General features: G+C 45.6%; 5 protein-coding genes across 8 annotated transcripts; 1 reads left to right on the top strand and 4 right to left on the bottom strand.

Annotated features, from left to right (window-relative positions):
* Positions 1-9,635: 9,635 nt before the first annotated feature.
* On the bottom strand, positions 9,636-16,640 carry LOC119196536 (E3 ubiquitin-protein ligase TRIM21-like). The gene is made up of 2 exons (XM_062563079.1): positions 16,470-16,640; positions 9,636-11,469 (listed from the first exon to the last, which is right to left on the bottom strand). The coding sequence occupies exon 2, from the start codon at positions 11,458-11,460 to the stop codon at positions 9,823-9,825; it is 1,638 nt and encodes a 545-aa protein (XP_062419063.1). The 5' UTR covers positions 11,461-11,469; positions 16,470-16,640; the 3' UTR covers positions 9,636-9,822.
* Positions 16,641-22,704: 6,064 nt separating this feature from the next.
* Positions 22,705-48,951, top strand: cacna2d4b (calcium channel, voltage-dependent, alpha 2/delta subunit 4b). 4 transcript variants are annotated; one of them, XM_037452301.2, is made up of 38 exons: positions 22,705-23,211; positions 25,467-25,548; positions 27,108-27,224; positions 28,058-28,117; positions 28,697-28,859; positions 28,937-29,068; positions 29,535-29,595; positions 30,261-30,411; positions 30,561-30,635; positions 30,766-30,855; positions 30,979-31,092; positions 31,218-31,296; positions 31,365-31,498; positions 31,688-31,705; positions 32,700-32,777; positions 33,141-33,221; positions 33,332-33,406; positions 33,493-33,579; positions 33,700-33,771; positions 33,853-33,914; positions 34,582-34,649; positions 35,261-35,306; positions 35,550-35,647; positions 36,683-36,773; positions 36,915-37,007; positions 37,092-37,213; positions 37,289-37,357; positions 43,988-44,049; positions 45,078-45,092; positions 45,255-45,299; positions 45,378-45,440; positions 46,717-46,787; positions 46,878-46,953; positions 47,046-47,098; positions 47,192-47,247; positions 48,315-48,335; positions 48,461-48,578; positions 48,796-48,951. In XM_037452301.2, the coding sequence occupies exons 1-38, from the start codon at positions 23,126-23,128 to the stop codon at positions 48,923-48,925; spliced, it is 3,114 nt and encodes a 1,037-aa protein (XP_037308198.2). In that variant the 5' UTR covers positions 22,705-23,125; the 3' UTR covers positions 48,926-48,951. The 4 variants fall into 4 exon arrangements, with proteins under 4 accessions (XP_037308198.2, XP_062419060.1, XP_062419061.1 ...); XM_062563076.1 differs by lacking the exon at positions 31,688-31,705; XM_062563077.1 differs by lacking the exon at positions 48,315-48,335.
* LOC119196537 (leucine-rich repeat and transmembrane domain-containing protein 2-like) lies at positions 38,035-39,334 on the bottom strand (the record flags this gene model as incomplete). Its single annotated transcript, XM_037452304.2, has 2 exons — positions 38,035-38,550; positions 38,668-39,334. Coding segments are annotated over 2 exons (1,134 nt in total), but the record flags the coding sequence as incomplete, so codon positions are not given.
* Positions 48,952-53,012: 4,061 nt separating the features above from the next.
* afg3l1 (AFG3-like AAA ATPase 1) lies at positions 53,013-58,764 on the bottom strand. The gene is made up of 16 exons (XM_037450829.2): positions 58,503-58,764; positions 57,634-57,718; positions 57,350-57,420; positions 57,106-57,255; positions 56,945-57,016; positions 56,465-56,589; positions 56,100-56,370; positions 55,880-56,017; positions 55,542-55,695; positions 55,352-55,459; positions 54,879-55,004; positions 54,534-54,644; positions 54,344-54,459; positions 54,055-54,255; positions 53,754-53,948; positions 53,013-53,643 (listed from the first exon to the last, which is right to left on the bottom strand). Exons 1-16 carry the CDS (start codon positions 58,632-58,634, stop codon positions 53,368-53,370), a joined length of 2,331 nt encoding a protein of 776 aa, XP_037306726.1. The 5' UTR covers positions 58,635-58,764; the 3' UTR covers positions 53,013-53,367.
* Positions 58,765-59,650: 886 nt separating this feature from the next.
* LOC119195690 (5-hydroxyisourate hydrolase-like) lies at positions 59,651-60,299 on the bottom strand. Its single transcript, XM_062562755.1, has 3 exons — positions 60,175-60,299; positions 59,970-60,105; positions 59,651-59,740 (listed from the first exon to the last, which is right to left on the bottom strand). Exons 1-3 carry the CDS (start codon positions 60,297-60,299, stop codon positions 59,651-59,653), a joined length of 351 nt encoding a protein of 116 aa, XP_062418739.1.
* Positions 60,300-62,244: the final 1,945 nt, after the last annotated feature.

Raw genomic sequence — 62,244 nt, 5'->3', positions numbered from 1 at the left:
GCATGAACGTACCTGTTAGCGGTGTAGCTAACACAGGTAACTTTCCTCCTGTGCATCTAAAGCCGGATTGGTTGTTTAAAATGTCACATGATGACAGCCCTACAAAAACTCGTATTATCGGCTCTCCGCCTACACAATAAACAAGGAACGTGTAGAACGTTCGTTACCACGGTAACACGACCACAACAACAGCTACAACCAGCCCATAATCACAACATTAACTTTCTGTTTTGTTTTATTCAATTTATTTTTGAAAATCAATAACTGATTAAAACACACCCACACACCTGTCTGTGTTGAAGCTGCTTCTTGAAAAGCCATCATTGTTGTCGTGGTCAGAAGGGTTGAGGTCACTTCCTGGAGGACTGAATGTCCCGCCCTCTGACCTCTTCATCTGGCCAATCACTTCACGTCTTGTTCTCACATGGTAAAAGGTTATTTTTCTCTGTGACTCCACCTGCCTGCTTCCCAAGGAAAACTCACCTTGTTAAGTTCTCAGATCCCTCTCGATGTTCCTTTGGAACATAGCATTGCTACAGCTCAACCCCGTCAGCCCGAACACTGTGTGTCAGTGTTTCAGCTGACGGTGTTCTAGTTGGCGTGTTTCAGCTGACGGTGTTCTAGTTGGCGTGTTTCAGCTGAAGGTGTTCTAGTTGGCGTGTTTCAGCTGAAGGTGTTCTAGTTGGCGTGTTTCAGCTGAAGGTGTTCTAGTTGGCGTGTTTCAGCTGAAGGTGTTCTAGTTGCCGTGTTTCAGCTGACGGTGTTCTAGTTGGCGTGTTTCAGCTGACGGTGTTCTAGTTGGCGTGTTTCAGCTGACGGTGTTCTAGTTGCCGTGTTTCAGCTGACGGTGTTCTAGTTGCCGTGTTTCAGCTGAAGGTGTTCTAGTTGGCGTGTTTCAGCTGACGGTGTTCTAGTTGGCGTGTTTCAGCTGACGGTGTTCTAGTTGGCGTGTTTCAGCTGAAGGTGTTCTAGTTGGCGTGTTTCAGCTGAAGGTGTTCTAGTTGGCGTGTTTCAGCTGACGGTGTTCTAGTTGGCGTGTTTCAGCTGACGGTGTTCTAGTTGCCGTGTTTCAGCTGACGGTGTTCTAGTTGGCGTGTTTCAGCTGACGGTGTTCTAGTTGCCGTGTTTCAGCTGAAGGTGTTCTAGTTGGCGTGTTTCAGCTGAAGGTGTTCTAGTTGGCGTGTTTCAGCTGACGGTGTTCTAGTTGGCGTGTTTCAGCTGACGGTGTTCTAGTTGCCGTGTTTCAGCTGAAGGTGTTCTAGTTGGCGTGTTTCAGCTGACGGTGTTCTAGTTGGCGTGTTTCAGCTGACGGTGTTCTAGTTGCCGTGTTTCAGCCTCTTCACAGCTGCTCTCTGCAGCATCACAGCCTCAGTTTTGTTTCCTCTGAGTCTTTTCTTCTGCCACAGTGGGACATGAGGAATGGTGTTTACTGCGTGAGCCAACTGGCATGAACACATCCACACATGCACACACGCACGCATGTGAACACGCACACACGCACACACACGCACACACACACACACACGCACACACACACTAGCTGTGCTTTGTGCCAGTTCATGTAGTTATCTTAAAATCTCAGTCTTCATTATTTTCTGGATTTATTGAAAGTAAACCTTTACTTGATCCTTGCCACTTGATATATCCGGCCTAACACACACACACTCTGTGCAACTACCCCCCCCCCCCCCTACCGCCCCCCCTCTGCTCCCTCATTGGCTGATCGTGTCGTCACGGAGACAACAGCTGTCTCCAGGATGAAGAAGCTACTTTGAGGGTGCCAGCCAGTCTGCAAGGCTGCAACTGGAGAGTCCCCTGGGTCCTCCATGGCCTTCAAACGCACACACACGCACACACACACACACACACACACACACACACACACACACACGCACACACACACACACACACACACATACACACAGCAGGATTAGCGCCCTCTAGAGACGACAGTTGTTTCTTCCTCCTCTGAGATCGGATTTGTCCTTCTATGTTTTTTCGGAGTGAAATGTTAACATCAATCTTAAACTGACGTTATTGATGTTTTTGTAAGAATAATTTTACTTGATTTCTAAAATATTTCTAAAATATGTATTTGAATTAGTGGACGTACAAAAAATGTAGTGAAATTTCATTTCAAATAAGCATGCTTATAATAAAAATGTTTAATTTTGATTATGTCTCGATTCAAAAGTTTTGGTCTTCATCTCTGTGTGGACCCAGGAGGTCGCTCCCTGCTGGTGGAGGACAGAATGCAGGTTTTAGACACAGAGTGCAAGGCTGGATGAACTCGGAGAGTCTGCAGGTACTCAAATAGTTAATAACGCTTAAAACATTGGGTTCAAGTCTCCAACTGGAGATCAAGCACACAAATGCTATTCAAGCTTTTTACATTCATCCGTTTATTTAAGTGATGGATGTTTAGTTTACAGAAGAAATGTGTTATGTGGTGTTGATAATGGATTTATGATGTCATCGTAGTCCTGAGGTACACAACCCATGAAGTGTAATGAGGCTTCACTGTATTAAAGGGAAATGCAGTTCATCACACACACACACACACACACACACACACATTGCTGACTCACTGAGGGAGCTTTGTGTGTGTGTTTGTGTGTGTGCTGCATGTGTTGTTTTTGGGTCGACTGCAACTGTTGGGACAACGACCTGTCTAATCTGCACCTGCCACTGACACAGCAAATGTACATGCACACACACACACACACACACACGCACACAAGAGACAGACGGAGCCGAGTGTCCGATTGACCGACTGCAAAGGATTGACTCTGATAACTGGGACGAAACGTTTATTCTCAACCTCTCTTTGCTTCTTACCACCTTCCTTCCTTACCTCCTTCCCTTGCGTCCTTTCCGAAGCCCAGACCATGAAGTACTCTTTAGGTTTAATTTCAGACATTTCTTCAAATTTCAGTCCGTCTTGTCTTCGTTGTAATGATCCTGCGAGGTGAAGGAGGACGAGATCTAACGACTGGTTCAGAAAGCGGATCACATTCCGTCACATTATCATCTATTCATCATTCTAACATTCCATTAACATTATAATATCTCTTCTCTCCTTACAAACACGCGCTTTACTACAACTGCTGTTATCGTCTGTGTCTCTTTATCTGTATCTCTGTCTTCTCATTTACACACACACACACACACACACACACACACACACACACACGCACACACTTGAGGTTGATTGACAGGCGGGGCAGGTGTGGCCGGTCTGCAGCGGCGTCCCACCTGTCGATCCGTCCCCCTTCATACCCTCACACTCACACTCCCGTGACCCCTAACCCTGTGACCAACTTCCTATCCCCATGGGCGCTGTAATGAAGCCCCCCCCCCCCCCCCCCTCTGTTGCCCAGGCCGCGGCTGCAGCTTCATAAATATGGCCGAGGCTGTACCTGGCTACTGCGGCCCACTACTGCCGTTTCCTCAATGACCTCTGACCCCTGCACTTGGCTCACCCCCCCATGGAGACACAGGCAGCGCTGCAGCACAGTGAGGCCTTTATTTCAAAGTGTCATTTATGCTTTGTTCAGCTGTTGTTTACAGGGATTTCATTTTGAACTGTCAGCGTCTCACAGATTATTAAAATGATTGAAAAACAAAACGTTATTATCTCACGTCATTCATACAAATACCATCCATACCTTTTAACAAAAGTATAAGGATTTTTTTCTGTGATAGATAAATGACGTCCAAATCTGCCTCAGCATCTGACACGTTAGCTGCTAACGGCTACATGCCTTTGGGTATTAATGTGTGTGTCCTCTGTGAAGAGTAGGTCCAGAATTCTCTGTCTTTGAGCTCCGTGTTTGGTCTCCTCCTCCGACTGCTGAGGGAAACGTCTCCTTAGTCACTTTGCTCTTTACCTTTTCAAGGTGAGTCGTTGACTAAAGACTGAAAGCAGGACCCGGAGGAACCAGTCGTGGTCATCGGGCTCATCAGCGTAGCGGTGGTAAAGTGGAAAGAATGTCTCTGCCGGAGCGCCCGATGAGGTCATGCTCGCTTTTAACGGGCGCTGACTCGCCGCTGGAAGCCAGGGGGGAGTGAGGGGGGGGGCGGTAGGACATGCTGCATGCTTCATTTAAAACTGCTCAAACATCAATCCAACAATCCAACGTCATCCAACAATGACGGATATCAGAATCTCTCTCGCCTCCTGCTGTTTAACCAAGAAGAAAAGATGTCGGCGCTACAGACTGTCTGTCTGTCTTCACGTTGTGGGACACGTTGTGGGAAACATTGTGGGACACGTTGTGGGACACGTTGTGGGACACATTGTGGGACACCTTGTGGGACACGTTGTGGGACACGTTGTGGGACACGTTGTGGGACACGTTCAGTGACGTCTCCAATCGCTGGGATTCATCTTGTGTTTATTTTTCCTCCTGATGACGAGTCTCCCAGAAATGCTGAGCGCTCCTCCCCTCGGCTCACAGGTTGTGTTCTTTCTTAGGGGGGGGGGGGGGTCTTAGTCGTGACGGACTCGGCCCGGCACGCCGCTGCCCGCCGCAGGCGCTCGCCCAGCGAGGGATTACCCCCCCCACGCCCGGAAAAGACCTGTGAAATTGTGACGGGCACGAAATGAAATGACAACGTGTGTGTGTGTGTGTTTCAGCGTTCACGGCCGATAGCAGGTGGGGGGGGCGGGGAGGGGGGGCTCGATCGGCTGGACACACCGCAGCTGGGCGCTTTAATTGATTAGAGTGAGTTTTTATGACGGCGAGGCAGAAGCTCTCTATAACGGGGGGGGGCAGATGGGGGGGAAAAGAGAGGGAAAGATGGAGTCAGAGGTCAGAAAGCCCAATCCATGGAAGTAGAGCTGAAAAAAATGAGATTCACGATGTGTGTTTTTATTCTTTGATTGTCGATGAAGGTGCTACTGTCACAGGGGGGAGGAGCTAAAGTCGATGGCTTCATTAGGGGAGGGCAGAGGGCCCGCGATAGGGAGGGGTCAAAGGTCAGAGAACAGAACACCTGCAGGGTGAAGCCTACAGTCTGTCACTTTGTCTCCAGTAGTAGCTGACTGATGATCGTTTCTACATCTCCAGGTGGCTGCTGGGAGATGGAGTTCTCCATCAACTGCTGCACGTCGTCACTCACGCGGCTCTTACAGCAACTTATTAACTCCATGAGACACTTTATTGATGATAATCAGTAATGTTGATCCAGTGAGCCCAGAACTGGTCACTTCTAACCACGACGACGACGTACTGAAGCCAAGATGGTGGCGGCGGAATCCCCAAAACTATGAGGCTCTTATTATATATTATTATGATTTTAAAATGTATGTAAAAGCAGTTTGTAGCATATTTAGTTTTTTTACTGCCATACAAATAGTTATTAACAAATCCAACATTTTGGACCTAAAAGCCAGACAGCACTGTTCTTTGTGTTTGCAGATGTTTCATGTGTGTTTGCCAACGCCCCCCCACCCCCCCTCATTATCCCGTGCAGATGTTCAGCCCTCGGCGGTGTCGGGTGACCACAAATCTAATTGATATCAAAACTGTGGCGGGCGGGTGGGCCGGGGGGGGTCTAAGCCCCCTCTGCGCTCTCGAGTTACGGCCCGACTTCACACAGCCACTTTCTCCTGGAACCAGCACTGTCCTCACTTCAAACGCGTCCCGGCCAGCAGGAGCCTCGAGGGAGCCGGCCCGTCCCGCCCGAGACCGGACCGGGTCCATCGAGGTCCTCGTCCATTTGTTTTTTGGGCCGTTGATAAGCTGAGACGAGGGGATTGGACAGCTTAAGGAGAGGATGTGACTTTAAGGCCACTTAATCCGGCCCATCTGGGCCCGCCGATTGTTTGATATATTTACGGTTGATGATCATCACTAATAGGTTTGTTATTTTCTTATGAACGGAGGGGGGGGGGCCCGAGGGGGGGGGGTCCTGGGAAGAGGCTGCCGATGTGTTTGGTTTTCATTTTGTTTTTGGGTTCGGTTTCAGACGGGGGGGCCGAGGGGGGGGGGCGTGTTCTGTTATGCCATCTGAAGCGGATTCTCACAGGTTGAGTGGAAGCAGATGGTTCTGTGCTTGGTGCTAATTTTTCTACGAGATTCGTGTCGGTCGTGTTGCAAACCTGAAGGTCCTGAAAATATAACAGTAACTTTCACAATGATGATTGTGAAAAGGCTCACGGGTTTAAAGCGTATAATTTAGCACATTAGTGATTCTTTTTGTTGACACAGCACTGTTATTAATAAATAATAATAATAATGTTAGCACCGTTAGTTGCTAGGCTACGACTCAGCCGTCGCCATTTTGAGAGCCGCGTGGAAGCAATTATTTTTCATACACTTGTCCTGCAGCAACTGACCGTTATGTTTTTTTTGTCCTCCCGTGTTGACTTGTTGACAAAAGAAGCGTCCATGTGGACACGCTGCTTCTCCCTCTCCTCTTTCCTGTCAACAGCACAGCAGAACCACACAGGAAACATGAGCAGCGCGGACTTCCTGCGCGGTTCTCAGGTTGCTGTCCATCCGATGCCAGAATGTTCTTGAACGCACCTCCAGAAATAGTTCTGCATTAAAGTCTGAGAGACGAATGCAGAGAACCGGGGGACATTTCTTCTGTTTGGAGTGATTTTCTGACTTCATGTGTTTTCTTTCAGTTTTAGCACATTTTTCATAATTCATTACATGCTAACTTTGTTTAATGCTATATTATTATATGTCTATATTATATAAATTATTATCTGTGAAGAGGTTTGGTTTCTGTGAACTCAAGGACAAATCGAGATCTGTCTTCTGAACCTTTTTGATGGAAAAAAGAACTAAACTAAGTTATTAACACATTTTTATACATATTTTTTATATCCTTTATCATACTGAAACAGTGCTGTAAAAGAGGCTTCAGGAGTCTGTGTTCTTGAATGCATCATCTAAAAGAAGATCTGGCTCACATCAAACTAATTAAGAGAGAAAAATGAACTTGACTAAATTGAGTCTACTTTTAAGGTGGAAACCTTTGTAGAATTCGACTGAAAAGCTTAACGCTGTGAGTGGGACTTCAGGAGTATTCTGGGATGTTCCCATTGGCTTGTGTTTCATCTCTCTGGTTTCCCTGGTTACTGACCTTTGGCCTACTTGTTTGATGGATGACTTTATGGCGCTATTTCAGTCCGAAGCGTCACAGAGGGCCCGGCTGCCGGGTATGAGACCTTTCTCTGGGTATGTCGGGGCAGAAAGAGGTGCGTCAGGACCAGCTTGACGTGAGGGGCGGTTTAACCTCCCACATCCGCACAGCAAATTGTTACGAAGGCTCAAAGTTGACAAACCGACCGCAGAAATGTTGCTTAAACAAATAACTCTTCGTCTGAAAAAGTCCTTAAATTACATTTTGTGACTTAAATATGGTAGTATTCATTAATTTGGACTTAAAAGTATATAAGGAAGGGCTAACCCTCCGTATGCTAGTGAGATTTCATGTTTACACACTGGTGAGATAACTCGTATGAATACATGTGAAACACTTGTGTATCTAAACTGGATCTTTGTAATTATATGCAAGAGATTCAGTTATGAATGTAGTGTAACAATATATATAAATCCTTTTCATATGTGCATGCATGAATATTTCAGATACATAAATGGATGCAAAGTCATAGATGCAACAATACGTATGTAGAGATGATCAGACAAGTGCTGCAAGGCGACAGACTGTCGTACATCAATTATTTTTATTTTAATAATTGTAACTTGGTTTCAAGATGTTAGAAGCGGCGCGTCGACGCCATTGTTTGCCGACTCGTCGCTTCACAAGTTGCGTGGCTGTATCGCTGGAAGGCTCGTGGGGAGGGGGGAGCTGCGCTCATGTGATTGGTTGAAAATGAGGGGGACATCTGATTGGCCACAGAAAGGTCCATTCTGTGGCTCTGCGACGTAAGACGAGCATCTGTGAGTGGTTCTGTGTGCATTGCAGTTATTGAGCCTGATCTGACCCCATAGACGTCACGTTGGGCTGTTTAGGGTCAAACTCTGACCTTCCCACCATCTCCAGGTCCATGACCCGCTGGTCCTGGCTCTGGTGCAACACTGGTTCTCCAGCATCCATCAGCTCTGCAACGCCCAGCTGGTGTCACAGCGAGTGGCGGAAGTAGGACTGAAATACAGAGTTTAACAAAAACGACATAACAATAACTCCAACTCAATGTGCCTGGACAAACGCAGACAGGACGGGGACCAGGAACTATTCAGGAAAGACGTTCAATGACGTGAGAAGGGCCAGAAGACACAAATGGCTTGAATACACAGGAAAGGTGCAGGTGATTGGACACAGGTGGAAACAATCAGGGACACGGCAGGATGACAGGATGAGGCAGGAAGTGAAGTTTACCCAGGGACACAAGAGGCAGAAAACTACAAAATAAAACAGGAAACAAACCCACTCGTGACAGCTGGAGCCCATCGTGGATCGAGCTGCAGCTCAGCAGATCCACGGCGTCTTCCACATCCCCCTGCTGCTGGAACCTGAAGGTTCAACTACGGGACCGATTCCATCTCAGAGGTTTGGGGGAAATGTGATGCACCTCGACACCTCGCACTCAAACAAGTCCAAGTTTGGTTTGTTTCTGCAGGTGTTTGAACTACAAGAAGCTAAATGTGTTTACTGTTGACTGCAGGACGACCAGAGACGAACACGACACACAGCGACCGGAGTCTGGATAGAAGAAGTCAAGTTTAAACGTTTTAAGTCTAAAGTTTGGTATTTTGGTCGAAAGTCGCCATCTTTATTTCTGTTTCTGTTTTTTGGACTTGACAGCAAATTATATATATAAACATGTACCTGAATGCATCAGGGCCGTGAGCCTCATGATGGCGTTTCAGCGGGTTCTGAACATATGAGACACTGGTTTAGTGCTGCAGTGGGAAGTTTGAACAGAAACCATTCCGTCCATTATGGATGAAATGCTCTACTGTCGCTGTCCTTTTGTTCCTCATTTGTCTCACTGTCCCTTTCTCTCGCTTTCTCTGTCTCACTCCTCTTTTTTTCATTTCGCTATCGTTCGTTTTTATTTGTAAAACGTGTGAGCTCTCATCTCTCCGCAGTAAATTTTAAAGTCTTCTCTGCGGCTGTTGAATTGTACGTTTGTGTAATAAATAGCAAACGTGATGCATCAGAGAGACTTTGCAGAAAGTACAGAATCATGAAAAATCTTTGAATGAGCAATAAATATTCACTTATTTCAAGACGCGATGGAGAATCTTTCTGTGGAAAATCAAAAGGTTCCTCTCAGTGATTGACAGGAGAGATGATCCGTAAAGGAAATTTGGGCCAGGTCTTAGCATCCTCCGAGGTGCTCGGGCACCGCAAAGCCCTTCAGGACCCTACGGAAAAAGGTACAAAGGGGAGGAGAAAAGGGTTTTGGAAAAAGGCGTGTTGGAGGCGTGTTGGAGGCGTGTTGGAGGCGTGTTGGAGGCGTGTTGGAGGCGTGTTGGAGGCGTGTTGGAGGCGTGGTTCCGAAATTAGCTTCAATTCTGTAGATTTAGAAGACTTGAAGAAGGTGATTGTCCCGTCACTGTTGACATGTGACAAAAGAAAAAAGGGTTTGTGAAATCGATGAATTAAAAAATACCACAATGATCAGAAGTGAAAACCTTTTATTTTGGACGTTTACTGTACAAATGCTTCATATTTCTACGGACAGACGTTTCTATGGTGATTAATAGTTATTGCTCTAAATTAGTTTAGTAGCAGTGAAATAAATCCAAAGAAATGTTTTATGTAATGTTTGATTGCCCATCACCGATAAACATTAATATCAAATCTGAATCTGCAGAAAATCAAGTGTTTGTTCTACTCAGTGTGATTGACAGCAGAGATGATCAGAGGAGCAGAGTTTGTACCTTTATTATTATTACATGGACTAAAGTACGGGTAGAGTTTCTCAGTGAAGCAGCAGCCAGTAAAGGAGTAGATCAGAGCTGCAGAACCAACGTCATAAAAGGAGACCAGACCCTCCTCATAATCCACAAACACCCCCACCTTCTCAGGCCGGGACTCCAGAGAGAGACGGACTGATGGGTCATCACAAGCCAAGTACTCATTCTGATTCCTCAACCATATCGTCCAGTAACCATTCTGAGGAGACAGTGAGATGATTCCCTTCCTGTTGATGGACTTTCTCACGACTCCTAAATCCCAGTCAGTCTTCCCTTTAACCTGAACCTCGTAGTAAAATCTACCTGAAGATAAACTCTGCTTTCCTAAGACAACAGCACAAAGATTAAACCTCTCTGGATTGTTTGGGAGATTCTTCTCTACATCTCCATCTTTAACTTGTTTTCCATCATCAGACAGGATGAGTCTAGGATTTGCTGTATCAGGATCGAGTGTCACATCCACTGCAGACTGCTGGACTCTCTTCAGCTCCAGCAGCTTCTTCATCTGGTTACTGAGCTTCTTCTCCAGCTGGTTCACAGCTCTCACCACAGTCCCCTCATATGAAGGTGGACTGACTCTGACTCCTGTCCAGTCCTTGGTGGGTGGAGCAGTGTTCAGGGTCCTGAAGCTCTGGAGGAGGTGGAGGTGGTCTTCAGAGCGTGAGAGCAGCTCCACCTCAGTGCTTCTCTTCTTCAGCTCAGAGATCTCCTGTTCCAGCTCTTTGATGAAGCCTTCAGCCTCTTTCTGTGTCTTTCTCTGCTTCTCTTTGATGGTGTCCATGAGCTCCACCTGGCTTCTCTCAACAGACTCCTTCAGAGCGCTGAAGACCAGGACACCTTCTAGTACCTCTCTGTCTGCTTGTTCCTCGCTGAGCTTCACTGAGTGTTTGATCTCCTGAATCTTTAGTCGTCTCTTCTGGATCATCTGCTGGACTTCAGCCTCAGTCTTCCCCAGCTCGGCCTTCTTTCCTTCATATTCTTCTCTCAGAGGAACATACTCATGGTTCTTGTGCTCTAAAACAGTGCAGAGCATGCAGACACACATCTGGTCGGTCTTACAGAAGAGCTCCAGCAGTTTATCGTGCTTCGTACACATCCTGGCTTCCAGGTTCTCCACAGGGTCCATCAGCTGATGTCTCTTCAGACCTGACGTAGTCAGATGAGGCTCCAGGTGAGCTTCACAGTAGGAGACCAGACACACCAGGCAGGACTTGAGGGCCTTCACTTTGGTTCCAGTGCAGACGTCACAGGGAACTTCTCCTGGTTGGGCAGCTTGTTGCTCTGAGCTGCTGCTGCTGGCTTTCTGTTGAGCTGACAGTCTGAACTGAGCAGCCATCTCAGAGATGAACGTGTTGACCTGCAGCTCAGGTCTGGTGGAGAAGACCTTTTTACAGTTGGGACAGTTAGCCGGGACATTAACGTCCCAGTGGTCAGTGATGCAGGCTTTACAGAAGTTGTGTCCACATGGTGTGGTGACTGGATGAGTGAAGACATCCAGACAGATGGAGCACAGGAACTGATCTTCAGTCAGAAGACAGCTGGCAGCAGACATATCGATGCTCTGAGGACAACAAGTAAGACAAACATTTACTCCTTTTAATAACAAACTAGCTGGGAGACTTGAAATTGGTCATAGAAATTGATGATAGAAAGAGATGCCTTCCATCAGCAGAAGAACAGATGGAAGCTACTTCTTAGTGCGTCTCACTCCTGAACCAGGTGCAGATGTTGATCACTAAGACAAACTTCAGAGCAGGATGAGCTCACCTGAGGATGAAAGGTGACGTAATGGAACCTTCCTCTTGATATCACATGTTACTCTCTGACAGCCTTCAGAGCTGATGTGCTTGGTATTTACAGGTGTTGGCTGAATGTGGGCGTGTACAGGCTCAAAGATGAGGCTCCACCAGTCCGACTTGTATTTCTTACTTTGGCTGTTCTCCGTCTTTAGTTCTCACAAACACTCTTTATAAATGAAGTGTTTTAACACATATAAACACACTCTCTCAGCTACACATTGATTGAGTGGAACTTCCTTTCCGAGTAGTTCTGAGGTTTCATGTTAATCCCTGATGTTTGACCACAGTCGATGTAATTGAGAAAAAAGAGTGGAGTTCAAGTGTAATAACCAGACGATATAACACCTTGTATTACGCCTTGTTAGTCCCTGTTTCTTATTTGTTATTATCATTTAAAGTGTATGTCTTTCTGAAAGCACATTTTGATTACATCGAGTCTCAACCCAGTCTCCAAAAAAAGCGTGAAATGGCTACGTTGGTCCACCGTGATAAACGTAGTCATGTTACGTTTTCCCCCAAAATAACGTTACTATGTTACGTTTCTTTTGGCCCATTCATTTACATTGCTTTGCAAATAGGTCACGTGACTATCAAGTTTCCCGTTAGTGAAAAGAAAAACATGGCGGACGGTCAGCATAATCTCGGTGAAAAACACAATATTTTAAGAAAGCATCAGCATTTGTATGCATTTCGATGGCATTTCTAGCGAGAAGTATGCGTTATTCTTTCATAATCTTCTATCAGAGACTGTAGAAGACCTTCCGTTTATTCGTTTCTGCGAAGATTTGAGTGTCCCTTTGGGAAAGCGTGGCTACGCAACGCCTTTAACGGCGCATTATTAAAAAAACACTTCCAGTGGGGGCGTTACCGTAAAGAAGCGTTCAGCCTTAAAGCCACTAATCGCCAAACAAAACAAACTCAAAGCACTCGAATCACATTATGACTTTTTAAACATAAATTCCGTTATTTTTATGAGTTTTCAATGAAAGAATGCATCATTTCCGGGGGTAGGCATGCCCGGGACATCCCGAATTATGGGCAATTTTGATTTGTCCAGCTTTTTGACAGCTCCAGTCCCGACTTCCAATCACAGCCTCCTAAATCAATGACGCGCCTAAAACTCTCGGTTCGAACATTACGTCTTGTTTACATGGGAAAGGGGGGCGGGGCTTCGCCCTCAGAGCGGAGCGTCATTTCTCGCTCCACACGTCTCCTCTTTTTACTGGCCAGGAAAACGGGCGATCTATCCCACGTGGGTCTGGCTCCATTCCATTGGCTCTGACGAATCCATAGAGAGGCGGGACTTATAATTTGCCCGGCAAACGGAGAGATTTGAGCTGCATTGCTTCCACTGTGCGTGAAGTGGCCGTGAGGCCTCCACTAAAGTCTCTCTCTATTTGTTCTGCTTTACTCAATAAAAGTAAAACCTTTACAGATATACTGTACACACACTAGGCTAACATAATGGAGACTTCCAGGCTTCGTCCTTTATGTTTTATGGGGATAAAGCCCCTGTAAGTAGTTTTTTCCCAAGCAAATCTGAGTTTCTTCTTTTTTTGTGTGTCCCATACAAATATCAAAATATATATACTGATTTTCACATCCAAACACACTCACTTATGTTCCCTTGAATCATGACAACAAGAAATTTCAAGATAAACCTTTTGCTTTCATAAATCATACAGTTTTAGTGTGTAAATGCCCAGCAGTGTACGGTCCGAGGGCCCCTATCGGGCCACTTGTTAGATGGGTTTGATGGGTTACCGACTAAAATATATGCCCCCACCCCCTAACTTGATTTAGGTCTGTTGCCTCAGGGCAACTTGTAAATATAATAGGTCAAACAAGCAATGTAAGCATTAAGAAAGTAGTGCATTTTGAGCACATTAACCACAAATGGATTCAAACATAAATTCAAAAATATTAAACAAAGAAATGAAATGACCAACACTGTATGTACAAAATCCACATACAAAACATGTAAACTTAAAGGGCTTGTTTGTGTCAAATTTTATGGCATACACATTCAACTGGCCTACAATAACCTGAAGAATGTCTTAAAATACTGAAGGGGGGGACATGATATCATTAGAAATGTTATGCCAGAGGGAGCACAGAATGTATTGTGGGGTGTTCAACAAGGAGGATTTTCAACCTCTACTATGTCTCCATCCTCATCTTGATCGACAGACTCACTGTCACTATCATCAGACATGCGTTATCCTAGTTTTAGTGTGTAAATGCAATTTCCAGCATGAGACCTAAAAAACGCCTACAGGAATAAAAGGGTTAAACCAGATACAACTTGCTTGTTTGACTTATTTGACTTATTATATTTACAAGTTTCCCTGAGGCAGTTAGGGGGTGGGGGCATACATTTTAGTCAGTAACCCATCCAACCCATCTTAAAACTCAGTCGAAGGAGTCTAACGCCGGAGTCACAGGGTGCAACAAAACTCTGTAGTGAAAAAAGTGAAGGCCGAGGCATGCTGGGTGAGGTGCGATCCCGGCCCTTTCGGGACAGTGTTGTGCCTGAACGCGTTCATTGAACGATAGTTCATGAACTCGTTGATATTTTGGGCGAACGTGAACTGAACGTACTGTATTAATGCCCGATGAACGTTACTGTGAACTCGTTCATTCTGGTGTCTATGAACGGCGCGTTCGTTCAGCTTAACATCGTTCAATGGGGTACCAGATTTCTATAGAAAACACACCATAAACGCGCATTAATAAGTGTAGCAAAGAGGCGGCGTATAATAATTTTAAAGAGTTTATGAAGTTACTGACAAGGTCGGTGAGGATGGGAGGAATCTGACCTTTCTTTGCAAACATTTGCACCTTAATGATTACTGTCCTGTTTTTCTTTTAATAATTCCTTATTAAAAAAAGACCATTTAAGCAGCATGTGTTTGAGAATGTAGTGTAGGGGTAAACTCTGCAACTGCTGCTAGTGTGGAGTGAATAGACAGCAACATAGCATCAAAGAATCATTAGGGAAATGCTGTCCCCTCAATGCTAATGTAAACCCTGGTTGGATAAGGATTCAAAATTGGATAAGAAGATTAAATCTGATGCATCGCTTCAGTGTTAAAACTGATAAAATAATTGCTGTCTGTGGTTCTGGGCTGTGGCAATAATTTAAAAAAAAAATAGCTCGCAGCAACGTATGGAAAAAAAGAACTGAACTAGTTCATTTTTTGGAACCGTGAACTTAGTTCAAATATTTTGAATTATGAACTGAACTAGTTCCTTTTTAAAATTTGTAAACTAAACTTTGAACTAGTTAATGTAGAAAGTAAACTTTCCCAACACTGGCTATAGGACCCCGGAAGATGATGAACTATGCCTGGGAAGGGCGAAGCCATGCCGGTACGAGCATGATGTGCAAATTAGTCGTCAGATCAAAGTATAGTAGTGATAGACTAATCGAACCATCTAACAAGTGGCCCGATAGGGGCCCTCGGACCGTACACTGCTGGGCATTTACACACTAAAACTGTATGATTTATGAAAGCAAAAGGTTTATCTTGAAATTTCTTGTTGTCATGATTCAAGGGAACATAAGTGAGTGTGTTTGGATGTGAAAATCAGTATATATATTTTGATATTTGTATGGGACACACAAAAAAAGAAGAAACTCAGATTTGCTTGGGAAAAAACTACTTACAGGGGCTTTATCCCCATAAAACATAAAGGACGAAGCCTGGAAGTCTCCATTATGTTAGCCTAGTGTGTGTACAGTATATCTGTAAAGGTTTTACTTTTATTGAGTAAAGCAGAACAAATAGAGAGAGACTTTAGTGGAGGCCTCACGGCCACTTCACGCACAGTGGAAGCAATGCAGCTCAAATCTCTCCGTTTGCCGGGCAAATTATAAGTCCCGCCTCTCTATGGATTCGTCAGAGCCAATGGAATGGAGCCAGACCCACGTGGGATAGATCGCCCGTTTTCCTGGCCAGTAAAAAGAGGAGACGTGTGGAGCGAGAAATGACGCTCCGCTCTGAGGGCGAAGCCCCGCCCCCCTTTCCCATGTAAACAAGACGTAATGTTCGAACCGAGAGTTTTAGGCGCGTCATTGATTTAGGAGGCTGTGATTGGAAGTCGGGACTGGAGCTGTCAAAAAGCTGGACAAATCAAAATTGCCCATAATTCGGGATGTCCCGGGCATGCCTACCCCCGGAAATGATGCATTCTTTCATTGAAAACTCATAAAAATAACGGAATTTATGTTTAAAAAGTCATAATGTGATTCGAGTGCTTTGAGTTTGTTTTGTTTGGCGATTAGTGGCTTTAAGGCTGAACGCTTCTTTACGGTAACGCCCCCACTGGAAGTGTTTTTTTAATAATGCGCCGTTAAAGGCGTTGCGTAGCCACGCTTTCCCAAAGGGACACTCAAATCTTCGCAGAAACGAATAAACGGAAGGTCTTCTACAGTCTCTGATAGAAGATTATGAAAGAATAACGCATACTTCTCGCTAGAAATGCCATCGAAATGCATACAAATGCTGATGCTTTCTTAAAATATTGTGTTTTTCACCGAGATTATGCTGACCGTCCGCCATGTTTTTCTTTTCACTAACGGGAAACTTGATAGTCACGTGACCTATTTGCAAAGCAATGTAAATGAATGGGCCAAAAGAAACGTAACATAGTAACGTTATTTTGGGGGAAAACGTAACATGACTACGTTTATCACGGTGGACCAACGTAGCCATTTCACGCTTTTTTTGGAGACTGGGTTGCGAGTCTTTGTACTCACCAGAGTTTGTCACAGATCCTGTTGTGTTGTTGATGAGAAGCTGCTGGATTCAGTTGTTTCTTTGGAGAGAAACAGAGAGGCTCGTCTGGACTAAAGCTCTGCTTCACTCACAACTACTTTACTTCAGGAAATGACTCATCTCTTCTTCTGTCTCCTCCTCTCTGCGATCGAACCACACTTTTACTTTCATTATCATCTTTTCATGTTTTTTATTCTAAATGTTAAATATTAAACACAGTATGTGTGTAATGGAACATAAAATTTCAATCACTCTCAAGTAAACCAGATTACTCCAACAGACGAAAACAAATCAAATGTACAAACATCTTGTTAGAAAGACGCAAATAAATAAATCGGTGCAAAAAAACATTTTGCAGAAAATAGTTAGATACTCCAGTTTTGAACGCATGTTACCCACCTGTAATACCTCTGTTATTACCAGTTTGATCTGGTGTATTCCAGTGTACTGGTTTATTTGTTCTCTAGTAAAACCAGTGACATTGAAGGTATCAAGATGCAAAAGATACCATGTACTTCAACATGCTTTGACTTTTGAATACTTGGGGATGACTGATCTCTCCTTACGTACATATCATTTCAGTTTGCCCAGGTGTTTCATACTGAGCCGAGTTTGAAGACAACGTTTCTCAGTGCTTCTTCTGTTAATGTTAGCTCCAATATTTAATGCTAACCGCTAACGTTAATTAGCTCTCCTGCAGATTTCATCTTCAGGACACTGTGTCAGATTTAAATTAAAGAATGAGGTCATCATATGCAATAACAATAATAATAATAATAATAATGCATCATTTTACACTACTCTTTCAGTACAGTTTGAAATGCAACAAAACAAACAAATCCACACTTTCAAGCTCATCCACCACTGGATCTTACATTTCCCATAATGCATCTGCATGTAAATACCAGTAAGGTCGAGACTTCCCTGCATAGATACTATTGAACCAGAGTCTCGGGAGGAGGAGCCAAGTCCTCTGGCATGCTGGGAAATGTGTCCAGTAATACTCTGTAAGACCGAAGACACGCTGGAAATGTGTCTCACACACACACACACACACACACACACACACATTCCGTGTGTCCGCAGTCCGTCTTTGTGACGCTCTCCATCTCCAGAGACACAAATAAAACGTAGAGATAATACGTCTTCACTCAAGTGCACATTTCTCACCAATCATCATTAGAGGAAGAAGTGAGTTTGAAACACTTTTGTTTCTGTGATGTCATCGATTTGTTGTATCGACAACCTATCAAACCTCGTCTGATACGAGTCTCACTCGACCTCATCAACCCCGACACGCACACGTGTGTGTTCATCTTGTGCTGCTTCGCTCCGTGACATTTGTTCCTGCAGCTCAACATGTGTTGGACAATTTCTCGATTCTTCCAGCAGCGGACAGCTGCGGCGTGAATTACAGTAAAGCTGCTGCTTTTAGGAGGGTTAGGCTGCTGCAGTGTGTGTGTCTGTGTGTGTGTCTGTGTGTGTGTGTGTGTGTGTGTGTGTGTGTGTGTGTGTGTGTGTGTGTGTCTGTGTGTCTGTGTGTGTTTCTCCTGGGACACGTTAACTCTGTGCAGTCAGAGGTTCTGCAGGTCCTGGACCAGGTTCTAATCGTTCACTGTCTTAATAACTCCAGATGAAGTCATGACTCCTGGGCTGTAAACACATCATTGATCAGATCATTGATCAGGTCTATGATTGCTGCTACTGGTCTCACTTCCTGTTACTGAGGCCCACATGTTCCAGCCTCTGCGGGTCTTCAGTGTGGATTGGACGCATTAGTAGAGACAAAATAAATCATAATCATTACTTTGGTCAATAGTAAAATGAGGATTATTTAACGACATTCCAGATACATTTGTAAAGTGTGCATCTCTTCTACCAGATCTTCAGACATTCAGGAGACTTGAAATCGGATTGAGGATCTTTTCTTTAACCAAGCTAGTCTGCTAAACTTGTTGTTGTTTCTGCTGTTTTTAAGTGAAGCTTGACTGCTACTTGCTTCATCTGCTACCGTTTCGTGTTTTGAGCTAACTGAATGGATCGGGTCCAGTCTACATCCGGGACATGTTGAAACCCTTCATCCCAACCCGCACACTCCGATCTGCATCAAGCGGCTTGTTCCTCCCTCACTGAGAGAAAAGCACTCGGCGAGATGGCGACTCTTTGCTGTCCTGCTCCCAGATGGTGGAATGAGCTCTCTGATGACATCAGGACCACAGAGAGACTCTACATCTTCCGCCCAAAACTCAAGACACACCTCTTTAGACTCACATGACACACACAGTGACATGTAATGTAATGTAAGTCAAGGTCCCAAGGTCCCCCAAACTGATGGAGAGATGAAGCAGGGACCCCCTGTTCTACGGAGTTTGGTCGGCCATCTTTTATTTTTGAGCTTCGCGCTCTTTAGACGTGAGCATGAGCGCGATCTGATTGGCTGGTGCGTGTGCTGTGGTGTTTGCATGAAAGCTGCTGTGAGTGAAGCTCCAGTAGCTCAATGTGTCTCCATCAATTTATCCGTTGGCTACAATATGTTCATTTTAATGTGTATTTAAAGACAATAAATACAATTCTGATTATGAAGACATTTCAATTTGTGGAAAAGAAATTGGTTGAAAAAAAAAAAACTCCGTGACCCCCTTTTGAACACCTCTGCTTTAGCAGGGTGTTTGTCCTCTTAACCCCCCCCCCCCCCTTCACCCTCCATTAAAACCAAACCACCACAGAAGAAGACTCCTTTAACAGTCGAATGAAACATCATCTCTTTGTTTTTACTGCAGATTTTGTTTGTGGACGCTTCTTCTCGGAAGTGGAAAACCATCTGCGTGTTTGAGGGCGACCGCTGCCACGCGTGCCCCCCCCCCCCCCCCTCGAGTTCACGTGCTGTTTTTTAACGGCCATTTTTTTACGCGCAGGGCGAGTGGCAGCGTGGCGGAGGAGAAGTTAACGGGGGCCACACAGGGAGCTACCTGATCCCCTTCTCCACCTCTTGTGTCTTCAGAGGCCATAAAGCTTGAGGGGGGGGGGGGGGGGGGGTGGCGTCTGCGATGATGGTCAAGGTTTAACAGACAAACAACTGCTGCAGTGAGGGGGGGGGCGGAGCTTATCCGATGACCTTTCCTCTGCAGAGAGCAGGTTTCCATGTTCAAACGACAGAAGAAGAAGGTCCCACAACTCTCAAACTCGGGGATGTTGTACGGGCGCAAAGCACAAAGCATTGTGGGTAATTCAGCAGTTGAGGAGTCGCCTACTTTGTGAGAGATTGACAGCAGCGGCATAAACAGCAACACGTTCCATCTTAAAGAGCGGGTGCAGCTGGGTGACACCCAGCTCAGGGGCGAGGGAGGGTAGAGGGGGGGCTCAGGGTGGTGTTGTGGTCTACGATGCCCCCCCTGCTCTCCAGATGCCCCACGATGACAGAAGCCCCCACCGGCGGCCGCAGCAGGACACTCAGCAGTGACGTGAGCTGTCGGTCCTCCCTGAGGCCGGAGCGTGCCAGGCAACAGCTGCAGGGCTTAGCCCCCCCCCTCTCACCCCCCTACACACACAGCACCCCCCCAAACCCCGACATAACCCTCCATCCACGCCAGGCCACGCGGGGCAACGTCCTCCTCAATACGACCATTGTTCATCTAAGCCCTCCATATCAGAGGGATGGAGCCCCCTCCTCCACACACACGTGTGTGTGTGTGTGTGTGTGTGTGTGTGTGTGTGTGTGTGTGTGTGTGTGTGTGTGTGTGTGTGTGCGTGTGTGTGTGTGTGACGCTGAGGATGATAAACTAGACCTCGGTGGCTCGGCAGCTGTTTGCTTGTAAAGACAAACGTCCAAAAACACTGCAGAACAAAAGGAGACATTTTGACGTTCAAGTTCAGAAGTTTCAACATCAACAAATGTAACTGTAATCCATCATTGGGACTTGAACCCATGAGACCATGTGACTCCTTGCTGTGACACTGAGACCTGGTACCAGATCCTCCATGACACCTTGGACCTGGAACCACCTCATCAGCACCTCAACACACTCACACTCTCACATACACACACACACACACACACACACACACACACACACACACACACACACACACACACACACACACACATTCACACTCTCACACACACACATTCTCACACACACACACACACACACACATTCACACTCTCACACACACACATTCTCACACACACACACACACACATTCACACTCTCACACACACATTCTCACACACACACATTCGCTCATGCACAGACACACACACACACAAGTACACTGGTATTGTAATAATCCTTCTAATATTTCTGTAAACTATAAAACTACAAAAGTCCTTTAACTTTAAAAAGTAGATTGTAGATTGTATAATTCATAAAAAGGTGTAGTGATTGTACTATATATATATATTTATTAGTGTTTCTGCTAGTGTTATATAACATAGTTCAATATAGTGTGTGAGTTTATAAATGTATTTATTTTATGATATTTATATTGGATAGTTATACTAGTTACAATTTGGTAGTTATATCATATTCTGAATATTGTTTTATATATATATATGTATACAGTATAATTATTAATTATTAAGTATACAGTGAGGAAAATAATTTTTCAGACCCCTCCATGATTTCCAGCAGCATGGTGTCATTCTGATTATCTCTATTTTCATGGACAGCAGCCCGGACCTGTTGCTTGGTCCTCTCTTGTCCGTGACGTCATCGCATCCTCCGTCAGAGTCGCACGTGACGTCTTTGAGCACCAGAGGGCGCCGTGGCCTCATTTTTCATCAGTGATGATTAGTCCTGCTCCTCTGAGGAAACACATGGATCATGACCAGGAGAAAAGATCGCATAATAGAGTCATAGTTTGTCACATGACAGCTGGTCTCTGATGAATCAATCATGGCTTCATAGTTTGATTGAAGAGTTCAGATTTAAATGTTATTCACAGAATCTGATTAAATGTAAAGACAGCCGAGGAGTTTCAACGTGTTTCCACGGCTTCTTTTGGTGGTGAATGCAAAGAAAAGATTTAATAAGAAATGTGATGATGTAATTACTTTGGTCCTGTCTAGAGGCTTCGTACTACACAGTATGTTGTGACGACGTGATGATGGGTCACTAACTGAGAATGAATGACGTGTTAAAGCCAGCGGAGCACCGATGATGAAGGAATGAATGAATGAATACGAATGTCTGGTCAGAGCTTTGGAGGGTTCTGAGATTCTGAGGCCTCAAACCGACTGAGTGGATCGAAAGGTCTGAAGGTCAGACGATCAGAAAGTCTGATGTCTGAAGGTCTGAAGGCCACAATGTCGAAGGTATGGAGGTCAGAAGGTCAGATTGTCTGAAGGTCAAAAGGTCAGATACATCACTGAGAAAAATCAGGATGAGGGGATATAGTATATTTTAATTTATTTTAATCCACTCAGCTGGTTTCATTTAAGAGATATCATCTCTCCACCTGGTCCTGGGTCTTCCCAGCTGGACGTGCCTGGAACACCTCCCAAGCTCCAGAAACTCTCCTGAGGAAACCCATTTCGGCCGCTTGTACCCGTGACCTAGTTCTTTCGGTCATGACTCCTCTTCTTGATTTATCTTCTTGATTTATTCCCTCAGTAAACATTGTAAGCGTGAGTTTATGGTCTCAGTCTCTAGTTTCAAGACTGCTTCATTACGGGTCATTTAAGTGGATTATGCTTTAGGGCGGGGCTACACGCTGATTGACAGGTTTTTTGCCAAACTTGAGGCTCCAACCCTTTGCACAGATTATCGAGAGACGTCTCCATGAAGACCTCCTCTTCTTACACACAACATGTGACCTGTGATCAGACTGTAAATCAACTGTAAATATTCCTGGTCGTTAACTAACGGTTGAATGTCGACGCTGAGAAGAACCGCGGCTCATGTTTCTGTGAACAGCGAACAGGATGATTGATTGATTGATTGATCAGGGGGAGGCGTGTGACTGCCCCTGAGCAAGGCACCGGCCCCGGGCTGCACAGCCTCAGGTGAGTCCCCAAACCTCAGGGATTCTTCTTCCTTTTGCTGGATCTGATTGGGCGCAGGACAGCCAGTCTCCAGAAGTCACTGTAATCCTTTTAGATAAGCCGAGCCTCGTCCAATCCGCTGCTGCAAGCCCCCCCCCCCCTCTCTCTCTCTCTCCCTCCATGGGGAGTTCTAATCCAAGTGGATTACATTGCAAATTGGGTGACAGCGGAGCAAGCGGCTCTAAAATCTGCTGCTGGCTTTGCGTCCTCCTAAATATCTGCGAGGTGGAGGAAGTGACTCGCCCGTTGGTTGGGTGAGGACCAAACCTGGCAGACCCCCCCCCCCTGCCCCCGCCATCTGGATTTTAAACTGTCTCTACTGGCCGACTTTGAGGTGCTTCAGAAATGCCTCTGGAAGCTTCCACTGAGGCGCCGAGGCACTGAGGAAGATGCCGGCAGCGGGGCGACTTCGCCCGGACACAACGGAGAGCGTTCAGGGTCTACAGCCCCCACCGAGGCCCACTTCCTCTTCTTCTTCTTCTTCCTCTTCTTCTACTCCCTCTAGTCGACATGAGGGACTCTTGATGATCCTCCCAGGCTCTTCAGAATAGATCCGAGTTGAGAGAAAAGCCCCCGCGCTACATTGGAAACAGGATGGGGGGCCGCGCGCTCCTGAGGATTCTGGGTCTTTTCTGCTTGTGGATTACGGCTCGCGCTCAGATGAAGATCCCACCGGAGACGTGAGTGACCTCCTGCCCTCCGTCCCACCTGTGCTGAAGTTACTATAAAGTGGAATCATTCCAACAAAATCAAAATATTGAACTTTTTGTCCAATATTTTGAGAATGGATGCTGACATGAATATCAAATTGAACGAGTCATTTGGTGGGAAAACGGTTTCACCGCTGATACCGGTTAGTTAGCCTGCTAGCTAGTTAGCCTGCTAGCTAGTTAGCCGCGTTTTCACCCGGGATCCCAAGGGAACGCGTCCGTGTCAGCTGACGCCCCCGAGGACTCGCTGAAATCTGCTCTCTGCTTCACGACTCCTCACAACCCGAAAGGAAGACCTGAAGAGGCCTTCACAGACAACGGGAAAATAAATGTGCACCAAAGCCGCTACAAACCACATTTAAATTCTTCTTTTCCACGTTTATTAAGTACACTTCCCAGAATGCACCTGTGTGTTTTTCTGTCCTGTCGTGGTCTCCCATCCTCATTAGCATGAAGGAAGTCATTAGCGTGGACCTGCGCTGCAGCTTCACGTGTAACACTCTCTTTCTCCTGACGCCGCCTCGTGGCCACGCCCCTCCACAGACCACGCCCCTGCGCTACCCCTCCACAGGCCACGCCCCCACTCTACCCAACGTTCACCACAAAGTACCAGTTTTACATTTGCCTGATTTGTGGTCAGGACATTAAATGCCTCACAGAGGCAGAAGAATTATTCATACCCTTGACTTCAGTAAAAGTACTAATACCACAAAATATAGTTATAGTTTTCAAGCTGTGTCTGAAGTACTAGTATATGTTCTATTATTACTTCAACACAGAGGTTATCTGGATGGAGGATTTATTTTATTTTGGCGGGTTGATGGTCAGAGCTGGACGCTCAAAGGGAGCGCTTGATTTAATCACATTACCAGAGCTGATGTAACGGATACAAACACCCCTGCGTGTGTGAGATAAAGCTCTCGTGTGATTCGTCAGTCAGTGGAGAGATGAAGGCTTTATTGTTGACGCGTTTGTTTTATTGAGCTTCATCTCCTCAGAGGCTTCAGAGACGTTTGGGCGAAGGACGTCTTCTGGCTGTTGATTTATGTGAATTACCATGTTTCCAGAAACGTATCTTAATTATTGCAACATGAGGAAGTTAGTGAGCCGGCGGCCATGTTGAAAACTGTTGAAAAATCCAAAGGGGGGGGGGGGGGGGGCAACTGGACTGTTGGTTGGTTCCATTGGTTGTGTGGATGTCCATCACACAAATTAAAATGTGTAAATATAAACTGCAAAAATGAACCAAACCATTGCTGAGATGTAAGGTATTTACATTTAGATAATCATAGTTAAGTGTATTTAAATGTATTTACTCTTTTTAAATATAGTATATTTTGTAACATGTATTTCAATGTGGTTAAATGTAATTAAATGTAGTTGAATGTAATTCAATTTAGTTTGTATTTACTAATTGTTATATGCAGTTAGATTAATTAAATGTCAAACATTTAAACAGCTGTTAGACATTGAGAACCAAATCATACTTAACATATTATAACCTAATATAATGGCTTTTTGAATAACAAGAACATCATCTAATAGATTATTTATGAGTTTAGTCAATACACTGAAGCCATGATAAAAATCCTGTGAAACAGGATTCATTCCCAATGAGAAATGCAAGCTAATAAAGTCGTATAAAGTTATGTGAGGTGTGTGTGTGTGTGTGTGTGTGTGTGTGTGTGTGTGTGTGTGTGTGTGTGTGTGCGTACGTGTGTGTGCAGACACCTGCAGCTCTCTGCTGTGACCCAGATGAACATCAGATTATCTAAATCTCTTTCACCGCCGTCGTATTTAACCGCCTTTTTCTGCCCAAACCGCCTCTGCTGCTCGCCGTCACCACGGCAACAGCCCACTGGACGAGAGTCCATGGACGTATCTTTATTAAAATAACACATGAACAAAAAACAGCCCTCAGAACCCTCTGGAAGTGCCATTCTATTTTTTACTTTTGCTCCTGTCAAATGTTTCTCTCTTTGGTTTTGAGTTTCCCTTCAAAATAAAAGTCCTGCTGCCGAGTGGAAACGGAACCATGATGAGAAGAAGTAGAAAGAACTAAACATTTCTTGTACAGAATCCAATTATATTGTAATGAATCAGGCGCCTTTCTTTGAAAAACCTATAATATTCATATTTCAGTTTTATTATAAATATACCTGAAGCACCTGGGGCTCTTAATTGATCCTCATCCTCCTCGTGACCCCCCCCCCTCTGTGTTTTAGGGTGCAGCAGTGGGCGATGGTGCTCTCCACTCAGCTACGAGACCTCACCACCAAATACTCCGGCTCTCTGCTTCTCCAGAAGGTAAACCTCATTTCACTGCTTCTGTTTTGGGGGGGATTAGCATAGATGATGTTAGCTTAGCATAGAAACAGGTTGTTAAATCGTAGCGCTTAGTTTCGATCTGACACAACATTGTCCGCTATATCAGCCTGAACATTAAGAACATGTGACCAGAGTCTGAGGACCACAGCTGGACGAGGCTGTGCCGCGATTGGCCGGTCTGAGATAAAGGGGCGGGACTTGTTAAAGGGACTCTCCTTCTTTGTGTTTTCGAGTTGTCCTGTTTCAGGGACGCCTGGAGCTCAAATTTTTCATCATTTTTCAGATGGATTTAAGGATTAAATGGTCAGAAGTTGGTGGTTGAAAGTCGCTGTGACCTCACAAAACCCAGCAAACGCCGACGTGTCGGTGTTGTGGAGGCTCTGAACAGCGAGGCCGTGATTCCAGTTTAGTTTCTCTGCAGTCGACTCTTTCATTTCTCTCTTTGCTGATTCAGAAACAGTGTGAACTATAAAACGACTCCGATGGCCTTTAAATATTGTCTGATGGCGTTTTTGGAGTTGAGAAGGTTTAACTGGGAACAGAAAGCAATGGGAGCGTGTGTGTGTGTGTGTGTTGTGTCATAGCGACTCTGTGGTTGTGTTTCCAGGGAGAACACACACACACACACAGGGATCATGGTAATGCCCAGATTGAGGGCCGAGCCCTCTTTACTGGCGTCAGGATTTGTGGCCTGTTCTGATTTTAGTCATTCATCCATTTATCAGATTTGTATTCATCAGCAGCTGCAGTTATTCTGCTTGCAGAGACTCTGAGACTTTGACCCACAACCACGTGAAGCAGATCTTAAAATAACTGTCAGACTCATAAACTGTCGTTGCCTCCTTGGATTTGATACATCCAGTTAACAGGAAGTGAGTAAGACGTCGTATATGTCTCTGGTCGAGAACTGTCAATCACAGTATGCCCCGCCCTAAAGCATCCCCTGCTTTATGGTCTACTGGGGATTAGTGAGAGTGTAAATAACCACAGCGGGACGTCCCTGCTCGCTCTCAGCTGGCTCGTCCACCTCCAGCGTCTTGATCCTGAGACACTGACCTGATTCCCTCAGAGAACCTTTGCTTTACACCCCCCCTCCCTCCCAACAAACACAAATAAACACACACACACACACACACATCTCCACATAATCTGTGAGCCAGTCTCTCGATCCAAATTATCTTTGAGAAAAAAAACGCACCAATCAGCCAGCGGCATCCGATTAGTTTCACGGTTTCTGCTGCTTCAATCAACCCGAAATGAAGCGGATCGGATCCAGATCAAAGGACAACTTCCTTCCTGTTCCAATCATGAGGAAGATGAATCTTGATCATAGTTTGATCATATGTTCTTGGTTTTAGAGTTTGGTTTACAACTAGAATAAAGAACCAAAAGAGAGACAATCTGTTCATCTGGATTCAACACGACACGACTTTAATGCTGCCAAACTGTCCAAACCTCCCTTCCATAGAAGGGTCTCCAATGAGGAAGCACCAACACAAGTACTCAGATGCGGCTGAACATGTGTGTCTGTCTTTCAGAAACTGAAGGACGTGGAGTCCATCATTAAGGTCGTGGAGCTGGACGGAGGTGACCTGGTGAAGAAATACTCGGACGAGATCGAGCAAATGTTGGGGAGCAAGAGGAAGTCTGTGAGGGTGAGGAAGAGGTGGCGTGGTGCATTCAAATACACCGCGGGATCATATCTGATGATGACATGAAGTGTGTCTATGATCAGTCTCTCCAAACTCAATCACTTATTTTTATTATTAACTAAAGAATCTCCTCATCCCATCTGAGATTCGCCCTGCTGATCTCACTATGACATCATCAGGGTAGAACCGGCGCAGGGTCCCTTTAAGACCGCGATCACCGATAAGTGATAAGGCCTTCTACACGGCCATCATGGAGTCCATCCTCTGCTCCTCCATCACCGTGTGGTACGCTGCAGCCACAGCCAAGATTGTAGCCGACCCCTCTCACCCCGGAAATAAACTGTTTGTGCCCCTTCCATTCAGAAGGAGACTGAGGTCCATCAGGACTAAGACCTCCCACCACACTAACAGTTACTTCCCGTCTGCAGTCGGGCTCATCTACAGAACCGGGTCCCCCCCCTGACTGACCCCTACATCCCACTGGACACTCCCTTGACTTTTCTTTTTTCATTTACATTCCAACATTACATTCCGGGTTGATAAAGTCTTACTTTCAATGTGAGTCGTCTTCGGAACCAGTGAGAACACAGGAAGAATCTAAGAGGATCCTTCAACGTAGCTCAGTGAAGGCGGAGAAGGTTCTCGTTTATTTTGTTGCGGACGGACACCGTCGTTTTATATTTAATTTTGTTCATTAATTTCATTCATCTTGGGGTTTTTTTGGTGGGTGCGTGCGCCGCCCCCCCCCCCCCCTTATCATGACAGTATTGGTTAGATGTTGTCACTATGCAGAGCGATAGTGGATTTATAGTCACACTTCCTGTTTCCTGTCTCAGAGGTTGGCGGAGTCGGCAGAGGACGCCGACCTGTACCACGATTTCAACGCTACACTAAAGGTAGGTGCTCTTTGTCACCCACCAGCTGAATGTTAAAGTTCACTCAGAAGAATTTCACACCTTCATGTGGTCCTCATGTTTTAATCTGTATTTCTTTTACTCCACACTACGTCCTGCGAAGGCCTGAAACCCTGCTGAGCTGCGATAATCCCTCAACCCTTTAACTGGCCTAAGCTGTCAGCTGTGCTTTAAGATAAACGCTAACGTTAGCGTGCTAACAGCTGGTCAGAGCTTTAAAGCTTCACCTGAGATTAGATTGACGTCCCCTGATCCTGTGAGGAAACTAGGTCGACAGCGCAGCAGAGAAGCAGAACAGAACAATAGAAACATTAATAGAGACGCAAATACACATGCAGGTGGTAGTAAAGCGATCCAGTCCGTTGGTGTTTCAGAGTAAAACCAACTCAGCAATGATATATAAATGAAAACCAGCATCTATTTCTGAATCAGGTTTCACTTTTATTCACATGTTCACAGGTGTACTGATAAAGGATTCACGTTGTTCTCATCAGGATTCCGTTTTGCTGTAAAAGTCAGCATCTTATTCTGAAAGGAAACTTTTTCCTGTCTCCACACCAGTTCGACTACTACAACTCCATGCTGATCAACACGGCGGACGAGGACGGCAACAGCGTGGAGCTGGGCGGGGAGTTCCTCCTGGAAGAGAACGAGCACTTCAACAAGCTGCTGGTGAACACGCTGATGAGCGACATCCAGATCCCCACCAACGTCTACAACAAAGGTCAGAGGTCGTCCTGCGCGTCCGGTTGACGTGCTTCCTTTGAGCTTCAGCTCTTAATCAGCCTCCTCTGTGTGCAGACCCCAACATCCTCAACGGCATCTACAACTCCGAGGCGTTAAACGACGTCTTCATCGCCAACTTCCAGAAGGATCCCACTCTCACCTGGCAGTTCTTCGGCAGCTCCACCGGCTTCTTTAGGATTTACCCCGGTTAGTCTGAGCCCTATTCTGAGCTTTAGTCTGAGCCCTATTCTGAGCTTTAGTCTGAGCCCTATTCTGAGCTTTAGTCTGAGCCCTATTCTGAGCTTTAGTCTGAGCCCTATTCTGAGCTTTAGTCTGAGCCCTATTCTGAGCTTTAGTCTGAGCCCTATTCTGAGCTTTAGTCTGAGCCCTATTCTGAACTCTAGTCTGAACTCTAGTCTGAACTGTAACCTGAAGTCTGGTCTTCAGTCTGAGCTCTAGTCTTAGCCTCATCTTAAGTCTGGCCTTCAGAATTCCATCAGAATTTTGGAGTTTGGTGGCAAATGTCAGAAGAGGAAAATGTCACCATAATATCTGTTTTCACATTCATGGCTGAGAAGAATGTTGTAATTTGGGCAATTTAAACTAAACAACCAATAAGAGGCAGGAGAAGTATTGGTGTATTTCCATAAAGCTGCTTGTGTTTATCTCTCAGGTATCAAATGGACTCCAGACTCCAACGGCGTGGCGGCTTTTGACTGCAGGAACAGAAACTGGTGAGTTGAGGGCCTCTGGTCAGATGGACTTTCCTGATGTTTAAAACAGGGATTCGTGTTCCCCTGAAGACGTGAGCAGCTGCCACCACGACTTTGAGATTGGAAAATAAACTTTAAGATCAAAACAGCCGATTATTCCTCTACTTTTTCCCTGTGTTATTTCACATTATTACACATAACTTTATCTCTTAACTTTTTTGGTTTCTTTGTATGTATGTATTACTTGAATATTTCAAATCAATAGATCCTTTGGAAATATATTTATTGAGAAAAATGGTGACGTGTTCAATACTTATTTCAGACGCTGTGTACATATATATCTTATATTACACTGTGATACGTATTGTAACAATATGTTACCATGGTGACAGAGTGCTACAAATATATATATATATATATATATATATATATATATATATTTGTAGCACTCTGTATACTGTATACTCTGTACACTGTATATATATATATATCTTATATTACACTGTGATACGTATTGTAACAATACGTTACCATATATATATATATATATATATATATATTTGTAGCACTCTGTCACCATGGTAACATATTGTTACAATACATATTACAGTGTAATATAAGATGTACATATGTTTCTAAATATTTAGCGTGAATAACGTTGCTGGGTGATGCCGTGGTGCGTTCAGGTACATCCAGGCAGCCACGTCTCCCAAAGACATCATCATCATGGTGGACATCAGCGGCAGCATGAAGGGGCTGAAGATGACCATCGCCAAGCACACCATCAACACCATCCTGGACACGCTGGGGGAGAACGACTTTGTCAACGTCATCGCTGTGAGGGACGCACACACACACACACACACACACACACACTGGTAGAAAAGTGAGAGTACTAAAAATACTCGTGACCCATGTCTCCTCCTCTGTGTCCTCTGTGTCCCTGTGTTTCTTCCTGTTGTCTCCTCTCTGTGTCTCCTCTTCAGTACACTGACTATGTTCGGTACGTGGAGCCGTGCTTTAAAGGTACTTTGGTCCAGGCTGACTTAGACAACCGAGAGGTGAGACGTCATCTACACACACACACACACACACATTGTGGCTACTTCTTGGAGCAAAAAGTCCACATGCAACTGTTGAGTGTCCAGTATTTAGACGGTCCCCTCCAGCGTCTGTCTCTTTGTCCCTCAGCACTTCAAGCAGCTGGTGGACGAGCTGCACGTTAAAGGAGAAGCAAAGATCAAGAACGCCATGAAGGAGTCCTTCAAGATCCTCAACGAGGTCCGTGTCCACTCACAGGAGGGCTGATCCCTCCAAGCCCCTTCAGACATGACATCGTGATCCACGTGACGAGTTCCTTGTGTGTGTGTGTGTGTGTGTGTGTGTGTGTGTGTGTGTGTGCAGGCGAAGCTGAGTGGGCGGGGCAGCATGTGTAACCAGGCCATCATGCTGATCACAGACGGAGCGATGGAGGACTTTGAGTCGGTCTTTGAGGAGTTCAACTGGCCCGAGCGCCGGGTGAGGAGCTGCTTTATTTCATTCATGTATTCATTATTCATTGATTCATTCCCCTTGTTAATAATTGTATATGTGAATAGAATTTTAAAGAAATGCTTATTAGAACATCTGTTGTGTGTCTTCAGGTGAGGGTCTTTACGTACCTGATCGGCAGAGAGATGACCTTCGCCCAGAACACCAAGTGGATCGCCTGCAACAACAAAGGTCAGAGGTCGCTGCGAGTGAGACGGAGCGTGTGTGTGTGTCACTAATGTCTGTGTGTGTTTCCTCAGGTTACTACACACACATCTCCACGCTGGCCGACGTGCAGGAGAACGTCATGGAGTACCTGCACGTCCTCAGCCGCCCGATGGTCATCAACCACGACCACGACATCATCTGGACGGAGGCCTACATGGACTCCGTGGTGAGCCGGCCAATCACAGCGCTCCAAAGGAGCAGTTAATAGTCAACCATCTTGTGTCTCCTAAACATCTCCCGTCCAGTCTTCATCGTCTTCATCATCATCACTTCGTCTGTCTGCTTCCTCCTGTGTGTTTTTTTATCGCTCCATTCTCCCATGATCCTCTGGGCCTCTCCATCCATCACTGCGCAGCTTCCCAGCACCCAGGAGGTAACAAAGAAGAAGTGCTGGTGTTAGATGAATGTGATTTAAGGGGTAGAAGAAGTCACTAATGTCTGTAAAGTTTTTAATAACTAAAAGGGGTCTTTGCATGAAGAACAACACACGTATTACACACAACGTGGAGGAGAAATAAAAAGTGTATTAGTGCTGTCAAACGATTAAACTATTCTATCACGATTAATCACATTTACGTCAGTTAACTCAAAATGAATCACAATTAATCGCAAATTTGTAGCTATTCTAAATGTCCCTTCCTTTATTTTTTTCCATATTTTTTCTTCATTTTAATGCTCTTATCAACATGGAAAAGTGGAGTGACTTGCTTTATGCAAAGAATTTTTTTACTGAAAAACAACATTGCCAAACAGTGCTGTACAAAATGAAATGATAAAGTGCACATTTGAGGTAAACAAGGACTCAGTTTGTAGTGCAGTTAAACCAGAGCTTAATGTTGATCAAAGCAGTCAGGCCTTATTTCAGAATCAATGAATAGTATCAGTGAGGTTACCAATAAAAGGTGAGTCTACTACTTCTTTGCTTTCAGCAGCTCCTCAAACAGATAAAACCTGTTGACGTTTCCTTCCCCCCCAATTCGTCATTCGTCCCCCCCAAAAATGAATTTTTTTAGAAGACTTTTTATTTCTCCTCCACTTTGGAGAACAACACACGTATTACACACAAAGACCCCTTTTAGTTATTTCCTGACCCTGCTGGAGGTCCCTGCCCCTCATGCTGAGTACCTGAGAACTGAGTGATTGTAGTACTTTTACCTCCAGGGTTTCTTTTGTTTTAAATTGTACTCAGCAGTCGCACGTCGCCACCTGGAGTCCCACACGAGTTGCTACACGCGTGTGGAGGACGTAGAACAACCTTCATATTCAAACACGTGTTTAATACACGTTCAGACTGTATTCAGATCTACTGGACTGAATGAAAATGAGTGAGATGTTGATGGTTCACTGTTTGCTTGGTTGTGTTTCAGCTCTTCTACACCAAAGCTCAGAGTCTGCTGCTCATGACCTCGGTGGCCATGCCGGTCTTCAGCAAGAAGAAGGAAACGGTCCGCTCTGGTTTCTCTGTTAATGGTTCACTGTTAATGTGGAGGCGTGTCAATGCGTGTGGAGGCGTGTGGAGGCGTGTAGAGGCGTGTGGAGGCGTGTGGAGGCGTGTCAAGGCGTGTCAAGGCGTGTGGAGGCGTGTGGAGGCGTGTGGATGCGTGTGGAGGCGTGTGGATGCTTTTAAAGCAGACAGCAGTTACCTCAGACTTTGTTTCGTCCAAAGAACTCAATAAATTTGACGCTTTATTTTACTTAAACAAGAAAGATATCTGTTAAAAATATACTTTGAGAACTATACATCAAGCTATTATTTGTTCTGTGTATTCTTTTAATTGTTAATAATATCATATGTTATTATCTCCCAGCTGTCCCATGGGATCTTACTGGGTGTGGTCGGCACCGACGTCCCGCTGATGGAGGTGATGAAGCTGGCGCCCCGATACATGGTGAGCTGTGTGTGTGTCTGTGTGTGTGTGTCTGTGTGTGTGTGTGTGACCGGGAATGGAGTCCTTTCACAATAAAAGTATTCCACCTGTCACTTCCTCTTCCCCCACAGCTGGGAGCTCATGGCTACGCCTTCCTCATCACCAACAACGGCTACATCCTGGCGCACCCCGACCTCCGACCTCTGGTGAGTGACACGGGGCCGTAGAGGTCCTGACGGGTCCTTTCTGGGGGGGAGCTGAGAAGTATTTACGAGTTCCTCCTCCCCCACAGTACCAAGACGGGAAGAAGCTGAAGCCCAAACCCAACTACAACAGCGTGGACCTGTCGGAGGTGGAGTGGGAGGACACAGAGGAGAAGGTAACGTGTCACATGTCACATGGTATGGTCCCCCCCCCTCCGCGCCGTGAGGACACAGTGAACAAACACAAACTTTGAGGCTGTGAAATACACAAAAATATGTGACTGTGTTTTAACCAGCTGAGAACCGCCATGGTGAGAGGAGAGACCGGCTCCATCCGGCTGAGCATCAGAGCCTCAGTGGACAGAGGGGTGAGGAGGGTCAGGGAGAAAATATATATAGTATGTATACATAAGTATATATGTGTATATTAATGACATCACATCCAACAGAAACGACCCCTGTATCTCGTCAACGACTATTTCTACACCAACATCGACGGGACTCCTTTCAGGTAAAAGTTGCTGCTATTTAGTGGAAGAAGTGTGTGCTTATGAAGTGTGTTTATAGAGTGTGTGCTTATGAAGTGTGTTTATAGAGTGTGTGCTTATGAAGTGTGCTTATGAAGTGTGCTTATGCAGTGTGCTTATAGAGTGTTCCTGTGAAGTGTTCTTATGGAGGGTTCTTATGGAGTGTTCTTATGGAGTGTTCTTATAGAGTGTTCTTATGGAGTGTTCTTATGGAGTGTTCTTATGGAGTGTTCTTATAGAGTGTTCTTATGGAGTGTTCTTATGGAGGGTTCTTATGGAGTGTTCTTATAGAGTGTTCTTATGGAGTGTTCTTATGGAGGGTTCTTATGGAGGGTTCCTATGGAGTGTTCTTATAGAGTGTTCTTATGGAGTGTTCTTATGGAGGGTTCTTATGGAGTGTTCTTATAGAGTGTTCTTATGGAGGGTTCTTATGGAGGGTTCCTATGGAGTGTTCTTATAGAGTGTTCTTATGGAGTGTTCTTATAGAGTGTTCTTATGGAGTGTTCTTATGGAGTGTTCTTATAGAGTGTTCTTATGGAGTGTTCTTATGGAGGGTTCCTATGGAGTGTTCTTATGGAGGGTTCTTATGGAGTGTTCTCATGCAGTCTGCTTATAGAGTGTCTCTTCTTTTTCTCTTCTGCTCTCCTCCAGCTTCGGCATGGTGCTGACGAAAGGTCACGGAGGCCTCATGTTTATTGGAAATGTCTCTGTGGAGGAAGGTAAGAGTTCCCACAATGCTTTGCTGCACACACTTGTTGAATTCACACGGGATGATCTTCATTGATTCAATGATGTCAAATTAAATTCAAACACACATGGATTTACTATGATTTACTACTTTAAGTCAACAACAGAACAACATAGTTATAACATTATCTTAGTAAGAATAAGAAAATGTATTTAGCGATAGACAGAAAAATAAGTAAAGAAATATAGTATATAATATAGAAATAAATTGCAAATAAGGAATAAAAAACAAATTTAAGAATAATTTAGTGGTAATGTATTGTTAAATGTAGTTTATTAATTTACTGTTTATCTAATGTTTCTTTTATATTTGAACAATTATATGTATTGATACATTTGATATGTTACTCTATTTCTATCTATTTGTTTTTTAACATTTATTTGCATTCCTTTTTCCTTATTGTTTTAGTTTTTTTCTTTTATTTCTCAATTGTTTTTCATTGCTGCTATCAGTGCTCATTCTCACTACTTGGCACCGTTAAATTAGTTTATTGGAGTAAAAGTACTATTACCACACTTTGATTAAAAGTACTGGCACTTCATTAGTATTAGTACTAGTAGTATTTGTTTGTGCCTTCCTCAGGTTTGCACGACCTCACCTCACCCGACCTCAGCATCGCCACCGAGTGGTACGTCCTCCGCCGCGACCATAAAGTGATATTTAATACAGCCGATAGCATCCCCTCTTGTTTTATCTGTGCTGCAAGAGTCAAATACGCCAACAAATTACAAACTGCATCGTTTAATTATTCCATAAATTTCAAGGTGATAGAGGAAGTGGAAAGAGAGTTGTGACTTTTTCATCTATTGAATATCTGATTTTGTATAAAAGGTTGTGTTTAGTCCTGGTTCACTGAAGCTCTCTTCCTCAGGACCTACTGTGAGACCGACATCGACCCGAGCCACCGCAAGTACTCGCAGCTGCAGGCTGCCATCCGCTACCTGCTGGGCCAGGAGCCCGACCTGGAGTGTAGGTCCCAACTACACAGCTTCTCCCATCATGCATTTCCTTTGGCTCCAGTTGTAGCGACACGAAGAAAGTTTTGGGAAAAGGAAGAGATCGAGAATCCTTGAAGTGTCATCCTGTGTAGTGACCAGCAGGGGGCGACTCCTCTGCTCCCATAGACGTCTATGAGGAAATGACTCTACTTCTGTGTAGTGACCAGCAGGGGGCGACTCCTCTGCTCCCATAGACGTCTATGAGGAAATGACTCTACTTCTGTGTAGTGACCAGCAGGGGGCGACTCCTCTGCTCCCATAGACGTCTATGAGGAAATGACTCTACTTCTGTGTAGTGACCAGCAGGGGGCGACTCCTCTGCTCCCATAGACGTCTATGAGGAAATTACTCTACTTCTGTGTAGTGACCAGCAGGGGGCGACTCCTCTGCTCCCATAGACGTCTATGAGGAAATGACTCTACTTCTGTGTAGTGACCAGCAGGGGGCGACTCCTCTGCTCCCATAGACGTCTATGAGGAAATGACTCTACTTCTGTGTAGTGACCAGCAGGGGGCGACTCCTCTGCTCCCATAGACGTCTATGAGGAAATGACTCTACTTCTGTGTAGTGACCAGCAGGGGGCGACTCCTCTGCTCCCATAGACGTCTATGAGGAAATGACTCTACTTCTGTGTAGTGACCAGCAGGGGGCGACTCCTCTGCTCCCATAGACGTCTATGAGGAAATGACTCTACTTCTGTGTAGTGACCAGCAGGGGGCGACTCCTCTGCTCCCATAGACGTCTATGAGGAAATGACTCTACTTCTCTCTTGATTTATTCCCTCAGTAAACATTGTAAACATGAGTTTATGGTCTCAGTCTCTAGTTTCAAGTCTTTTTCAATGCAGCATGATGTTCATTTAGTGAATGATGGTCCATTTAGAGTCAAACAGATCATAAAGAGAGGATGCTTTAGGGCGGGGCTACACGCTGATTGACAGGTCTCTACTACAACTCTTGAAGGGATTCCTGTCAGACTTGTTTACCTTGTTTTGTCCGTTGCCTAGGCGACGAGGTGTTGCTGCAGCAGACGCTTTTCGATGCCGTGGTGACGGCTCCACTGGAGGCTTACTGGAACGCCCTGATGCTCACCGACAGGTGACACCTCTGACAGTTCTCACCTGCACAGCTTTGTGTTCACTTCCTGAAGTTCAGAGCTCCTGTCATTTAGGACCACATGACTGACTGAAGATCAGATGAAAAGTGTTTCTAGTTGTCGGTGCTTCTCCGTCCGTGCAGGGTGGAGCCGGGGGTGGAGACGGCCTTCCTCGGGACTCGAGCCGGCCTCACGAGGTGGATGAGATACGCCGGAGTGGAGACCAGAGTGGCAAAGTAAGACGTGTAAAAACCGTGCTGGTTGAGCCAATCCCAGGATGGATTTCAAAGTAAAAGGCGCCCCCCTCCCTCCCCGAACAGACGGTTTCTCACAGCGACCGACAAGGACAACCTGTTCACCGTGGACCACTTCCCTCTGTGGTACCGCCTGGCCGTGGAGAACCCCCCCGGCAGCTTCTACTACTACCCCGTCAACGACAAAGGTAGGGAGCCCGTCGCCATGACAACCGCCTCCTTCAGAAACGTCTCCCCAGGGAGCTGACGAGTTGCCTCCACAGGGATGAAGTACGTGATCGCGGTGACGGCGGTGACGGTGTCCTCTGGGGGGAAGACGGCGATGGCCGGAGGTGAGTCCCATGGAGACATCTGTTAATGTCCTTATTTCACTTTTAAGTAAACTGTCTTTACTCAACAGAACAACAGCTTTTAATCTAGTTCGAACCTGACTTAATACGACAATGTGAAATTCCACTTTCATGGACTATATGTAAACCTAACCATTTATTAAATTAGATTAAACTGCAAGTATCTGATGAAAGTTCTTACGATCGAATGAAAGCATGAGTCCCGAGGACCCGAGTCCTGGATGAGTTGGATGTTTTTGAAAGAAAATCAAAAAGAAATGCAGTCTAGATAAATATAGTTTATTATCTTCAGCATGAATAACCGACCTTGAGGGGACCGAGAACATGGAGGAAATGATAAGAACACACAGAGGTTACAGTACATTTGGTGCTGAGCCTTTCACACACACTCACACACACACACACACACACACACCATGTGTTGGGGTCAGCAGCTGGTTGGTGCTGGAGGGGAAGCAGCTCATGGCTCCGCCCTGCAGGGGGCGCTGCAGCTCCAGTGTTTCTGTGGAGCTTAAAGCAGCCGGACTGACGGAGGGAGACGTCCTGATAAAACACCAAGCAAACGACGCCGCGCGTAACCGGTTCACATTGGAGAAGGTTCGTCCTCTTCCTAAAGAAGAGGGAGGACAACACCGCTGACTGGAGAAGGGGGGGGCGGATGAGAGGAGGGGGGGAGGGGGGGCGACCAGCCGAGGGCACACCGGCTCCTCAGAAGCTGCTGATCCGATACCCGAGCACGACGCCCTCTTTGAGCGCCGGCTCCTCCGGCGACGCCGGCGCCGACGTCTGCCCGTCCTCCGGGTCGGTGTCGGCGCCGCACTCGGCCATCAGCGGCTGGCCGCGGTTCTTGACCTCCCTCTGGTACCGCGCCATCAGCGAGGCGTACACGCAGCCGTAGGTGGCCGCCACCACCATCATGACGCACACGGTGCCGCAGATCACGCCGGCCACGATCTGCGTGCCGTGCGCCCGGCGCACGCTGACGGGCCGGTAGCGCTGGCGGACGCAGTCGTCGTTGCTGTTGATGCGGCCCGGCGGGCAGGGGGGCCGGGTGGCGTGACCCTCTCTGGTCGGGCTGCGCAGGCAGTGGCTGAACATCTCGGCCGGCACGCTGCGGATGTCCCTGCCCCTCAGGTCCACCGGGAGGCCGCACCGCATGCCGTCCACCTGCCCATCTGTAAGAGGCAGACGAGGGGGGGGGGGGGGTAGAGACACAGGGGTGGTTATTTGCTCAGCACAGCTGAGGCTCCCTGAGTGATGGACTTGGTGTTCTGGGGTGTGGAGCGGCTCACCCCGGTAAATCAACCACTCCATCCAGTGCTTGAAGTCTCTCAGCTGGCAGTCGCACTCCCAGGGGTTTCCCGCCAGCCGGAGCTGCTGGAGCCCCACCAGGGGCTCGAAGGTGACTCGGTCCAGGGCCGCCAGCCGGTTGCTGGCCACGGAGAACCAGGCCAGCCTCTGGAGGCCGTCCAGCAGGCCCTGGGGCAGCCGCAGGAGGCCGTTGGAGGACAGGTCCAGCCCACGCAGCCGCCACAGACCCCTGAAAGTGTCCTTGCTGAGACCGTCACCCTGGAGCGCCGCTGCGATGGTGTTGTTGCTGTTGGGCCGCACCCCGAGGAGGTTGGCGGAGAGGTTGAGCCAGCGCAGGCCGCCCAGGGCAGAGAAGGCTCCAGGCCGCAGGCCCGACAAATGGTTCTGGGACAGATCCAGGAGCTCCAGGCCGCTGAGGCCGGACAGCTCGTCGGTGCCCAGGGAGGAGAGGTTGTTCCCAGGTAGGCGGAGGATCACAGACTCCGGGTCCAGCAGCTTCACGACGGGCGCCAGAGAGAGGAGGCCGACGGAAGAGCAGTCGGTGGTGTTGCCGTAGCAGGTGCAGCCACCGGGACAGCCGTGAACAGGACCAAGTGGACCCAGGAGAGCCAGCACCAGACCGGACAGGACCGCACACCCTGGAGGAACACGCACACAACACACGCTTTCAACTCTGAGCTTTGGCGTGACAACACTCGTCTACCCGGACTCACCCAAACTCTTCCGGTGACTCCGTCCCTGCTGGTCCAGGTTCTTCATGTCTGTCCCATCGACTCCACCTTCAGGCTCTCATCCAGATGTGTTTGCTCTCTGCTGGTCAGTCAGTAAACTCAAGTTAACATTATCTATACAGTAGAGGGGCCTGTGAGGGACAATATGTACAGCAACTCCCATTCAGAAGGGACACGAGAGGCTGGAGACGAGTACTTTCATGATCTAAAAACAAAACACCAGCTAAAGTTGTGGAGACCTGTCAATCATTGTGTAGCCCCGCCCTAAAGCATCCCCCTCTCTATGGTCTGTTTGACTCTAAATGGACCATCATTCACTAAATGAAGACTTGAAACTAGAGACTGAGACCATAAACTCATGTTTACAATGTTTGGCTTTGGCTTGGCTCGTCCTTAATCTCCGCCTCTCTCCGTCGCCTCCCCCCCCGCCCCGAGGGGACGGTCTGCTCCGCCTTGGTCCCGTTCGGATGTGCGGTGAAGCTGCAGCGGCTTCTAAGAGCAGGAGAGAGAAGCCTCCGGGGCCTTCTTTTGTCAGCCGGTCTCTCTTTTGTCACGTCGGCACAAAGGCGCCGATCCGCCGCCTCGGGGGGGCTGCGGCTGACGTGACAGAGACGGAGGAATCACAATGAAGGTGGAGGAGGGCGTTGGTGGAGGAGCACGCGTCGGGGGGATGGACGTCACTTCACATGTTCTAGAGGCCTGAAGCCAGAAGAGCAACGTCTGAGGCTGGTTGAGGATCTCTGTCCTGCTTCTCGAGAACCTTTCTTCTCCGTCTGACCTGGAGAACATCGTTTGGTTGTGAGACTTCTTCTCTCTGATCCATCTCGACAGCCTTTAGAGGAAATGGAGATCCGTGGAAAGTGGAAGTTTTAAAACGAGGAGGTAGGTTTGGAAGTTTGGTTGTAAGAGGTACTTCTATTAGTCAGAGTACTACTACAGTAGATGTGGTACCCAGTTTATACTCAACGGTATCCTGTGGAGAAGAAAAGTTCAAAATCGGACCAAATGGAGCGTGGAGGTTGGCGTGTCGCCTCCTGTTCATCAGCTCCTCGCTCCTCCGCCTTCTCAGCCGCTGATTGGTCAAGGAGCGTCACATTGAACTCCTCACAGTCTGGATGTTCGTTCCAGTCCACTGAAGGCATAAAACAATAGACTGTGCCGATCCATGCGCAGAAATGCATTGTGGGTAAACTGTAAGGCCGAACGTTTAGATTCAATATATCTTCGATGGTACGAGTGTGTTTCTGAGCCTCGTGCTGTTCCTACGTTATTGATACCTATCAAATCCGATTATAGATTTCTTCATGCTACTTTTTACTGATTACGTCATAGAAAGATTCACGGGGTCGAAGAACTTGTCAAAAGCGCCGTCGGCCAGATTAGACTCCGCCCACACAGCGGCTGCAGGTCACAGATTAGAGGCGGTTTAATCTCCGAGCGGAACAGATTTGTGGTCGGCGATCCAGATGTTGTCGTCACACATCTGCTGTTTTGTTGAGACTTTAATTTAAAGAGTTCCACAGTAATGATGGTAAATAAACATCGGTATTTGTTGTTGATCATTTAACCTCTAATCAATCAGAGTTAGCAGCCGTCAGCTAGCTTAAAGACGCTAGCGTTAGCTCCTTTAGCACCAAACAGTCCTGCCGCTTCCGCGATGCGTCGCTCCGAGTTGCCTCGATTCTCTGACCCGGCGTCCCGATAGCTTCTCTAGGGCCAAAGATGAAAGCCTTGTATATTTAGTATTCAATATATATTCAGTTAATATCTTAAAAGTTGAAACCTCTGAAGCCGTCTCCTTTCGGTTTGGGAAAGAAGTTTGTTTTTACAATTTTCTAACATTTGTAGATAAATCGATCTGTTGATTATGAAATGAATCAGGTCTGTTCTGCAGACGTCTCCTCACTGGACTGCTAACGCACACACACACACACACACACAGACACACACACACACTCTATCTCACTTTCAAATGCACATGCATGAGTCTCAGTAAACACAAACAGACACACACCGCTCACCATCTGCTTCAGCCTCCAAACAGAGGAAGCAGACAGAAACCTTCTGCTTCTTCTCCTGCGTTTCACACCAGAGAAGAAATAGAAGAAGTGAAGCTTGTCCTCTTCTTCTGGAGACAAGGTCCTCAGGGACAGACACAACCCCTCGTCAACGGCTCCTCGTCCTCTCCGTCCTCATCGCTGCTCTCTCAGCTGCCTCTGATCGCCTCTGAGCTGCTGAAAGGGAGGGAGAGGGAGGGGGGGGGGGGCTAATGGTGTGTGTGTCGGTGTGTGTGTGCATTAAAGCAGAGTGTTGCAGCTGCAGGCTGAGCTCTGAATGAATGGGGGGGGGGATGGAGAGAGAAAGAAATGCAGCCAGCACACACTCAAGACTGTAAAAGCTCCATCCTCAGTAACCTCCATCTCCATTGACCCCCATCTCCATTGACCTCCATCTCCATTGACCTCCATCTCCATTGACCCCCATCTCCATTGACCCCCATCTCCATTGACCTCTATCCCTATGAACCTCCATCTCCATTGACCCCCATCTCCATTGACCTCCATCCCTATGAACCTACATCTCCATTGACCCCATCTCCATTGACCTCTATCCTTATGAACCTCCATCTCCATTGACCCCCATCTCCATTGACCTCCATCCCTATGAACCTACATCTCCATTGACCCCATCTCCATTGACCTCCATCTCCATTGACCTCCATCTCCATTGACCCCCATCTCCATTGACCTCCATCCCTATGAACCTACATCTCCATTGACCCCATCTCCATTGACCTCTATCCCTATGAACCTCTATCTCCATTGACCCCCATCTCCATTGACCTCCATCCCTATGAACCTACATCTCCATTGACCCCCATCTCCATTGACCCCATCTCCATTGACCTCCATCTCCATTGACCTCCATCTCCATTGACCCCCATCTCCATTGACCTCCATCCCTATGAACCTCCATCTCCATTGACCCCCATCTCCATTGACCTCCATCCCTATGAACCTACATCTCCATTGACCCCATCTCCATTGACCTCTATCCCTATGAACCTCTATCTCCATTGACCCCCATCTCCATTGACCTCCATCCCTATGAACCTACATCTCCATTGACCCCATCTCCATTGACCTCCATCTCCATTGACCTCCATCTCCATTGACCCCCATCTCCATTGACCTCCATCCCTATGAACCTCCATCTCCATTGACCCCCATCTCCATTGACCTCCATCCCTATGAACCTACATCTCCATTGACCCCATCTCCATTGACCTCCGTCCCCATTGACCTTCGTCCCCATTGACCTCCGTCCCAATTGACCTCCATCCCCATTAACCTCCGCCCCCTTTCACCCCCGTCCCCATTGACCTCCTTGTTGATTGACACTGATTGACAGCTTGTAACGTTGACACAGCGTCGGTACGTCCTCCTCAGTCCATATATGGTCACTTCCTCTCTACTGGTTGCAGGACTCCATCCTAACGGTTGTTTAAATAACACACAAAACGCTGACTCATGTCATGATTTAAAAAAACAACGACAAAGTATCAAAAATGAAATCAAGTAAACATTAAAAACATCAACACAAAAATCTAGATATAGAGTTAAATAGAGAAAGGAGTTTAACCAGTGGTCTCATTAAACTTTAACGCTCTGCGAGGTTTTCATTCAACAATCATCATTTTCTGATTGAGTCGACACGAGGCGTTCTGTATGCAGACTGCAGCAGAACCGGGCCAAGCTGCAGAGCTGAAGGGCGCCGATAAGGTCAGGGGGGGGGGGGGGGGGTTACAGAGGCACGTTTAGACATTTAAAGAAGAAGAGGAAGCCAGAGGTCAACATCCTGCTGATCCAGGATCAGGAGAGTCCTCCATCAGCTGGTCGTCCTCCACATGGAACAAAACAGGCTTTGTTGTGATGAACTGGATGCTGAATTAGTCTGAATATTTTGTTTATCAATATTCATCTGATATTTAACTCTTTGATAACCTCCCTCTTAGTTTAAAGTTAACTTCAGATTGTTCTAGGATGCTTTTATTGTGAAACTCTGAAACAAGAAGCTCATTTGTTTGTTTTGTTCAGATGATCGTTGTCTCCTGTAGTCCATTAGTTACGATTATTTCTACAAAATAAAAGCATCACTCTGATGTAAAGAAGTGGAGCTGTGTTCAGCAGATCGTATGAATATTAAATATGTGGAATAAAATGTTTTATCATCATTCTGTTGAGAGGCTCCTTATAACCTCATTGTGCCGTTGAGTTAAAGAGATCTTTCACATACAATGGAGGGAATATATCTTTTGATTCATATATCTATAGGTTAAAATATCTCATTCAACCATAGGTTAATTAAAGGTGTATATGTTAATATAATGATCTGAAGGTAGATTTACGTGTTAATGTATGAAGACACACACACACACACACACACACCATAATCCCTTCATCAGCCACAGCACACGACAGAGGTGAACTGGGGTCGAATTGATTTCCTGTTCTCCTCCACCTCCTTCTGCATTAAATGCGTATTGTCTGTGTGTGTTTTCTATTTTTAGCCATCGGGCTGCAGATGTCCTTGGATCTCCTGGAGAAGATGTTCTGGGCCATCGCCAAGCAGGTGAGCAGAGGACTCTCTGACTGATAAATAACTGTCACCTTTGACCTCAACCCCAACAGTCCAACAGGAAGTCATCATTGCTGTAAACATTCTGTGTAGTGACCAGCAGGGGGCGACTCCTCTGCTCCCATAGACGTCTATGAGGAAATGACTCTACTTCTGTGTAGTGACCAGCAGGGGGCGACTCCTCTGCTCCCATAGACGTCTATGAGGAAATGACTCTACTTCTGTGTAGTGACCAGCAGGGGGCGACTCCTCTGCTCCCATAGACGTCTATGAGGAAATGACTCTACTTCTGTGTAGTGACCAGCAGGGGGCGACTCCTCTGCTCCCATAGACGTCTATGAGGAAATTACTCTACTTCTGTGTAGTGACCAGCAGGGGACCACTCCTCTGCTCCCATAGACGTCTATGAGGAAATGACTCTACTCTTGATTTATTGTGTGTGTGTGTCTTGAGTAATACAATAGAGACCCTTTATCTGATCCTGGAGCAGACAGCAGAATGAGGAGCTTAACTAAGACTCACTCAGCTGTTCCTTCTCTTTATTCCTCTTTAATGTTAATTAATGCGCATAATTAACTTTGCTCCCTGACGAGTGTAAAATAAAATGACTGATATGACCTCTGACCCCAGAGGATTGTTACGGGACAGAAGTGCGCTCGTAGTTTTGTATTGGTGGACTTTAATCCTCTTGGAGGACGTTCTCTGAGAGGAGGGCGTGGCCATCATGACGTCACTGCTCTGTCGCCATCTTGTTTTTCTACCGACCACTGAACAGGAAGTGACAATGTAGGGACTGAGGAGGACGTAAGGATGGCAAAAGATTTGGAAGCCAACGAGATCTATAAAAACATTATTCTATTATATTATTATTATTATATATTTATTTAGTATGATATATTTAGTCTTTTATTCATTTATTTGATATTTTATAAACCTAATAACTTTAACTTGTAGTTTTATAATACTATATTTATTTTTCCTTCCTCCTCGTCATCGTCAACTCTTCGCCGTGTTGCTTCCAGCCCAGCGACACAGACGTGAGTAAACACTGATTATTGATTATTGATTTCAGAGTCATTTCAGCTGTGTTTTAACAGAACAAATACATTGAGGCACAATATTCTCTTTCATCACCTCCTGGTTACATCCGCTTACCAATTACTGGTGACCTTTGACCTTCACACCTTCCTCCCCCTCAGTGTTCAGCCATCGAAGGCGTGTGTCCTCTCAGCTGTGAGAGCTCTGTAAGTAATTCCTCTCCTCAGCATCACTTCTTTTATTGTGAAAAGCATCAAACACACTTCTTTCTACTTCCTGCTCAGGATCTCAACTGTTTCCTGGTGGACAACAACGGCTTCGTCCTGCTGTCCAAAGAGAGGAGTGAGGTGAGGACGACATTGGATATATATATACATATGTATAATTGTTAAATAAATTAAAGGGCAGTAAATGGATCTTCTCTCAGAGGTGAACGGTTTCTCTAAAACAAGCCGCTTTGTGAAACTTCTCCTCCTCCGTGAGTCGGGCAGCAGACCTCTGGGTGTCAGCAGGAGGCTCGTGAACAACATCTGGATGGTTTTGGTTGCGATTAGCTGTGAAATGCAACAGATGATGCACCTGATGACCTCATCGCACTGTGGGCGGGGCTTAAACAGAGCAACATCTGGCAGATTTATCTAAAGAAAAAATATTAACAAAACCCACATAAATTACATAGATCTGATTTAATGTTATGATACTTTATTCTTCTTTTTTATTAGGTAGATTTTTTTTAATTAAATATAAATGAATCATTATTGTGACAAAATGAAAAAACAAGTTAAAATTATGAAATTATTATGAAAATATAATTTTAACTTTAGCCTGATTGCGCTGCGATGTCCTTCTGAGGACGTTCCAAAGTGTCTCTGGGGAGCAGCTTGTTGTCCATCTGACAGCTCGGGATTAACTGGGATGATTAGTGAGGATTATCGTAACGTGATGCCACACACGTCGCTCTGTGCAGCTTCACCTCGACCTCCAGGCCTCCAGCTGTGCGCCAGCTGTGCCGCTCAGATGATGTGTCCGTCTGCACTCGGCTGCTTCGCTTACGTCACGCAGCGGAGCGCTTTGTTGGGTCTCTTCTTCTTCCTCTTCCTCTTCTTCATTCACCTCAATTGATTGGGTGAACATGAAGAAACAGGAAATAGAGGAACGTTAGGATGTTGAGTCCTTTGTCCTCAGGCTGGACCTGTGTCACCATGCTAACATGCTAATATGCTCAACGTTAGCATGTTAGATCTTGCTCCTGCTTTTCTTTATTTTTATTCCCAGCCGTCAGGTTTCATCACTCCTCAAACTCCTGAGGACGGAGCGCTGTGGACTCGTGGTGGATCTCACAGAGACACTCAGAGGCTCATTCTGTCTCCGTCTTTACCCGAGACCTTTTCTTCCTGCTGATTCCTGCAGAGAAAAAGTTCCACACGTTCCTCTCACTTTACTCCTCAAACCAACCCTTGTGATTCATAGAAAGAGGACTGTGAACAACTTCATGTCTTTATACACGTTGTCCTCTGTGAGGACCTAAAGAATGAGGCGTCTCTTTGTGTCATCAAGGCAGCTTCAGTGTACTTTGTGGTATAAATACACATGAATCTTACTGCTGAGATTTGTCTCCTCCAGGTGGGACGTTTCTTCGGCGAGGTGGACGGGTCGGTGATGGCCTCGCTGATCAAGATGGGAATGTTCAAAAAGTACGAGGGACAGGAAGTACCTCTGCTTCTTCTTCTCTTGGGTCCATTTGTCACTAGAACTTTTGCTATTTATTGTGTGTTTGTTCTCAGGGTGTCGTTGTTCGACTACCAGGCCATGTGTAAGAGTTCTCATCATCACGCCAGCAGCGCACGCCGCCTCGTCAGTGTGAGTAACGTTAGCAGCACACTTAGAACTAGCACATGTCATTAATATTTAATGTTAAAAAACAGACAGCGTTTTTCATTTTCCTCCGGAAGCCGTTTTATGGCGTCGCTGCGTTGATTCGATGGTTCTTCTCCAACCTGCTGATGTGAGGGACCTCTTATCTTCTTTATTTTTACTTGTGGATTTTTCATATCTTCATTTGTATGTTTGACTTTATTAATAAAGTCTCTCTGCTCAGGTTTCTTTTGGACTTTAACCTCTGTGGTCTCTGGCACTCCGACTACTTCGTGGATGGTGAGACGGTAGAAATACCACAGCATAGAAGTACCAAAATGTAGAAATACCACAGCATAGAAGTACCAAAATGTAGAAATACCACAGCATAGAAGTACCAAAATGTAGAAATACCACAGCATAGAAGTACCAAAATGTAGAAATACCACAGCATAGAAGTACCAAAATGTAGAAATACCACAGCATAGAAGTACCAAAATGTAGAAATACCACAGCATAGAAGTACCAACATGTAGAAATACCACAGCATAGAAGTACCATCATGTAGAAATACCACAGCATAGAAGTACCAAAATGTAGAAATACCACAGCATAGAAGTACCAAAATGTAGAAATACCACAGCATAGAAGTACCAACATGTAGAAATACCACAGCATAGAAGTACCATCATGTAGAAATACCACAGCATAGAAGTACCAAAATGTAGAAATACCACAGCATAGAAGTACCAAAATGTAGAAATACCACAGTATAGAAGTACCAAAATGTAGAAATACCACAGCATAGAAGTACCAAAATGTAGAAATACCACAGCATAGAAGTACCAAAATGTAGAAATACCACAGCATAGAAGTACCAACATGTAGAAATACCACACCATAGAAGTACCAGTGTAGGAATTTCACAGCATAGAAATACATTTTTAAATATTAATAAGTAATAAATAAGTTTATAGATACTGGTGATAAAGTGTATTATTATAATTGTTGTTTATTGCAGCATTTCTGTGTTCATCACTTATAGGTTTATAGATCATATGTTGTTACATATTAGTTAATTATCTATTTTAGTTAATAACATGTTATTTAATGTTGTTTTTAACTATTTGGTGGATTTTAAAGTGTATTATCTTTAAATAAAGTTTAAAAGAAATAATGAATAAAAGAAATCTGGCAGCAGATCAGTGAACAAAATGAATGAGCGCTAAAATACAGAGTGGAGTCATAGGGTGCGTTTGTTTTATTCACAAACATTCTGCCGGCCTCATCTTCATCGTCCTCTCCATCCTCATCCTCACCTGGGTGTGTCATCTGTGTCGTCATGCCGATCATCTTCATCCATTTAGCCAAAGCCGGCTATCACACCAGTGAGTCCCATGTGTGTGTGTGTGTGTGTGTGTGTCTGTGTGTTTTATTGGGATAGAGGAGACGTCCTCACAGAGACCCCAAAGACACTTTCTGATGGCCATGTTTGTGCGTCTCTTTGTCTCAGGCCACAAGCAGAAGAAGGTTGGCGCTCTGCAGCCGTGTGACACGGCGTATCCCGGCTTCATGTACGACTCGTCTGTGAAGGAAGCCAACAGCCTCATCAAGTGTGGCCGCTGCCAGAAGTACGACACACACACACACTATTACACACACAACAACACATGCACACACACACACAGTAGTAGAAGAAGTATTCAGATACTTGCTGCATTAATACATTAATATATGCACACTTATTTGTAATAATGTTCCATGAGAGACGACATCCTCTAATGACCAACATGAATCATAATGTACTGGTTGTAACTGATTGGTGGAGGTATTGATCGATGGGTGCAGGATGTTCGTGGTGCAGCAGATCCCCGACAGCAACCTGGTGATGGTCGTCGCTCAGGCCGACTGCGACTGCTCCCGTCAGTACGGCGCCATCCCGCTGGAGCCCAAAGAGATCAAATATATCCTTCTGTGAGGTCACTGCGAGGTCACCGCGACTATGGTACTGTTATGAGTAGTGTTATGATACTGTTATGATACTCTTATGAGTACTGTTATGGTACTGTTATGAGTAGTGTTATGATACTGTTATAAGTACGGTTATTAGTACTGTTATGATACTGTTATGGTACTGTTATGAGTACTGTTATGAGTACTGATATGAGTACTGTTATGATACTGTTATGATACTGTTACAATACTGTTATAAGTACGGTTATGAGTACTGTTATGAGTACTGTTATGAGAACTGTTCCGAGTACTGTTATGAGTATGGTTATGAGTACTGTTATGGTACTTTTATAATACTGTTATAAGTACGGTTACGAGTACTGTTATGATACTGTTATGAGTACTGTTATGATACTGTTATAAGTACTGTTATGATACTGATATAAGTACGGTTATGAGTACTGTTATGAGTACTGTTATGAGTACTGTTATAAGTAATGTTGAGTACTGTTATAAGTACTGTTATGAGTACTGTTTGATACTTCATCGGTTCGTCCTTAACGTGGGGGAACATAACGCCACAGTGAAGTGCAACAGGATGAAGTCCCAGAAGGTGCGGCGGCGCCCGCAGTCTTGCCACGACTACCACCCGAAGGTGAGTATTAATACGAGGTACCCAGTATTTGAGTGTAAAACATGAGATGTTGACAATTCATATCATCATTATGATGTACTAATTGTATATTTGAGTTCAAACGTAATAGTATCACAGAGTACTGATACATAGTAAATATATTTTTTTCTTTTTTCTTCTTGTTCTTGTGCAGGAAAATGCAAAGGAATGCGGCGGCGCGGCGGCCATCTTGTTGTCGCTGTCAGTCTTCTCCGCCTCTCTACTCGCCTCGCTGCTCGTCCACCATTGGACGTGAAGTACGAACCAATCAGGTCGCTCCGAGGGAGAAGACGGGAGAGAAAGAGGACAGAAAAAAAAACTCCAGCAAGGTCACCAAAGGATTTTACTTCCCATAAGAGACAACAGAAGATCTGAGACGAGCTCCCAGTGGGCGGAGTTAAAACGACAAGTGGGCGTGTTTACGGCTAGTGGGTGGAGTTAAATGACTATAACCTGATTCTGTCCTTTGGACGTGTCCCACTGGCCGTAACGAGCAGCTTGAGAAGATACACGTTACTGGAATGTTGTTTACAAAGTAGAGTTTTACATTTAAATAATTTCCAATTAAATAAAAAAGTAGGATTAAAAATTAAGGATTGAGATTTTGAGTTAATTCATCTATACAGTTTTTTACGTTTCACATTCAGACTGAGCCTGAATCATGAAGCCAGGACGAGATACTTGAAGCTCTGCGTGAGGTCAAAGGTCAACGGAAGGATACTGGCTGAATGTCATGTGACCAGTTACTCCTTTAGACGCTCACACAGGTAACGTGTGAGCGTCACATTTTACACTTTAGTGGGGTTTTCTGTAAATGAAAAAAATGATTCCACTTTCTCTTTAGTCTTTAAGACTAAATAATTAAAAATGGTGCGTTGTTACATTTGTTAAACAGCATTTATTTGTGTTTCAGGGTTAATTTAACATCTCTCATAAAAACATTTCAGATCTCAGAGCAGTTTGTTGGTGAAATAAATATTTCTATTAAAGTTGTTTTTTTCTTCGTAGATTCAGGAAACTGACGAGAGCCTCCAAATAATTCATAATTCTCTCCTTTGCATTTATTATTTAGTTCCTTGAATCTCTACAGCAGTTTATTATCAAACGTGCATTTGAAAGTGTGCTTTTACATTTTGATAAAGAATCTTTATTCAGATCTTTGTTTCTTGATTTCACATCAGAGGCTTTAATACATTACTTTAGGTCAAAGTGCTTTGTTCATAAACACCTTTTAATAATCCAATGATATAATTAACTATTTATGGACACAGCAGATATTAATATTAGGGCCGGGACTCGATTAAAAATATTAATCTAATTAATTAGAGGCTTTGTAATGAATTAATCGAAATTAATCGCATTTTAATTGCATAAATATTTGACCTGAGAACAGTGAGAAGTAATTTTTTCACATGGATTTTTATTTTTGTTCAACCAATTCCAGCAGCCTGAGAATCTATGAGAATTGAGGTTGGATTCAAAAGCATCAACAGGTGTGTGGTGGAACAGTGCAGGGGGATAGCAGGAAGGCTGAAGTGTGGAGGATCCTCAGTTCAAACCTGCTCTCTCAGAAGGAGGGTTTGGTTGCAGTCAGGGCTTCAAACTGTAAACTTTCGAACAGTTTTGAGGTTTAGTAAACAATCCCAAGGTCTAATACGAGAAACGGACACAATGAGGCAAGTGCTTGAATAGCACAAGGGAACAACTGAAGGGCTGCAGGCTCCAACCTGCTGTCTGAGGTTGTGGGTTCATGCCCCCTTCATGCAGACATCACTTCTGCTTTGAAAGAATTTTGAGGTTTGAGTAGCAGTCTCAAGGTTAAATACGAGAAACCAAAATGTAATTTGTGCATGGTGAGGTAGTGCAGCACAAGAGCTGAGGAGCTACTATCCTTACCCTGTAGGTTGTGGGTTCAAGCCCAGTCTTGGGTTTGAGACTTTGGCTTTACTTCAGGTTTGAGTAGCAATCTCAAGGTTAAATACAACAAACAAAGGATTGTTTAGTGTGTGCTGAATTGGCGCAGCGGAAGAGCTGCTGACATAAGCCCCTGCACTGCACACTTGAAGGTTGTGGGTTCAAGCCCAGATGTTGAAATAACAATTAAAAGAGTTTTAAAGTTTAACTCACATGCTCATGGTTAAATAGGAGAATCAAAGTTGCCAAAATGTGACCAGGACTGGTAGTGTAGGGGTGAGTGCAGGGTGCCAAAAGCCTCTGTGCGCACCGCCAGTGGGTTCAAATCCCACCCGCCAAGTCTTGAGTGCACTACCGCGGAGGTAGTAGTGGGGGCATTGTCCCCACTGGTTGTTTCAGAGAAGTGAACCCTGGGGGTTATGCAGAAACACAAGGCGTGTTCACTTGAGTTATGATGGCATTGTCAAAAATGATGAAGAAATCTTTTGAATGATGATGAATTGACTAAATTTGATGTTAATTGCTTTGCTTTTAGCACTTATTAGCCATGCTACATAGCCTATTAGCATGCTAATGCAGGGTTCCACCTTTTTGACGGGAGAGAAGGCCGGATGAAGATGAGCAGATGTGGTCACGCTGACATGAAACTTATTACAGCCTCTGAGGGCATTTTTCAAACCTTAAACTGACAGTCTGGCACAGGGTGTAGATTTGTTTACCCTTTTAAGTGCATCCACCCTCCAATTCTCTGTTACATTCAAATTCAACTCACTTGTGCCTTCACCAATGCAGGAAGGATGAATAGCATGGTTGATCCTCCAAGATGCACCAATCCGTCTCTGGGGCAATATCCCATTATGATTTTTTATAAATGTCAGTTACCCAAAACTAAAAAAGGATTTAGGAAGAGCCACCATGTCCCTTGAGGGTTGAACCCAGATAAGGTTTAAAGTACAGAAATGTGGGGCATTTGGCATTAGTGACAGGGACGTGTAGGTTGCTCCATCTAAGATCATTCCAGTCATGTCATGGGAAAAATAATATTGTGAAAAAAGTCAAAATATGTAGGGTCAAAAAAGAAAAGATTTTTTAAAAATAGGTACAACATTATTATAAAAAATATATATAATATATATATCAAACCAATATTTGTAAATAGTGATACGTTATACATATTTTTTTAATGTTTGGCAAAACATTAAACAAGCTGCGTCCTGCACATTTAACATTATTTAAGGTCATAATTCAAACAGAAGGACCAAACATTAAGTGTTATATTCTTTATAGTCCAGCTTTAACCAAAATTATTAAGATTACAAATGTTTTACTCAACATTTTATGAGATTTTACATTCAAGAAGAATTTTCCACCAAATACAAGATTGTTGATTTAAAATAATCACAATAGTCTGATTTCATCATCTCGTAGGTTGAGGAACATTTAAAATGAGCAGAAACCTTTCAAGAACTCAAATATTTGGTGTTTTGATCTTTACGATGAAAAGAAACTCAGTCGAGCTCAAACAGACGGTCGCTGTGGATTTATTATTCACAAGTTCATTAAAAAAGAAACTGAGCAAATAAATCACTTCTCAATCCTGAAAATATTTAAACCTGCAAAATGTTCTACATTTTTTTGCAGTAAAGTTCTCGTCAGCCGGGGATCAAAACTCTATAAATACAAATAACAACAATGAGCATCATTTACACTAAAAACCGTCTCCTGGAGCCACTTCCTGTCTGATCCTTCATTCCAGTCCTTGAAGGAATCATCTGTTCGACGGACTTCGCTGGTGGACGCATCGAATGAACCCTCGTTGACCTTTGACCTGCGAGCAGCCGGCTCCGTGATGTTCTTACAGCTGGAAGTTTCCCCCCCCGTTACACCGCCTGCTGTTTGTTCTGAGGGGGGCTGGTGGCCTCCTTGCTGCCTCCTCCCACCTCCTCCGCTTTCTCCTCCTCACCCCCCTCCTCCCCCTCCCCCCTCTCCTTGTTCCAGTCCCGGAGGCCCTCAGGGAGGCTGGTGTCCTCCTCGAAGCTCCCCGTCCCCTCCACAAAGTCCTCGTAGGTGGACTTCTCCTCGAAGGGCCGCGGACCGAGCAGCTCCAGCATGTCGGCCTTGTCCAGCACCTCCTTGTCCAGGAGGCGCTTCCCCACCTGAGGAGCACAGAGGAGGTCAGCGATAGCCCCTCCCACAGTTTGTTTTGTTTGTGTAGATGAAGTTCTTCTGAGGTTAAATGAGCATTAAATGATGCATCGAGTCCCACCAGCTCCACCAGCTCCTTCTTCTCCAGGATGAGCTCCAGCGTGCGCTGGTAGGCCCGGTCCACCAGCGCCCGGACCTCCGAGTCGATGAGCTCGGCCGTGGCCTCGCTGTACGGCTTCTCCAGGACCATCTCGCCCTGCCGGGGCAGGTCGAAGGACACCTGGCCCACTTTGTCGCTCATCCCGAACTGGACCACCTGGGAAGGGGTTACGTCACACTAATGAGATCGAGCGCGTCAGGTACCAAAACGTGTCACGTGAGCGTAAACAGGAAGTGGCCCAGCAGGCTGCTCGTGCACGTACCTGCGCGTAGGCGGACTGCGTGACCTTCTTCAGGTCGTCCTGAGCGCCGGTGGTGATGCGCTGGAAGAAGACGTGCTCGGCCACGCGGCCCCCCAGCATCATGCACATCCGGTCAAACAGCTGCTCCTTGCTGTACAGGTACTGCTCCCTGGGGAGGTACTGCGCGTAGCCCAGCCCCTTCCCCCGGGGGATGATGGACACCTGGGGGGGAGGGGTGGGGGGGCACGTCATGTACGTCCCGTCATCATTTATTTCAGGCAGAACAGATTCTCTCAGAGTCAAAGGTCACCTTCAGCAGCGGGTCAGCGTGCTGCAGGAACCAGCCCACGATGGCGTGCCCCGCCTCGTGGTACGCCACCGTCTTCTTCTCGCCGGGCTGCAGCACCTGAGTCTTCTTCTCCAGCCCTGGAGACACAAACACATGTTGTTGTTGTTGTTGTGGTGGTGGTCACACTGTGGGCAGCGCGGCGACGGCTGACCTCCGATCACGCGGTCGATGGCCTGCTCAAAGTGCTTCCCGTTGACCGAGGCGTTGAGGTGGCGAGCAGCAATGAGCGCCGCCTCGTTGCAGACGTTGGCGATGTCGGCGCCTGGAGGCGGAGCACAACACGTTCCTCTTCATCATTTATTATTATATTATTATTTAATCTACTCTATAACAAGTTGTAAATCGGCATATTTGATGAAATTGTATTTTAATACTTTGTTTCATGAAGAGATTCATCAGAACATCTCTATGTGACCCAAATCTCAGTAAACAGATTACAGAATATAATAAACTTTAAACTTTATATTAAAACTGCATCAAAGCCTCGGCAGCGTACCGGTGAAGCCCGGCGTGGCGGCGGCCATCTTCCTGGCGAGGTGGTCTTTGTCCATGTTGGGGTCCAGCTTGATGGGACGCAGGTGGACCTTAAAGATGGAGGCTCGGCCTTTGATGTCCGGAGGACCTGAATTAAAGAAAATGAAAAGGTTACTTGTTTGTTTACATGTTTTTTTTTAAGAAGCTGCAGCTCAGGGATTTAAACCAGGATTAAAGATCAGAACCGTTGATCAATTATTAATAAAAGTATTAATTTGATGTTAAAACTCACTCTGGAAGATGGAGCCGTCTTATTGGTGCTTAAAGTACATTTATTGTTACTTTTGATAAACGTTTAATCACTCGAGTAGTTTTCTGCTTTTCTTTTATTCATTAATTAACTAAAGAACTTTTGAAATAAACGCTCGACATGAAAAACGTCAACGACACTCTGATGTTTTAGAAGGACTTCGACCAATCAGCGTGGAGCCGTACCGATGTAGATCTGTCGGTCGAAGCGACCCGGTCTCATCAGCGCCGGGTCCAGGATGTCCGGTCTGTTGGTTCCGGCTAAAACCACCACGTTAGTCGCCGTGTTGAAACCTAAAAGGTAAAAACAACGGAAGCTTTGAGGAGAGAAGAAGACGTTTGAAACGAGGGCGCCGGAGGCGGAGCTTCTTCTCACCGTCCATCTCCACCAGCAGCTGGTTCAGCGTGTTCTCCTGCTCGCTCTGACCCCCGAAGTTCCCGCCGCCCCTCTTCCTGCCCACGGCGTCGATCTCGTCGATGAAGAGGATGCAGGGGGCGTTCTTCCTCGCCATGGCGAACATGTCCCTCACCTGTCAGGGAGGAGGAGTCAACTATGTCACGTGACTGTTGGTGAATCAAGGAGACATTCCATCAAAAGCCTTTTATTTATAGAGTTTAACCGAAGCGTTCACGCGCGATGCGTTCGAGGTCAGTCGGAATATTTGACATCCCCCTGCGGATGAGAAGGCGTCCAACACACAGATCTCCTCTCACCCTGGCGGGGCCGACGCCCACGAACATCTCCAGGAACTCGGAGCCGTTGACGGTGATGAACGGGACGTTGGCCTCTCCGGCCGTGGCTTTGGCGAGCAGCGTCTTCCCCGTCCCGGGGGGCCCCGACAGCACGGCCCCCTGGGGGAGACAAAGGGCCCCGTTCAGAACGCAGTGGTCAAGAGCTGCTTAAATGGTGAAGAAGTTCCCCGAGTGCGTGCACCTTGGGGATCTTGGCCCCCAGGTCCTGGTACTGCTTTGGGTTCTTCAGGAAGTTGACGAACTCCAGGATCTCCAGCTTGGCCTCCTCGCAGCCCGCCACGTCCTTGAACTTCACGTCGATGTTGTCCTTCATCATCTTGGCCGTGGACTCGCTCATGCTGAAGGGCCCCCCCTTGCCGCCGCCGGGGCCCCCGCCCATCGGCCCCCGCCGCAGGGTGAAGAGCAGGAAGCCGATGAGCAGCACGGTGGGAATCATGCTCATCAGGAAAGAGCTGGGATGAAAGAACATTAAAGAAAGACCATTAAAAGAAGGACAAACGAGCGAGATCACAAAGGTTGCCACGGCGACGGCGGCTCAACGCGCACCCGTCGCTCTCCGTGCTGTAGACGACGGCCGGGCGGCGCGACGGCTCCAGGCCGAGCTCCATCGTCGCCACCTCCAGGTTCCGCTCGAAGGTGTCGACGCTGCCGATGTTGAACCAGGCGTAGTTCTGCTCCACCGACCAGAGGAAGCACAAAGAACAACGTCTGAGACACATTTCTCTCTGGGGTCGTGATACTGACGTCGGCCACCAGGGGCAGAAGGAACGCTTTAAGGGTTTGATCTGGATTAAACAACCAAATGCACCATGTGGTTTGTTTCTTAACATCTTCAGATTTATGAATCTGCAATAAACATGTTTCATAAATCTTTAGGCTCCTGTTGTGTCTTTGTAGGAGGAATTTGAGATTTATTTCAGATTGTTACACATTTAGTGATTTAAACACATGGAGGCAGCTCTTTGTGGTCCCATTATTTCCGTGTGTTTGGCAGAAGAGGGAAATGAAACACGAGGTGGGTCTCACCGTGTCGGCGTCGGCCCCCGGCACCAAGATGACTCGGACGTACTGCTTGTTAACGACCTCCAGCCGCTCCACCTGCACAAGAAGTACATCCATGACTCACTTGGTTCTAACCAAAGTAGTTCCTTCCCCCATCAGTGGGACGCGCGTCCCGTCGTCCTCACCATGCCTCTGCTCACGTAGCCGTGCACAAACTCCTTCCAGCTGATCTCCCGCCCGGTGTCTCTGAAGTAGAAGAACAGCAGAACCGAACCGACGCCGGCCGCCGCGATGGCCAGGTACCGGAAGTCCTTCTCGTCCCAGGGGAAGTCTCCCTGGAGACAGCAGAGACACATGAGAGGGGACAGGGGGGCACGTATCGCACACACACACACACACACACACACACAGGTACACACACACACACACCTTTTGCATTCGGCTCCACCAGTCTTTTCCGCCTCTCTTCCCGCCTCCTGAAGCTCCGCCCCCTTTTCCATCTGGAATTCACATGCGTCCATCAGACAAACCTACTTTTATTTTGTAATATATCAGTTTTCACCCCAAGATGTCGCTTCTGGTATTAATCCATACGATTAGGATACTTTCATTTGTTTTCTGCTGCCGTCTGAATAAAACTTGATTTGAAAATATATTGCGCGGCGCTGAATGAGCTAAAAACGAGCAGCCGACCCTCAAACAGAAGATCTCACCTTTCGGCTCAGCGGAGAACAGTCGCCGCTGAAATGACTGAAACCGGCGACACGTCAGAAGCTTCGCTGGAGTCCGAGAGACGTTCTGCAAATAAATAAAAATGATGAAAAACACAAGAGCGACCAGAGAGAGTCATGAAAAAACTACAAGAGCTCGACCTCCACCGGGGAAGGTCACGGTTTTACAAAGAGAATGAATGAGATGTGGGCAACATGGTCCACATCCACTGGACCTTTATGTTTAATCACCACAAGGACAAATGTCTGTGGACAACAACCAGGTCCATTCTTCCTGCTGTAAAGAACTCTTTAGTTCAAATGAAGAGATTATTAAATAAACTTAACGACGATCCACAGTCATTAAAGAGAGAATAGAATAGACCAGTGGGACGTTGACAGTGAAGCTTTAAGACGGAGAAACAGTTCTTTGATGAAGCAGAGCACTAATTGTCCCTCCTGGTGGCTTTAATGGGGTGAAGAAAGACACCTGAACGGGCCTCATTATGACGTCATTATCTTAAATATAACTTCGCCAGCAGAAGTCTTACAAAGTGCGTAGCAGCGAGTTGTGATTTGCTGCATTTGACTGAAGCCGAATCAACAAGTAGGTTGTAATTCGCCAGGTGGGATGTTTCATGTAGGTTTATATTCTCTAATTATTTAGATATCAACGAAACAAACTGAATTTACCGATTTCACAAGCGGCATCGCAACTAGCCGGGCTAAAGTGCGTCAAATCCCTTCAGACGCTACTTTTACATCAAGTAGGAAACACAGGAAATAAATAACGTGTTGTTCATAAATGAACCGAGGGGTTCGTGGGCTTCTTGGGTTCTTTTATTCATCCGAAAAGCTGCGACTTCACTCACCGCTGCAGAGGAGGTCCGACACCCGGCTGAGAAGAGCCGTCCCGCGGTCACCGCGGAGAGCCGAGCCCGGGCCCCTCCGGCCCGGCAGAGAGGAGAGGCAACGGCCGAGAGCAGCCTCAGCATCTGAGACATCCTCCCGTGCCTCCGAGCGACGAAACCGTAGGGCCAAAACTTTACAATTTTTATCTAAATTCCTGCTCCGAACTTCATCGCATGGAACCAATTCATGTTATTGAATAACGGCGTGAAAAGTCAACGGGAGGGTGATGTAAAAGCCGGATGGAGCGTCTCTTTAGATGCCTGCTGGAAACCTTTACGAAGCGTCATTTATTTACTAATTATAACAAGTATTAGGATCGTACAACGGGTGAATACTACAATAAACATGACATATAACCGGTGTGACGTCACTTATTGATTTAATTATCTTTGACATTGCTTATTTACATGTAGGCATCAGGAAAGCCAGCACTGGGTCCTCATCGGAAACCTTCTCTCTGATTGGCCGAGAGAGAGAGACGTTTACGCCGTCTTCAACCGTCGTGTTACCAAAACACGGAATGACTGTGCGGTTTTCATTTTATTACTCTTACAAAATGACATACTGTAAAGGTAAAACTATATACTTAAAATATTAAAAATATTTTCTTTGTGAGAAGAAATTCATGTAATTAATTAGGTGGAATAAAGCAAAAATGAAGAATACAAATTAAGAAGAAAAAGGACAACCTTCACACTATTTTTTATTGTTGATTAGTCTGATTTCTTTTCTTTCTCAATTTTGTTGTATTATAACATAAGTTATTCTTAAAATTCTCAAAATTATGAAATGCACGGTACAAACGGTATATAAGTTCATCCATCAATTTTTCTAAAAAAAAATCATTATCAAAGATATTAAACAGCTGAAACAATCAAATGTATGAAATTTCTGCTCGGAAAAAAAGGTTAAATATTAATACGATTTAAATTTAGAATGAACCAACGATTTCAGCTTGCAGCTGTTTATATTTTTTGCATGAATACAAAGAATACAGAAATAAATAAAATGTAAAATAAAGTTCAATCAATGATGATGAGGTTTCAAAATGTTCATTTTACTGCAAATACTAAAGTAGACTGAGATGAAGCACAGTGCCCCCCCCCCCTCAGCTTCCCGTGTAGGTGCTGTAGGAGAAGCGAGTCATCAGCAGAGGGAGGTGGATCCTCTGCTGCTGGTCGCTGATGGAAAACACAACCTGGAAACACACAGGAACAAACACACAATTAATACTAATAAATAATTGTGCAGACCAGTGTGTCTGAAAAGATCCATGGGAACAAATCCTATTGTTTTTTATGTTGAAATGTTGAGTGATGTTTGTACTTCTTCTACATCTCAACACGAGCGTAAAGGATCCACTGAATTGAAAGAAGGAGCCCGTCCTGGTGACCTTCTAAGTGAACGTGATGAGTTCAGGGACTCACCTCCACGTAGGGGAAGAAGGACGTCCGTCCCCGGCTCTCCCAGAAGGAGCCCGTCTCAAAGCGCAGCTTGTAGGTTCCAGGACGCAAAGCCTCGCGGGCGCCGAGTCCAGAGCAGCGTCCATCTTCATCCGTGGTCCTACACGTGATATCTACTTATAAATAAATGCTCCTCTCTATGTAGTGATGAAGTGGTGAGGGTTCGTACCCCAGGCCCAGCAGGCTCCAGACCATCAGTGGGGGGTCCAGGCGGTGCAGACTCAGCGCCACGCCGGGCGCCGGCTCGCCGTCTGCGCCGTTGAGCACGTGAGTGGTCAGGAGGCCAGACTCCATCATCTGACGAGGTGGGGACAAGGCGGAGCTTTACCTGGGGGCCTTCAGGTGTATCGGCTGGGGTCCGTGGGTTAGGGGGAGGAGCTACGAGGGATCGATCTATCGACACAAGTTTCATTTGAAATCTTACAACTTACAAAAGTGTATCTTATACTCGTCTTTATAATGTCAGTCATTTAGGGGCGGGTCTAATGGCGGTGATGGACTTGTCCTCCAGAAGGAGGTCATCCTCACGGAGCGCCATGTTTGTACGGAAGCCCTGAGCAGACAAACATCTAACAGCAACCGATTAAATGACTCGTTTACTCCTGAAGCCCAGTGAGAAGACCCAGATACCAAAGAGGCCCCAACAGCTTCCGTCTGTCACATGACGCACAAAAACAATCCTGTCACATAGATTTTATCTTTTACTTTAAACATTTTAACTTCTGAATATAAATAATATAAATAAACTTAGAAGTTGAGACAGAAACCTTCATGAGTATTCGATCATCTGCTGATTCCCTCAGAGGTAAAAAGTGCAGCCTTACCTGTGTGTGTGTGTGTGTGTCTCTGCCCCTACTAGAGCACCACCTACCCAGCATGCACCGGGCCACAGGCCAGTGGTCACATGATGTCGACCCTTCAGTCACCATGTGACCACTCACTGATCGACGCCAGATAAACATCCACTGATTGAATCCAAAGCAAGTTATTGATTAATCAGTGTTGCTTCTGATGCATCTCTCTCATTTGTGTCTTTATTATTTGTGTCTTTATTATTTGTCTCTTTATTATTTGACTCTTTATTATTTGTCTCTTTATTATTTGACTCTTTATTATTGTTATTGAGGATGTGGATCGTAGCATCTGACACTCCACACATGGGGGGGGGGGAAGCAGCAGGAACGTGGGGGATTCTGATGGTTCCAGAGTGGAGTGAAACCGCTCATAAACAGATGTTCAGCTCAGCATCTACTCTGCCGACTGCTGTTTGATGATCCTTCAGCCTCATCATCTGTCTCATAAGAGAGTGACACAAACGTCCAGATGTTCTGTCAATAGTGTATGTCCTGGGCTTTTATTGTGAAAGGTAAGAACAGCAGGAGAAGATGTGGTTTGTGCTGAATTTGCTTCTATCTGTTTTGACAGTAATCACACTACAATCAGAAATGTAAAATGTGCTGTTGGTGTTCATTTTTATAGAAGGAATAACAAAGTGTCGCTGAATCAATATCAATCAATCAATCAATCCTTCCTGTTGGAACCAACACCTTTTTAAGCTTTGGAGCTGAGCATCACATCTTCTGTCTCTTACATCCTGTTCAATGTACAACGTCTCGTATTGTCGGTGTTGAAGTGGTCGTACTTTATATTATATTTCCGAGGAGATGTTTAATTCGCTAATTATCTCCATAGCAAATACAATTACAAAATTTAACATTTATATATTACATTTAGATTTAACATTTATATTATTTAACAACTTTTGTGTTACTGCCAAACAGCCTTTGTCGTTGCATGTATTTACATGAATTTCTTTCTAAATGTTTGAAAAAGTGACAGACAGAACGCACACATTCTCACACACACGTACGAGACGGAAAAACACCCAGAATGCACCAGTACACAAAGACGCACGTGAACCTGTACGTTGAAAGCGTTCACACACGTGTGAGGATTTTAATACGTGATGGTGTCTCTCATGCTTCCATTTCCTCTTACTAACATGCCTTTGGTTTATAGAGCAATAGTTGATCTTTTTAGGATACACATGGCGGTTGGGGTCCGGATTAGGGTTAGGAATTGGGACACAACCACTTTACCTTTAAGGAAATGATTCATGTCTCCTCCTCATCATCATGTGACATCTAAAAATACAAAGGAAGAGCACTATTGCTCATGACTAAGTGAAGATTGACAAGTAATGTGTTACGAGTTCATTATTCTAAGTGATTAAGTTGAA

The sequence above is a fragment of the Pungitius pungitius genome, chromosome 6, assembly GCF_949316345.1.
Source record: "Pungitius pungitius chromosome 6, fPunPun2.1, whole genome shotgun sequence".
NCBI lineage: Eukaryota > Metazoa > Chordata > Actinopteri > Perciformes > Gasterosteidae > Pungitius > Pungitius pungitius.
This window is presented reverse-complemented; position numbering and strand designations above follow the sequence as displayed.

Excerpts from the sequence above, each read along its gene's own strand:
- LOC119195690 (XM_062562755.1), bottom strand. The coding sequence starts at position 60,299 with ATGGAGTCTGGCCTCCTGACCACTCACGTGCTCAACGGCGCAGACGGC. Across the intron at positions 60,106-60,174 it reads TGGAGCCTGCTGGGCCTGGG|GACCACGGATGAAGATGGAC; the intron begins GTACGAACCCTC and ends TATCACGTGTAG. Across the intron at positions 59,741-59,969 it reads CCTTCTTCCCCTACGTGGAG|GTTGTGTTTTCCATCAGCGA; the intron begins GTGAGTCCCTGA and ends GTGTGTTTCCAG.
- cacna2d4b (XM_037452301.2), top strand. The coding sequence starts at position 23,126 with ATGGGGGGCCGCGCGCTCCTGAGGATTCTGGGTCTTTTCTGCTTGTGG. Across the intron at positions 32,778-33,140 it reads TCAGCAAGAAGAAGGAAACG|CTGTCCCATGGGATCTTACT; the intron begins GTCCGCTCTGGT and ends ATTATCTCCCAG. Across the intron at positions 34,650-35,260 it reads AAATGTCTCTGTGGAGGAAG|GTTTGCACGACCTCACCTCA; the intron begins GTAAGAGTTCCC and ends TGCCTTCCTCAG.
- afg3l1 (XM_037450829.2), bottom strand. The coding sequence starts at position 58,634 with ATGTCTCAGATGCTGAGGCTGCTCTCGGCCGTTGCCTCTCCTCTCTGC. Across the intron at positions 57,421-57,633 it reads GTTCTCCGCTGAGCCGAAAG|ATGGAAAAGGGGGCGGAGCT; the intron begins GTGAGATCTTCT and ends TGTGAATTCCAG. Across the intron at positions 57,256-57,349 it reads GGTGGAGCCGAATGCAAAAG|GGAGACTTCCCCTGGGACGA; the intron begins GTGTGTGTGTGT and ends TGCTGTCTCCAG.
- LOC119196536 (XM_062563079.1), bottom strand. The coding sequence starts at position 11,460 with ATGTCTGCTGCCAGCTGTCTTCTGACTGAAGATCAGTTCCTGTGCTCC.